The sequence below is a fragment of the Rattus norvegicus genome, chromosome 8 (genome assembly GCF_036323735.1).
Source record: "Rattus norvegicus strain BN/NHsdMcwi chromosome 8, GRCr8, whole genome shotgun sequence".
Classification (NCBI taxonomy): Eukaryota; Metazoa; Chordata; class Mammalia; order Rodentia; family Muridae; genus Rattus; species Rattus norvegicus.
Window position 1 is genome coordinate 40,564,779 of NC_086026.1, and position 72,089 is coordinate 40,636,867.

A 72,089-nucleotide genomic window follows, 5' to 3' on the forward strand; every position below is an offset into this window, starting at 1 on the left:
AAGTAGTAATTCACCTGGAAGGCAAGAGTTGCATATTATATCCTACGGTTAGAATGCGTCCTGAAAATCCATGGGTTGGAAAGTGCATTCCCCAGTTTGTGTAGTCAAGGCATTCAGAGATACGATCTCTAGAAAGCAATCAGAGTGAGATATAACCAGAAGTGTTTACTTACAATAATACAATCAGAGATTAAGAGGAGAAAGACATGCCTGCCCTCTTTTACTATGTGGAGCCTTCTGCCACGTCATCATATAGGAAGAAGATCCACAACAAATGCAACATTTCAAACAGAAAAACAAAAAATAACAACATGTATTTTCTTTATTAGCTTGCATATCTTCAGTACATTGATAGGGTAACAAAAATGGAGCAAGATACTAGTAAATTTTGTTGTAGCCATTTACTATATCTCAGCCCACAACTCTGGGGGACTAGGCAGCTTTTTGGATCTCTCTATACTGAATATGATTATTGGTCATAGAATGAACACCTATAGCCAAAAATAGAGGTTGATAATTCTACATTATAGAGATCATCTTCTTCACCTATTCCTTCTACTAGAATCATTTCATTGGCAGTTAAGTTACATGATGATGTCCATGGACTTCCTCTATAAGTCCATAACTAAAGCTGTCTTTCGTCAAAGCGATATAATTAGGAAGTAGAGAGTTTGTCAGACAACTTAGGTCGTGAAAGTAGAGTGCTCACAAATGGAAAGTTTCCCTAGAATGGAGGAGACCTCAGAGAATTCTCTAGAAATCTCAGAGCCTTACAAGAACAGAGAATAAAGATGGTTGCCTCTGTACTAGGTGATCATTTAGCTTTAATAACAGGTATTCTAACAGCCTCTTAGGAGATCAGACTCTGAATCTGCCAGCTCCTAATTTTGAATTGTCATAATGAACTTCTCTATTTCTATGCTATTCTATTATTGCTGGCTTAGTCAACTTACTGCAACATGAAAACACCTGAAGGTAGGCAAATAATAAAGAGAAAAGATTAATTCAGCTCATATTTCTGGAAGTTCATGAGTACGATGCTGGCATCTGCTTGACTTCTGGTGTATCATAACATGAGAGGTGTCTATTTCTGCTTTTCTGCCATGTTTAGAAAGAACATAGAAAATCAATAAAGTCTTTAAAATAGTTAAGTGAGTATGAGATGGGTAGAAAGGAATGAAAGCACATGCTGAATTTGGGATCAGATGATCCTGGATTAGAATATCAATGTAGCAATGTATTTCTATGGGAATAATATTTATTAACTTTTATATCCTCATCAGTAGGATGAGAGATAATTCTCCACATGGCATAAAGTTTCATGAACAGAAGAATCTTAAATACGTATGCAGGGATGCGCTAGATAATATTCTTTGTCTTTCTCCCCCTTCCAGGTCTATTTTACAAATGAGGAGACTGCCATAATGTTTTCAATGTCTAATAAGTCAAGGTCTATGTCATATGATATTCAGTCACTATGCCACACTGATGATTCAAAACCGAGACTCTGAAAAGCCTGCATGGGCATCACTGAGCCACATAGCGTAATCGTCTTATTTTACCAATCGTCAATTTGAATGATCTTTGGGTGAATATCTGGAATAACTCTTTCTAGAGTAGGAACAGACATTTGTCATTGTCAGAGTTGGACTGAAGAGTTGGCACATGTTCCTGGCATGTAGTAAGATGCAGCCAGGGACTATAGGGTTCTACTGAACTTTGATTTTTTTTCTTTTTTTCAGAGCTGGGGACCAAACCCAGGGCCTTGCGCTTGCTAGGCAAGCGCTCTACCATGAACTTTGTAAAATGACATTAGATAGCCCCACAATAAAGAACTCTCTCATCCAATCAATTGATAGTGAGTATGCCCAGAGTAGTCAATGAAGAAGACAGAATGGACAATCTGGAAAGGCCTCCTTCAAGCAGACAGACACAGACAGCGTCTTGGTCAACACTGACGGTGCAGTTACAAGAAGTTTTAAAATTCTTATCGACTCCCTCTCTGGAATTTACTCCATATCCTAAGGGTTTATGGCTAAATTTATACTTTATAGGGTATCCCAGTATTGATTCACACATTTTCACAAAACAATTTTGTGTATGTTCATTAAGCTCTGGGTAAATTTAAAGATAATCCGGTGAAATGAATGACTCGTGTAATTCAGGATTTTGATTCCTAGACAAGATGGACCATGTAATCAGGATTGTCAGGTGTGCCTGCCTGAGCCCAGCATTCTCACATTTGGCTTTCTATCTGCTACCAACAATTTACCTGAGCTGTAAATTAAAGAGGAGATAACATTACAGAGTCTGTTTTAGAGGTAAGTAGTTTCAAATGTATCTTTCTGTCTCTGCGCTCTATCTTCCAGCACCGAAGTCAACTTCAATTACGGCTAGCATTACACCTATATGAAACACCGGTGGTGTGCACAGTCACAAAAGAGAGTCCACTTGTACCTGAGTCAGTTCTCTTCTTCAGTCTATGCGCTCACTGTTGTAATTACCATCATATTACACAGAAGCCATGCCTAAGATTACTTCCGTATGTTATGACCTGCAGTGTTTTTACTGCAAGTATGAAGTTTTATGCATTTATAGAAAAATAATGCTTCAATTACAGAATACCAAATCCTTTGATAGTTCCTTACATTTCACAGCATGTTAAGGATCAAATTAGTATATCTTGAACTTTAGAAGGTTAGTGTGAGAATGTCTGATTCTTTTGAAATTGCAGTTTGAATTGATGATTTCAGTTTTCCTTAAAAAATTTTAAGTGGTTTTTGGCTTGAGGTTTGGACAGAATTTTCAACAATTTCTGAGGTGGTATTAAATGTACTTTTATCATTTTATGTTACATGTTTATGTGAAGCAGCATCCTCAGCATTGACATCCTGAAATCAAAATGTTGATCAGCCCCAAAGCATAAAGGAGATACTCTATGGCCTTCAGTGTCATATATTTAGCTAAGATTTAACTCTTTATGTAAAACAACAGATTAAATTTATGTAAATTTGCCTTGACCTTCATTCAGTAAATGGTAAAATTATATGTGCACCAAAGAACTGCTTTATTATTTATTGTCACTGCATCTTGGATTTGCATATCTATTTCTACAGCTACATACCCAATGCCACCTGAAAGGTGTTCAGGCCAAAGCAGAGTCGCAGTAGGAAAAGCTTATGAAGTCATGTGCTATCTCTGTCTAGATCAGTGGTTCTCAACCTTTCTAATGCTGCACCCCTTTAATACAGTTCCTCATGTTGCAGTGACCTCCAATCATAAAATTATTTTTGCTGCTCCTTCATAACTGTAATTTTGATACTGTTGTGAATCCAAATGTAATTATGTTTGGAAACATAGTTTGGCCAAAGGGGCCACAAACCACAGTTTAGGAGCTAGTAGTCTACATAGATGGTCCTAGGAAAAACAGACATGTAAAGTTGTCCTTCAAAGACTTGTTCTGGATACACCTTGGCCCATTAACCCATTTTGACTAGTAACTTTGGACTTTCTGAAATGTATCAGTAAATGTAACTCATGATTGCCAAGACTTTAGCACTTCAACATGTTTCATCTTGTTGTAGGAATGAATTCCACAAATTCACTTCCTACTGTGCATTACATTTCATCTGTATTACTGAATTGCCTCTTCATCGCTTTCAAGGGGTCCCTACTTCCCTTGTTCTTCTACAGTGAAAAGCCCTGCCAACAATTTCAATATACCTATTTCTGTGCCCTTCATGCATAACAAGTTCCTTCTCTTTGTCAATCTTTCCAACTCCTTGATCACTGAAGTGGTCCTTCTCTGATTGTGCTCTGTTCTGTTGCAGAAAATGTCTAAAGACCCAGAGGAAATGTAGGCTCCTCAGTCAGCGAGCATCCCGAATATCACTGCCTCTATTCAATCAAATCCACCCCTCTCCGGGATGTTTCCTCTAATATCTAATGCAGGGAAGCTGGAGTCAGAAGCCCTTGGAAGAATTACATATATTGTTATGTCTAGTTCTATAATTATTATAGAAAAGGAGTTATAAAGATTGCTGATAAGCAGGCACTTTGCTACTAGATTTATATACTTGATAGTAATTTAATAGACAAAACTAAGAAAACAGTCACTATTAAATCAATTTGATGGATAAAGAAAAGGAAATTCATAAATATGATCCAACTATCTCATGGATAAAGAACTAGTTAGGATTGGCTTAAAGCTTAAAGTACCCTTTATTGGCTCACAATAGGCACTGGGGCAAAGCAAGAGAGTAAATACATTTATATGTCTGTCCTGGTTTAACCAACACTGAGTGTGGTTGGAGGGAATTGAGTTTCATTTGCAGAATCGGAAGACAGGATTTACTTCATAGTACCACCTCCCCTGAACATTTTTTAAAAGTCAGAGCAGATTATTATCTATCTGAGGACAGCATACAACTATGCTGTGAAGCTTTCTTTGATGATGGAGTAAAATGATAATAGAAGAGAAGCCAACAGGGGAAATGATTTGCTTCTTGGGAAGATGAGAATTTAGGGAGGCAGTGGTGAGTTCACAATGTTTAGCAATCATTGTTGTCCTCATTAAAATCCTATCTACTTAAGACCTGGGTGACTGCTGCAACAGTTTCAGTCTACAGTCTCTGATGACTTGTACGTTAGTCATTTTCTTATCTCTGTAACATAAATAAATAAATAAATAAATAAATAAATAAATAAATAAATAAATAAATAAATGTAAGACAAAAACAGCAACGAGGAAAAACCTGTTCAAAGCAAATCAAAGGAGGGAGAATCTATTTGCTCTCTGTTTAAGAGAATGTAAAACCACTATGACAGAGAAGGCATGAATGGGGCCAGCTCATCTGCCACAGCAGTAGCCTGAAGTGGCTTGTTCATATCACTGCATAGCAAGAAGCAGAGAGAATGGTGCTTGAGCTTTTTGCAATGCTACTCTTACTGGGTTCCATATGAGCCCAACCCATGGGGCAGTGTTACCCAAATTAGGGGCATGTCTTCCTCCTCAGCTCTCTTTCTCTGAAGCTTTCACAGACATACCCAAAGATATACCTCACTGATGTCCTACCAGGAACACCCAGCCTACAGCCCTCTGGCTGCATGTGGGCCAAGGATAGCCATAAGGGGGAATCCAAAACAAAATTGCAAATTTGATGAAACCATTATGAGAACTTCTGCAGTTGATCTCTATGTGTGACTTGGTTGTACAATTTTTGAAGAAAAGCCCTGTAGACAATATTTGTAGATAATGATATCCCTTCACAGTGTCAAAAGGTGGCCCAAACATTGTAAGGATTTCTCCAGCCAACAGACTTGACAGTCACAATTACTGACAGCAAACACTTTCATTACCCACTGGCCATTTAATCCTCTCAATTTGAGAAATGTGTATTCGGTATACATGTATCCAAATACCACACATATACAATTATTATTCGTCAGTCAACAATAAAATAAAATTTAAAACCAGAAAGTTCTCTTCTAATGTATTTGATAGGGAACTGCCAGGGTCCACTCCTTTAGTCCACCCTGAATACTCGTGATCAGGAGGAGAGATGAGCACTGGGACCTGTCCTGAGGGAGGAGGGGAGTACCGGAGTCCCTACCCATGAACCCCTGGACTCAGCAGCTCCTGGTCCTGGGGAGTCCCATAGTGTTTGCAGGCTCAGGTAGTTGGACATCTGAGGGCAGAGCTTAGGAGGACAAAACGGCCATGGAGTCTAGAGCTTATGGTCAACTTTTCCTCCAGTCAACATGTGGTCAAGCAAGGGGCAATTCCTGTGTGGCCAGGACCAATCCCAGCCACACAACTTCAGGAGAATGTCTCCCAGCAGCTGGCCACCAGCTCCTTCCTGCTTTTCTTGCTGATGAACATCATCTCTGTGGTCTTGCTGCTACTGCCACTACGGGACAAATTTGGCCTCCTGTTGCCTCAAATCCTTCATGTGTTGTTGGGACAGAGGCTGGTAGCAACTTGCTTAAGTCTTAGCCTCCTCCCCATGGTGTTTCTGCAGTACTGAGAGCTCAGCTGAACCCACCCAACACACCTTCTCCTTCACAGGCAAGGACCTAAGGCAGCTAATGTAATGCTTGCACCTTGCTCCTCCTCTCTCCTTTCTGACCACCCAGCAGTGATCATCCTTCCCACATTGAACACCCAGGGACTTATACTCATTTTCCATGCTGAATAAAATAAATTTTAAAATATTCTTTTAGATGTTTAGAAAAGATCACAGACTATTAGCAGTTTCACATATTCAAAATACCTTTTTGTTCTGTTTAAGTCTTCTTTTGAATATTTTCTCATTTTCAGCTCTATTGTAGAATGCTTTCACATTTAGAAATATCTTTGTTTTTAGAATCTGGAAAGCCTAGAGTTGTTCATAGAAGACTGAGAGTAGAGTTTGTGATGTAAAAAGTGACCCTAAACTCACAGAAGTGATTGTTAGAACAATAATTACTTACTGTAGCTGTTATTGTTGTGTGAATGTTGAAGAAAGGCAAAGATTTTAAGCATCTTATTTTGTTCTCCAGCAATTCTATTCATTTGAAAGCTCACCTTTAATTAGTTGGCATTAACTTCTTTATCATTTGTATTCATTGCTCTCAGGCTTACTGGCTGAAATAGCAGAAAACAAACATACCAGGAAGACTCCGTGACATGTCTTCAAGTGTTAGAAGATACATTACTGATAGAGGAGTTCCTGTTTATGCTACATTCTAGTCATTAATACTGTACAATTAACACCTCAGGGATGAATATGTAATGGTATTCTTTGTCTTTTGGGAAAATATCCTATTGATTTTTAAATTTTTCCATGTTGAGTGTTGACATAATCAGGCCAGCAGAGTAGAAGATTCTGGGTATAGGTAGAAAACACCTTCTGGGGATAAAGGGAAAATCTGGCATGTTCTTCCCTGGTTGACCAGCCTGAATCCTGTGCACAATATTACAACTGGACTGGTGTCGCGCGCCCAATGTCCCGCCAGCAAGAACGACGCGCGGCAACAGGATTCTTCTGCGAGCAAGCCTTTACTGTGTTACAGCTCTTCTTAGTGTTACAGCTCTCTTAGTGTTACAGCTCTCTTGAACAGGGACCCCGAGCAGCAAAATCGCTCGGCTTATATAGACAACAGTATGCTAATTATCTCTCAGGGATTGGTGGGGCTTGGATCACCCCACTACTTGTCCTCCAGGGATTGGCAGAGAATGAATCACCTCATTAGCATATTAACGGTCAACTAACACCTGGTGCATAAACCGCACATGTGCAGTACCGCTGTTCACCACTAGAGGGAGCCCTAGCAAGGGGACAAGCCTGCACATGCGCAGTAAGTCGTTTATATCCAGACAAGGCTGGATGTCGGCGCCATCTTTGTTTCGCCGCGCCGCTCTCTACAGACTGGGCTTGGCAGACAGCCATATTGAGTGACCGATCCTAGCAGGAAGGAGACCAGATAGGTACGTGCCAAGTGGCAGTGTGCCAAGTGGAGAGGTTGTGAAAGGCAAGGGTAAGAGTTCTCCACCCTCACTGTCACCACAGATCTGGAGTTCTAGTGTCTGATAACTTTTGCAGACAGAAATTTGGCAGAGTTTGGGTTGATAATGAAAATGAAAATTAAGTAAGGATATTGGGTTAGTGGGATTAGTTAAGCAGACCCAAGCTGTTTATGTGCCATTTATTTCTTTAAGACTCACGGCACCATGATGATTCACATTCCGTGAAGAAGAAAATGGAACACGGAGTTTAGGACTCACCCTGGTTGTGTCCCTTGAATCTCTTAATCTTAACATCTGTACCATGTTGATTTCGCTACTTTCTGGAATTCCGATCATGTCTATGACTGTGATAAGGATGAAGTACTAGGGCAGCTGGGCATATTTAAAGGAAGGAAATTGAAGGAGAAATTAACTCTAAACAAGCGAGCAAACAAAGAAGTAATAGTGGTCATATCCTGGCAAATGCTTATTATAATCCCCACATATAGGGAGGTGGAGGCAGGAGGATCACCAAAAGTTCTAAGTCAAACCAGTCTGAATAGTGAGTTCCAGACCAACCAGGGATACACAGCAAGATCTTGACTCAGAAAATATAAATAAGTAAATAAATAAATAAATAAATAATAAGCAAGCAAGCTTAGGCAAAGATGAGACGAGGCCTGGCTGTATCTGCATCTGAGATCTACAGACTACAATACCAAAACTTTCAGTTTTGTTAACCATAGAGAAACCTGAAGCAGAGACCTAGAAGCCAGGCAAGGGTAGCAATCCCAACAGGTACAACACGCCACTGATTCAAGGTTGCCATATCATGGGCCTATTATTTGTTCCTCTGTTCAGATAATAATTGAGAAAACCAAGCAGCATTAGCCTGAGCCAAAGCACACCAGCAAGGGGAGCTCCAGGAGCTTTGCACAGCAAACAGAAGGGAATAGAGGTGTCCACCGGCTTCCACTGGAATAGAGACATCCAGGGACAGAGCATCATGATCCACTGCCCTCTTATTTTCTTCTAAAAATAACAGAGCAGAGTTTGTACTCTGATGTTTCTCTCTGTGCCACTGTTATTCTCTGGGGCATCCAGTTTGGCAGTTTTATCTGGGCATTTTTCACTTTCTTCCACAAATTTCATTTTAAGCTCTTTGGTCGGGTCAGCAACTCTCCTCCCACATTCCGTATGATATGAACAGCGTCTCCTGCCAGAAACTTTTTGTTCTGGAGAGCCGTGGTCCAGGAAAACAAATCCTGCGCTGACACCATCTCTACCGCCAGCTGTTGCGCATCCGTATCTTATTTTCCCTGCCAAACTTAGCGTCTCCGATTGGAAAGCAGCTGAAAAGCAACACTTTGTATTCCTGCTGTTTTACCTGCTGATGCCTACACCTTCACATCATTAAAGAGGGATATAATCAGGTTTGCCCTTTTTATATCACTTCATCTCATGATAACTATCAAAAAAAGTCTATGTCTGTAAGTTTGGTGCATTTGGAATGTGTCCCGTTTGACAGCATGTGAGGCTTGTCTTGTGATACTCACTTCCAGTCATCTTTCCTGGAAGGAAAATAAAGTGGCTATCTTAAGTATTTTCTCCCTTTTGAGAAATTAAAGAATATCACCTTTGCTATTTCTGTGGGTTCATTCAACTGTCCTGGTCCAGGACGTTCTTCTTCCACATAGTGAATTGTTGTCTTTGGAACATTATCATGCCTACTATTAAAACCAAGACAAGGAATTGGATAGAGTGTTTGACTAATATATACATAAGGTTCTGAGTTCCTTGCCCTGCCAGGAACAAAATGAAAGAGAATGTGATATGAGATGATAAGGTACTTCTGGCTGCAGTTTGAGGTGGCCCGCATATGGAATTTGGTTGGTGTTGTGGTTTAAATGTAATGTGTCCGCCATAGGCTCCCATGTTTGAGCACTTAGTCCCCAACCAGTACTACTGTTTCAGAGTTTGTGGAACAGGAGGCACAGGTAGCAGATAATGGTAGTCTCTGTAGATGATAACTTGGCTTTACTTCCTATTATGTTCTTTGGTTCCTGGTTGGCCCCTGTGTGAGCACCAACATCTATAAACTTCTATCTCAGATTTAGAATGTTCTTGCTGTCCTGCTTCCCAAACATACTGAACCAAACTTGCAAGCCAAACAAGCCCCATTTCACTTATGTCAATTCTGTTGGGGGCTTTGTCATGGCAATGAGAAAAATGCTAAACAGGTGTACCAAGAGGATAGACCTTAGTATAAGTTCATGATACTGTAAAAGAGAAACAACTTACAAATAATGTATAACATACAATTTTATAGGAGGGGAGAGGAGAGAGGAAGAGAAAGAGAAAAAGAGAGATAAGGGGAGAGGGAGAGAGAGAATGGAAGAGAGAGAGAGAGAGAGAGAGAGAGAGAGAGAGAGAGTAAGTGAGTTAGGACACTCAAGAAACAGCAAAACTATTTAGCCTAATTATAAAACTTTTTGTTAAGTACTGGTCCAGTGAAGTTACTTTAATATATGTCCATACATATACCTCTTGATTTGACAAATAGCTGTAGAATGAGTGTTTCATCAATGGCTCTAGTCAAACAAACACTTTGAAAATACTGTATGACACTGAAGAAAAGAGGGGTTTATTCTTGGAGAAAGTCTCTGGTCTGTTCTCCACAGATTTTTGTGGACGCAGCAACTGAGGAAGCATCCAGGCACTAGGTGTTTTTTCCCCCAGAAATGAGACACCTTGTATATGTGAATGGACGCCGTCTACTACTTCAGTGTTTCTCTCAAATATTGCATCTGATGAGGAACATCTAGCCACTTACTGGTGTGTTTTATCCCCAAGAGATGATTCCAAGTGCTGGCTTCTCTTTCTGGTTTATTAGTCCATAGCACATCTGAGCTGAACAAATGGACCCAAAGCTTCCAGGGCTTAGCAGGATTTACAAGCAATTACTGGAGTTCTAAAGGCAGTCCATGCTATTACTGAGCCTCTTTGTACAGAATGTGAAGTCGTTGTAGGCCCTCCTGGAGGGCCTTTGCTCTAGCTTCAAGGTTGTGGGAAGAGTGACACAAACAACAATCATTCACATGCTCACCCTCTCGCCTCGGAGTTCTTTCTCCCTCTCATGTGCAATCTGAAAATTGGACATTTATTGTGGAAAATTTGTGACACTTCAACTTTTACCAGGAGGTCCTTGAGAATGAAAGCGCTTGGGAGTCCGTTATGTTCCTGCAACACCAATGTGTGTTTTGTTTTGCTTTTATGGGTTTCCTTGTTTCCAGGTAAGACGCATGCCTCTTTGCCAAGGAGGCAGCAAAAGATGTTTCCAAGATCAAGTCTCATAGCTACTTCAATTTAAGTTCTTTCTCCTGTTCCCAGTTATCTGAGTAGAAGCTTGGGGTAAGCAAGTGGGGTGCTTATTCTCAAACTGTGCATCTGTAAGGTGACTTATCCTGAAATTTGTGAACATGAGAGGAAAAGATGTGCATAAAACATGCAGCACACTAAAACACATTTTTTTTCAAATTTACCTACATAAAATTTGCCTGGCAAATTGGACAGCTAGGTACATTTCAATCTAAAGAGCTGCCAGCTTTCAAAAAAACCAGAAACTTACCTATGAGAACATTGCAAAAGAGATTAGGAACTAGAAAGTCAGAAGAAAGAACTGGGTGTGCCATCACCCTCATCTGTAAAGTTATTCCTGTGTGTGTGTGTGTGTGTGTGTGTGTGTGTGTGTGTGTGTGTGTGTGTGTGTGTACATAAGTGGAGCACATAGCAGTTAGATGGTTCCTCTGTTGATTTCCATCATATTGCTTTTGGACATGATCTTTCATGGAATCTGGAGCTCAGGAAATGGCTAAACTGGCTGGCCCGTGAACCCTTGACTACCCCTGTCTCTGCCTCTCACATCTTGGGTTACATGTACACCCAACTTTACCTGACTTTCAGTGTAGATGCTGGGCCTCCAAACTCAGGTCTTTTTTTTTTTTTTTTTTTTTTAGTTTTTTTTTTTTTTTGTTGTTTTTATTAACTTGAGAACTTGAGTATTTCTTATATACATTTCGAGTGTTATTCCCTTTCCTGGTTTCCGGGCAAACATCCCCCTCCCCCCTCCCCTTCTTTATGGGTGTTCCCCTCCCAACCCTCCCCCCATTGCCGCCCTCCACCCAACAGTCTAGTTCACTGGGGGTTCAGTCTTAGCAGGACCCAGGGCTTCCCCTTCCACTGGTGCTCTTACTAGGATATTCATTGCTACCTATGAGGTCAGAGTCCAGGGTCAGTCCATGTATAGTCTTTGGGTAGTGGCTTAGTCCCTGGAAGCTCTGGTTGCTTGGCATTGTTGTACATATGGGGTCTCGAGCCCCTTCAAGCTCTTCCAGTTCTTTCTCTGATTCCTTCAACGGGGGTCCTATTCTCAGTTCAGTGGTTTGCTGCTGGCATTCGCCTCTGTATTTGATGTATTCTGGCTGTGTCTCTCAGGAGCAATCTACATCCGGCTCCTGTCAGTCTGCACTTCTTTGCTTCATCCATCTTGTCTAATTGGGTGGCTGTATATGTATGGGCCACATGTGGGGCAGGCTCTGAATGGGAGTTCCTTCAGTCTCTGTTTTAATCTTTGCCTCTCCCTTCCCTGCCAAGGGTATTCTTTTTCCTCATTTAAAGAAGGAGTGAAGCATTCACATTTTGATCATCCGTCTTGAGTTTCGTTTGTTCTAGGGATCTAGGGTAATTCAAGCATTTGGGCTAATAGCCACTTATCAATGAGTGCATACCATGTATGTCTTTCTGTGATTGGGTTAGCTCACTCAGGATGATATTTTCCGGTTCCAACCATTTGCCTATGAATTTCATAAACTCGTTGTTTTTGATAGCTGAGTAATATTCCATTGTGTACATGTACCACATTTTCTGTATCCATTCCTCTGTTGAAGGGCATCTGGGTTCTTTCCAGTTTCTGGCTATTATAAATAAGGCTGCGATGAACATAGTGGAGCACGTGTCTCTTTTATATGTTGAGGTATTTTTGGGTATATGCCCAAGAGAGGTATAGCTGGATCCTCAGGCAGTTCAATGTCCAATTTTCTGAGGAACCTCCAGACTGATTTCCAGAATGGTTTTACCAGTCTGCAATTCCACCAACAATGGAGGAGTGTTCCTCTTTCTCCACATCCTCGCCAGCATCTGCTGTCACCTGAGTTTTTGATCTTAGCCATTCTCACTGGTGTGAGGTGAAATCTCAGGGTTGTTTTGATTTGCATTTCCCTTATGACTAAAGATGTTGAACATTTCATTAGGTGTTTCTCAGCCATTCGGCATTCCTCAGCTGTGAATTCTTTGTTTAGCTCTGAAGCCCATTTTTTAATAGGGTTATTTGTTTCCCTGCGGTCTACCTTCTTGAGTTCTTTGTATATTTTGGATATAAGACCTCTATCTGTTGTAGGATTGGTAAAGATCTTTTCCCAATCTGTTGGTTGCCGTTTTGTCCTAACCACAGTGCCCTTTGCCTTACAGAAGCTTTGCAGTTTTATGAGATCCCATTTGTTGATTCTTGATCTTAGAGCGTAAGCCATTGGTGGTTTGTTCAGGAAATTTTTTCCAGTGCCCATGTGTTCCAGATGCTTCCCTAGTTTTTCTTCTATTAGTTTGAGTGTGTCTGGTTTGATGTGGAGGTCCTTGATCCACTTGGACTTAAGCTTTGTACAGGGTGATAAGCATGGATCAATCTGCATTCTTCTACATGTTGACCTCCAGTTGAACCAGCACCATTTGCTGAAAATGCTATCTTTTTTCCATTGGATGGTTTTGGCTCCTTTGTCAAAAATCAAGTGACCATAGGTGTGTGGGTTCATTTCTGGGTCTTCAATTCTATTCCATTGGTCTATCTGTCTGTCTCTGTACCAATACTATGCAGTTTTTATCACTATTGCTCTGTAATACTGCTTGAGTTCAGGGATAGTGATTCCCCCTGAAGTCCTTTTATTGTTGAGGATAGCTTTAGCTATCCTGGGTTTTTTGTTATTCCAGATGTATTTGCAAATTGTTCTGTCTAACTCTTTGAAGAATTGGATTGGTATTTTGATGGGGATTGCATTGAATCTGTAGATCTCTTTTGGTAAAATGGCCATTTTTACTATATTAATCCTGCCAATCCATGAGCATGGGAGATCTTTCCATCTTCTGAGGTCTTCTTCAATTTCTTTCTTCAGAGTCTTGAAGTTCTTATTGTACAGATCTTTTACTGGCTTTGTTAAAGTCACACCGAGGTACTTTATATTATTTGGGTCTATTATGAAGGGTGTCGTTTCCCTAATTTCTTTCTCGGCTTGTTTTTCTTTTGTATAGAGGAAGGCAACTGATTTATTTGAGTTAATTTTATACCCAGCCACTTTGCTGAAGTTGTTTATCAGCTTTAGTAGTTCTCTGGTGGAACTTTTGGGATCACTTAAATATACTATCATATCATCTGCAAATAGTGATATTTTGACCTCTTCTTTTCCGATCTGTATCCCCTTGATCTCCTTTTGTTGTCTGATTGCTCTGGCTAGAACTTCAAGAACTATATTGAATAAGTAGGGAGAGAGTGGGCAGCCTTGTCTAGTCCCTGATTTTAGTGGGATTGCTTCAAGTTTCTCTCCATTTAGTTTAATGTTAGCAACTGGTTTGCTGTATATGGCTTTTACTATGTTTCGGTATGGGCCTTGAATTCCTATTCTTTCCAGGACTTTTATCATGAAGGGGTGTTGAATTTTGTCAAATGCTTTCTCAGCATCTAATGAAATGATCATGTGGTTTTGTTCTTTCAGTTTATTTATATAATGGATCACATTGATGGTTTTCCGTATATTAAACCATCCCTGCATGCCTGGGATGAAGCCTACTTGATCATGGTGGATGATTGTTTTGATGTGCTCTTGGATTCGGTTTGCCAGAATTTTATTGAGTATTTTTGCATCAATATTCCTAAGGGAAATTGGTCTGACGTTCTCTTTCTTTGTTGGGTCTTTGTGTGGTTTAGGTATAAGAGTAATTGTGGCTTCGTAGAAGGTATTCGGTAGTGATCCATCTGTATCAATTTTGTGGAATAGTTTGGATAATATTGGTATGAGGTCTTCTATGAAGGTTTGATAGAATTCTGCACTAAACCCGTCTGGACCTGGGCTCTCTTTGGTTGGGAGACCTTTAATGACTGCTTCTATTTCCTTAGGAGTTATGGGGTTGTTTAACTGGTTTATCTGTTCCTGATTTAACTTCGGTACCTGGTATCTGTCTAGGAAATTGTCCATTTCCTGAAGATTTTCAAGTTTTGTTGAATATAGGTTTTTATAGTAAGATCTCATGATTTTTTGAATTTCCTCTGAATCTGTTGTTATGTCTCCCTTTTCATTTCTGATTTTGTTAATTTGGACGCACTCTCTGTGTCCTCTCATTAGTCTGGCTAAGGGTTTATCTATCTTGTTGATTTTCTCAAAGAACCAACTTTTGGTTCTGTTGATTCTTTCTATGGTCCTTTTTGTTTCTACTTGGTTGATTTCAGCTCTGAGTTTGATTATTTCCTGCCTTCTACTCCTCCTGGGTGTATTTGCTTCTTTTTGTTCTAGAGCTTTTAGGTGTGCTGTCAAGCTGCTGACATAAGCTCTTTCCTGTTTCTTTCTGAAGGCACTCAGCGCTATGAGTTTTCCTCTTAGCACAGCTTTCATTGTGTCCCATAAGTTTGGGTATGTTGTACCTTCATTTTCATTAAATTCTAAAAAGTTTTTAATTTCTTTCTTTATTTCTTCCTTGACCAGGTTATCATTGAGTACAGCATTGTTCAATTTCCACGTGTATGTGGGCATTCTTCCCTTATTGTTATTGAAGACCAGTTTTAGGCCGTGGTGGTCCGATAGCACTCATGGGATTATTTCTATCTTTCTGTACCTATTGAGGCCCGTTTTTTGACCAATTATATGGTCAATTTTGGAGAAAGTACCATGAGGAGCTGAGAAGAAGGTATATCCTTTTGCTTTAGGATAGAATGTTCTATAAATATCTGTTAAATCCATTTGGCTCATGACTTCTCTTAGTCTGTCTACATCTCTGTTTAATTTCTGTTTCCATGATCTATCCATTGATGAGAGTGGGTGTTGAAATCTCCCACTATTATTGTGTGAGGTACAATGTGTGTTTTGAGCTTTAGTAAGGTTTCTTTTATGTATGTAGGTGCCCTTGTATTTGGGTCATAGATATTTAGGATTGAGAGTTCATCTTGGTGGATTTTTCCTTTGATGAATATGAAGTGTCCTTCCTTATCTTTTTTGATGACTTTTAGTTGAAAATTGATTTTATTTGATATTAGAATGGCTACTCCAGCTTGCTTCTTCTGACCATTTGCTTGGAAAGTTGTTTTCCAGCCTTTCACTCTGAGGTAGTGTCTGTCTTTGTCTCTGAGGTGTGTTTCCTGTAGGCAGCAGAATGCAGGGTCCTCGTTGCGTATCCAGTTTGTTAATCTATTTCTTTTTATTGGGGAGTTGAGGCCATTGATGTTGAGAGATATTAAGGAATAGTGATTATTGCTTCCCGTTATATTCATATTTGGATGTGAGGTTATGTTTGTGTGCTTTCATTCTCTTTGTTTTGTTGCCAAGACGATTAGTTTCTTGCTTCTTCTAGGGTATAGCTTGCCTCCTTATGTTGGGCTTTACCATTTATTATCCTTTGTAGTGCTGGATTTGTAGAAAGATATTGTGTAAATTTGGTTTTGTCATGGAATATCTTGGTTTCTCCATCTATGTTAATTGAGAGTTTTGCAGGATACTGTAACCTGGGCTGGCATTTGTGTTCTCTAGGGTCTGTATGACATCAGTCCAGGATCTTCTGGCCTTCATAGTTTCTGGCGAGAAGTCTGGTGTGATTCTGATAGGTCTGCCTTTATATGTTACTTGACCTTTTTCCCTTACTGCTTTTAATATACTTTCTTTATTTTGTGCATTTGGTGTTTTGACAATTATGTGACGGGAGGTGTTTCTTTTCTGGTCCAATCTATTTGGAGTTCTGTAGGCTTCTTGTATGACTATGGGTATCTCTTTTTTTAGGTTAGGGAAGTTTTCTTCTATGATTTTGTTGAAGATATTTACTGGTCCTTTGAGCTGGGAGTCTTCACTCTCTTCTATACCTATTATCCTTAGGTTTGATCTTCTCATTGAGTCCTGGATTTCCTGTATGTTTTGGACCAGTAGCTTTTTCTGCTTTACATTATCTTTGACAGTTGAGTCAATGATTTCTATGGAATCTTCTGCTCCTGAGATTCTCTCTTCCATCTCTTGTATTCTGTTGGTGAAGCTTGTATCTACAGCTCCTTGTCTCTTCTTTTGGTTTTCTATATCCAGGGTTGTTTCCATGTGTTCTTTCTTGATTGCTTCTATTTCCATTTTTAATTCCTTCAACTGTTTGATTGTGTTTTCCTGGAATTCTTTCAGGGATTTTTGTGTCTCCTCTCTATGGGCTTCTACTTGTTTATTTATGTTTTCCTGGAATTCTTTCAGGGATTTTTGCGATTCCTTTCTGTAGGCTTCTACTTGTTTATTAATGTTTTCCTGTGTTTCTCTAAGGGAGTTCTTCACGTCTTTCTTGAAGTCCTCCCTTATCATGATCAAATATGATTTTGAAACTAGATATTGCTTTTCTGGTGTGTTTGGATATTCCATGTTTGTTTTGGTGGGAGAATTGGCCTCCGATGATGCCATGTAGTCTTGGTTTCTGTTGCTTGGGTTCCTGCGCTTGCCTCTCGCCATCAGATTATCTCTAGTGTTACTTTGTTCTGCTATTTCTGACAGTTCCTAGACTGTCCTATAAGCCTGTGTGTCAGGAGTGCTGTAGACCTGTTTTCCTCTCTTTCAGTCAGTTATGGGGACAGAGTATTCTGCTTTCGGGCGTGTAGTTTTTCCTCTCTACAGGTCTTCAGCTGTTCCTGTGGGCCTGTGTCTTGAGTTCACCAGGCAGGTCACTTGCAGGAGAAAAGTTGGTCTTACCTGTGGTCCTGAGGCTCAAGTTCACTCGCAGGGTGCTGCCCTCGGGCTCTCTGTGGCGGCAGCAACCAGGAAGATCTGCACCGCCCCTTCTGGGAGCTTCAGTGTACCAGGGTTCCAGATGGCCTTTGGTGTTTTCCTCTGGCGTCCGAGATGTATGTGCAGAGAGCAGTCTCTTCTGGTTTCCCAGGCTTGTCTGCCTCTCTGAAGGTTTAGCTCTCCCTCCCACGGGATTTGGGTGCAGAGAACTGTTTATCCGGTCTGTTTCCTTCAGGTTCCAGCGGTGTCTCAGGCAGGGGTCCTGCCGCTCCTGGGCCCTCCCCCACGGGAGCCCAGAGGCCTTATACAGTTTCCTCTTGGGCCAGGGATGTGGGCAGGGGTGGGCAGTGTTGGTGGTCTCTTCCGCTCTGCAGCCTCAGGAGTGCCCACCTGACCAGGCGGTGAGGTCTCTCTTCCTCTCACGGGGTCTGGGAGCAGAGAGCTGCTGCAGGCCGGGATCCGTCCTAGTCTTTCCCAAACTCAGGTCTTAAGGTTACAGAGAAAGCCCTGAATCATCTCTGCAGCCTCCAAGTCATTCCATCTAAGAAATGACCGTGGAAAGTAAATGACAAGAGGGGACACTAGTGGGAGAATATTTTGACCATAAAGAGGACATGCCAGGGGGAAGAAAGAGGGCTCACTTGAAACAGGCATGCAGAATAAATGTCTGATGGTTTTCAACCAGTATCATCCACATTTCCTTCATCTTTATGGTTTTTACAAACACTGTTTTAATTTATCCTAATAGTTAAACATGTAGATGAATTTTCCACCACTCACCTGCCACTGGACATTTAATTTGTTTCTACAGTTTGTCATAACAACTCTCTAGTTAGTATGTCTACTTAAAAGTTTCTGTATGACTGTCTGATAACTTTCTTAGGATAAATGTCTACAAGTAGAATTAATATTTCAAAAATGATTTTTACAGGTGTAAGAAAGGGGCTTAGTAGCTAAGCTTGCATATTGCTCTTTCAGAGGAACAAATTGAGTTACTAGCACCCACATCAGATGACTTACCACTGTCTGCAATTCCATTTCCAAAGATCAAATGGTCTCTGCCTGGCCTCGGGGGCCCTTCACACTTGTCCACAAGTGATTTTAAGATTCTCCTTCGACATTGAGGATATGAAACAAAACCGGGGCCTGCTTACATCCTTTACAACAATGACTATGTTTGTTAGTCCCACAACCTCCACCCTGAAAAAGAACACCAGTAAAAAAAATTAAAATGTTATTTGAATCATCAGATATCAGTTAAGTCATAATTCTTTATTTGACTCAATAACATTTTTTCTTATGTTTACTAGCTGTCAGCAATTTATCTTCTATGTATATTGGCTCGTGCCCTTCACCCAAATATTTCAAAACAAGATTTTAGTTTGTTTCTTTAACACCTTTCAAGAATTTTTAATGTATTAGCAAAAATGTTGGCAAGTGGAGAAATGAGGATAGGCCTATGACACCAGGCTTTCTCCAATTCCCAACTCTAGACAATGGAAATATCACAAGAAAGAGATATGTGGATAAAAGACATCAAGTAATGTATGTGTGTGGCAGATAGTTTGCTTGGACCACTTTCCAAGAGAGGATATCCTAAGAATTAAAATATTTTAGAGATGTTTAGAATCATTCTGTAGGGCATCTAAACTGCTTGATGAAGAAATCAAGTCTGTAGTGACAGGTCAGAAAATATTAAAGCTTTCCCTCTGTGCTAAGTCAACTCTTTAAACCCTGGTTGCATATTTAAATTAAAATTACCAAAGCATAGGTCCTCCTCTGGGACAAATAACTCAAAACCTCTAAAGAGAGACATGGCTTGGAAAAATCCAAGATTAAGAACAAATCCTTTGAAAGATGGAGTGCTTGGAATAAAATGTAAGTAATGGCAAACAGAGAAGCAGAAGGGGAGGGTGGTAAGGAGGGATAAAAGGAAAAGGGGGAACGGAAGTGGAAGAGCTGGAACAAACAGAACCAAAGGTGACAGACTTAAAGAAAGAAAATGCGGACCATGATCGCATTTGGCATTTGTTTTAGGAAATGTATTCATTATCTTCCTACTGCTGTGATAAAAACACCATGACAAGGGTAAGTGAAAGATAAAGATGCTTACTTATGCTTATAGTGCTAGAAGGGTGAGGGTCCCTCATGGTAGGGAGTCCTGGCAGCAAGCAATGGGCATGACAGGAGAAGCAGCTGAGAACAATTCACATCTTTAGCACCAAGAAGAAAGGAGGGAGAGAGAGAGAGAGAGAGAGAGAGAGAGAGAGAGAGAGAGAGAGAGAAAAGAAAGAGGAGGAAGAGGAGGAGGAATGAGGAAGAGGGAGGGGGAGTGAGTGAGTGAGGGGGAGGGGAGGGGAGAAGAGAAGAGAAGACAGGAAGGGAGAGAGAGAAATGGAGAGAGAGACAGAGAGACAAAGACAGAGAGAGAGAGAGAGAGAGAGAGAGAGAGAGAGAGAGAGGTCTGAAAATTCTCAAAATCTGCCTCCAGTGACTACTGCCTCCAACTAGGCTATACCTTCTAAGGTTACCCAGGCAGCACCATAGAGTGGAGACTGAGACTTCAAATGCCAGAGACATTTGGGGATGTCTCATTCAAACTACCACAGAAAGTAATAGCAAGGACTAATCTAGGGAATGAGCTACATGGACTTTTGGAGCAAGGAGGCAGTCTGAATAGACAGCAAGGGACTCATGCAAAGATTTCTAGACAACAACAAGAACAAAAATATAAAATAAGGAAAAGGGCAAAAGTGAGGGTGAGATACAACGTGGATACCTAATACACAGGAGATACTTACTAGCCATTGGTCCAATGAATAAATAAAGAAATGGATGGTGATGTGTGTCACCCAGGCTCTTCTTTCAATGAGTAGAAGGAGAAACAGGACCATGTGCAAGAACACAATGCTCAGTGGACCCAAGTCTATTACATTTCATGAAGGCTGTGTGACAGAGTATTGGTATAATGGAATAGAGATGATAATGCCTTATCATGATAGTAACTATACAACACTATGAGCTAATGTTTATAATTGTTACAGAAACAGGAAAGACATTGCTGAATGTATAAATCATTCCCAAAATGTGGGAGTGATGTAGACTATGGATGATATGTTTGTGTGAAGTTACTGGAAAGGTGACAGGAAAAAATGAAACAGAGGAAATTTTCATAGTAAAAATGAAGTCAGGAGATGGCAAGAGTAGATGGAAGTCGATGAAGAGGTAAATAGCAGACATCAGAAAACAGGAAAGCCTACTCAGCCTCAGATATGGAAGAGAAGTGGGTGGAAGTTAAAGGGACAAGGCAGCATCAATCACAGAGAAGAGACTTGAGAGATGGAACGACTAAGGCTAAACTACAGTGAGAAGTTGAGCTATCATCTGGAAATGCCAGCTGGAGATGCCATTTCATTTTATTGTTTTATTTTTCTTTTCATTCATAAATCACATCCTGACCACTTTCCCCTACCCCTTCTCCACCTTCTTCCAGATCCACTTTACCTCTGCTTCCCTTCAGAAAAGAACAGGCCTCCTAGAGATATCAGTAAAACACAGCACAATAAGATACAATAGGGCTAGGCACAGACCCAGTTATGAAGGCTGGATGAGGAGGTAGAGCAAACGGGTCCCAAGGGCAGGGGACAGAGTCATAGACACTCTGTTTTTAATTCCCCTTATTCAGAGTTGCACGTGGACTAAAGTGAGTAATCGTGGGGTCCGCATGGGACTTTGAGAGGTCCTTCGCCTATTTGTTATGGTTGTGTAGTTTGGTGTACTTGTGAGAGATACCATTTTAAAGAGTAATGGAGACACATAAAGCCTTGAAACATCATTCTCTACTGGTGATAGTGAATATTAAATTAAGGCTATAATAGAAACTTAAGAACACACAGGCAACAAGCTTTAAAATACAATCAGCATTTAATACCCTGAGTTGTAAGTGAGAATAAAATGAACATAAAATGTTCCTGGGGAGTTTGCTCTGGTTACCTGTTGCTATCTAGCACGTTGCCCCCCAATTTAGCTTCTCAAAACACCATTACTTCATGATATAACTTCACCAGATCTCCTAATTCAGTCTCCCACAGTCTACCATCAAGGGGAGGGTTGGTTTGCAGTCATTTCCAGATTTGGACAGAGAACACTCTGATTATAAACCTGTTTGTTATTTTGTTTTTTTTTTGGCAAAACATTTTTTCATAGATGTTATACAGACCCTCTGGTCTTTGCTGGACCCTGCTTTGTTAGTTATCATGGAGTCTCTCTAGCAGCATGACAACCAGTGTCATCAATATGCATAAGCCAACAATACATGGTGAAACAAGTCATAGCCTTTAGTCATCCAACAACTGATTACAACAAGTTTCCTTAATTCCCTTGGCTACAATGAGTCTCTGTGGCAAAAGATCAGATGATGACAATACCAGGAGGCAGAACTCACAGAGGACTCTCTGTGACTGCCTATTAGGTTGGCATTATAGAAGATATTTATTAATGAGTATTCTAAGCAGTACCTAAGTTTATTCCTTTAAAAGCCTTTTCTAATCCTGGTTTTCAAACAACATTCTGCCTAGAATCTTTTTTAGTAATTAACTCTCTGGAGGCTAAATTAAAAGCATTTATCTTGGGAAGTAGATTCATATAGGAATAGATACGAGGAAGGAAAAATAAACATGAGAAGGGGAGAAAGGAGAAAGCACGGGAACCATGGACAAGATTAACTTGTGGTGGAGAGCTGGGCCGAGTGAGGATGAGAGTAGAAGACCAGTGCTGATGGCTCCTTAAAGATGAAGTGAGTATCCAGGAACTGGGTTTGTGCAAGTTCTTGGGTATCATTTTGGTAAGCAGGGAGGATGCTACAGTGTGGAATGTGAGATAGCAAATACAATAGGCTTGTCTTAAGCGATGTGCCACAAACCTCCTGTATCAGTGATGGCAATGGTGACCATGATGGCACTTCCCAATTGTTACTAGATTGTTCCACAACTATCTAAAAATATAATGTGAACATCAACATTCCCCTGGCATTAGGGCAGTATTTCATTTTGAAATATTGAAGTTGGGAGCTTAAAATTATCGTATACAGAACCACAAGCTAAACAATGGTTTAGCACAAAAGCAATCAGATTTCTTCTGAAACAAATGTGTGGTTTGAGTTGCTCACTGAATCATCTACAGGTGCTGGGATTCAGTAGGATCAGTCCTATCAGTAAGGAAGCAAGTAAGAAAACTCAAAAGTAAGACTATAAGTTTTAAGAGAGGATGGTGAGATGTCAATGAATTTGGAAAAAACTGAGAGGAAAAACTTGGGTGGTCTAAAATATAGTTTAAGCAAAAGGAAGAAAGAAAGAAAATAGTGAAATGAAAGCAAATAATAATGTCTTACTTTTATCATGTGGTTCTAGTTAACCCATTTTATAAGTGTAGACAGGCTGATGATAGATATGTAAGTTCTCACAGAAAAAGGAAAACTGATATGAGCTGTGATAAAGAAGAAGTGAGCCTAGAGTATGACGAGATTTGAGGATACTTGGTGAAGATTTTGATGTTGATCATTTATTGTATGATAAGGTTCTCAAGAGAACTTTCTGTTGGACAGTGATATTCATCTGTAAGAATAGAAAGAAAAAATAATACCTTAATGTCTGATCCCTACGACCTAAATGGAAGAATGGTCCTTTAATTTGTTGTCCAGACACAGGCATTTTAAGAGTGAAGGCAAGCATCGTTAATAACCTGCTGAAGCAGCAGACGTAGACAAAGGTTCTTCCTAACAAATTGAAATTTATGCTCAGCTACTAATGGAAAATAAATAAGTAAATGAACAAATGCATATACAGTCAACTATAAAAAGTAAATGGACAAATATATATGCAATTATAAGTTTATGAGTCCTTTAAGAGGAATGAAATTTATTTGAATGGGATGACCAGGAAAGGACTCAACATTGTGACATTAAGCTAACATCTAAAGGATCTAGAGGAGAAATCTTGTAAAAAGAGGCAGCCAGGATTCACAGTCACCCGTATACTGTCGTACAATATGCCAGGCCAGGAATAGAACTTTAATAGAAAGTGAGATTGCACAGCAATTACTTCTAGGTGCAACAGGAGGCCATTAGCTCTATTGCAATAGCTTATGAGAGAATCCAACATATGTTAAACAGGGGAAGTTACATGGCTGCTATGTTCAAAATATTTCAGTGATGATTGAAAAAGATGAACCAGGAGTGTGTGTAATCTGGAACTGAAATGATCAGACCTGATAATAGATAAAAGTAGAGGCTCAAGACTAAAGAAACCAAAAAATGGCTCCCAACATTCTAATATGAACCACATGGTGGGTAGTGGGAAGATATCTAAAAAAAAATGTTTCCTACAGGAAGACATCCAAGCAGAAAAAATAAGACAACAGCTTTCAATTTTAAGATAACATACATCAATGTAAAACCAGAAACTAAAATGTCCTCTATACACTAGAACTGTTTGGTTTAAAATAACAAGTGACTCAGGATGGCTCAGAAAGCTGTTGGGAACTCAGAGACAGAGACCTGGTGATCTGTAAGGCAGGACTCCCAAATGAATGGCTTGGGCCAACTTCTAGAACAAGTGATACAAAACTAATTTTTATATATTTATATACATCTACGTATTTATTTTAAAGTAAAAATTTTAACAGATACATGTAACAAAACCTATAAATGTTCTTAGAGTTGTTCTGTAGTTTTTTTTTTCTTTAAAGGAGGTTCAGTGACCAGCCCAACTAGGAAACCAAGTTAAGGGGAAGCTCCAAGCCTTGACACTTACTGATGCTATGGTGTGCTTACAGACAGGAGCCTAGCATGGACTGAAGCTGGGGACCCCTATGGCTGAATTAGGCAAAGGCTGGAAGAAGCTGAGGAAGGGGACAACCCCATTGGAAGAGCAGCAGTCTCAACTAACCCAGAACCCTGAGATCTCTTAGATACAGAGGCACCAACCAGACAGCATATACTAGCTGAGGTCCCCAACACATATACAGAATACTGCATGGACTGGCCTCAGTGAGAGAAAAAGATACACCTATCCCTGGAGAGACTTAAGGCTCCAAGTAGTGGAAAGGCCTGGTGGGGCGAGATGGGGTGGGTTAGGGGGATGGAGACATCCTCTTGGAAACAGGGGGAGTGGGAGGGTGGGCCAAGAGGGGGCTAATGACTGAACTATAAAAAAGATGATAATAATAATAATAATAAGTCAGACTCACAAATTTTAAAAAAGAAAAGAATGTTTTTTCTTACATATATATTATCCTGATTACTACAGTTTCCCCTCCATCTACTCTCTCCAGTTCTCACCTATTTCCCCTCCCATCTGGATCCATTCCATTCCCTTTCTGTCTCTCATTAGAAAACAAACAAACAATGACTTCATGAAATTCTTAGGCAAATGGATGGGATTAGAAAATATCATCCTGAGTGAGGTAACCCAGTCACAAAGGAACAACATGGCATACACTCACAGATAAGTGGATATTAGCCCAAAAGCACAGAATATCCAAGATACAATTCACAGACCATGAAGCTGAAGAATAAGGAAGAACAAAGCATGAATGCTTCAGACCTTCTTAGAAGTAAGAACAAAATACTCACAGGAGGAAATATGGAGACAAATGTGGGGCAGAGACTGAAGGAAAGGCCATCCAGAGACTGTCCCACCTGGGGATATACAGACATCAAACCCAGACACTATTGCAGATACCGAAAGTGCTTACTGACAGGAGCTTGATATAGCTGTCTTCTGAGAGACTTTGCCAGAGTCTGACAAATACAGAGGCGGATGCTTGCAGCCAACCATTGGACTGAGCATGGGGTTCCCAGTACAGGAGTTAAAAAAAGGACTGAAGGAGCTGAAGGGGTTTGCAATCCATAGGAAGAACAAAAATACCAACCAACCAGAACCCCCAGAGTTCCCAGGGACTAAACCACCAACCAAAGAGTACACATGGAAGGACCCATGGCTCAATCTGCATATGTAGCAGAGGATGACCTTGTGGGACAACAATGGGAGGAGAGGCCCTTGGTCCTGCAAATGCTCAATGCCCCAGTGTAGGGAAATGCCAGGGCAGGGAGGTAGGAGTGGGTGGGGGAGTGGAGGAGCACCCTCACAAAAGCAGGGGAAGGGAGGATGGGATGAGAGGAGGATGGGTTTCCAGAGGGGAAACCAGGAAAGGGGAAAATATTTGAAATGTAAATAAATAAAATAAAATGTCCAGCAAAAAAAGTTAGATGACTTTGGGGGATATTTAAAACCCAGTTATTAAAATGTCTATTTTGACATTGAAAAAAAAAGAAAACAGGCTTCTAGGAGATAATAATACAATATAAGAAGATAAAACAAAAACTATCACATCATAACAAAACAGACAAAACAGAAGGAAAAGAGCCAAAGAGGCATAAGAATCAAAAACCCATGTGTTTGCATACTCAGGAAATCTATAAAAACACTAACCCGGAAACCATAACTTATATAGTGTGGAGCAACTGAAGACTCATACTGGCCTTATGCATAGTGTTTCACATCCTATAAATTCCTATAAGCTGTGATCACATTGCTTTAGAGAGCCTTGTTCTCTTGGTGTCCTCCAGCCCCTCTAACTTTTACGTTCTTTCTGCTTCCTCTTCCTCAGTGTTCCCTGAACCATGAGAGGAAAGGTTTGTTAGAGAAACCCAATTTAGGGCTAAGTATTACAAGGTCTCTCCTTTATCTTCTATCAGGTTCAGTATTCATCTGTCAGGTTCAGTGTATCTGGTTTTATATTGAGGTCTTTGAATCATTTGGAGGTGAGTTTTGTGCAGGGTGATAAGTATGAATCTATTGGGTTTCCTCTACACACAGCACTATTTGTATTTTCTTCCAATGTGTGTGTCTGACTTCTTTACACACACACACACACACACACACACACACACACACACAATCTAGTGTCCATAGGTCCATAGGTATGAGGATGTATGTCTGTGCCTTAATTTCAATTCCATTGATCAACATGTATATTTTAATGCTAATAACATACTGACTGTGTGTGTATGTGCATGTGCATGCGTGTATGGGTGCATGCATGCATGTGTGTGTGTGTTTGTGTGTGTGTGTGTGAGTGTGTGTGTTTTCTATAGGTCTGCACTCCAATGACACTATCATCCAGACAAATAGCCAGCCTACAGAATGGAAAAATAATTTTACCAACTGTATAGCCAATAGAGGGTCTAATATCCAAATTATATAAAGAACTAAAAAAAAAACTACATATCAAGAAAACAAACAACCTAATTTTAAAAAAATAGAGTACACAGCAGATCTAAACAGATAATTTCAAAGGAGGAACTTGAATTGGAAATAGTGATAAATCAAGAAAACAGATAACCCAATCTTAAAAAAAAATACAGATCTAAACAGATCATTCTCAAAAAAGGAACTTAAAATTGGAAATACTGATAACCTTGCCTGTTGTTTTATTATTCAGAACTGCTTTAGGTCTCCTAGATTTTTGTGTTTCCACATTAAGCTGAAAAATGTCCTTTCAAGATCTGTGAAAAATTATGTTGGAATTTTAATGGGGATTGCATTGAATCTGTAGATTGCTGTTGGTAGGGTGGCCAATTTTACTATATAATTTCCAAGAATTCATGAGTATGGGAGGGCTTCCCATCTTCTGATATATCTTTTAATTTCTTGCTTCAATGACTTAAAGTTTTTATTATATAAGTTTTAAACTTATTTAACCATAGTTTCCCCAATATATTGTATGTTATTTGAGGCTATTGTAAAAGGTGTACCCCAATTTCTTTCTCGGCCTGTCACCCGTATGTAGGAAGGCTATTGACTTTTTGTGTTGATTTTGTATCCAGCAATTTTTGCCGAAAGTGCTTATCAGCTGTAGGATTTCTCCCAGTGGGATTTTTAGGGTCACTTTTGTATACTCTCATATCATTTTCAAATAAAGATAGCCTGACTTTGTTCCTAATTGTATCTCCTTAATTTCCTTTAGTAGTCTTATTGCTGTAGCTAAGACTCAAGTACTCTATGATATAGGTATAGAGGAGGTATGGAGGTATATGCTTTGTCTTCTTCCTGACTTACTCACTACGCTAGGCTTGTTGTATACTGCAGGTTTTTATGTTAAGCAATGTCCTTTGTGTCCCCAATCTCTCCAGGAATTTTATCATGAAGAGACATTAGATTTCTTTAGAGGCCTCTCCTATATCTCATGAGATGATCATTTGATTTTTTTCTTTCAATTTATATACATGGTGGATTACATTTGCAGATTTTTGTACATTGAACTATGCTTACATCCTTAGAATAAAACCTACTACATCATGCTTGATGATCTTTTATTGATGTTCTTATATTCAGTTTGCAAGTATTTTATCAAAAAATATTTCATCTATGTTCAAAAGAGGAATTAGTCTACAGTTCTCTTTCTTTGTTGGCTCTTTATGTGGTAAAGGTGGCCTCATAAAATATTTGGGCAAAGTTACTTTTTTTTCTGTTCTATAAAATGATTTTTAGAGTTTGGGTATAATTCTTCTTTGAGAGGCTGGTAGAATTCTATGATAAAGCCATTTAGCTCTGAGCTTCTTTTGGTTGGGAGACTTTTAATGGACAGTTCCATTTCATTAGGGGTTAAAGGTCTGTATAAATTGCTTATGTGCTCTTGATGTGACCATGGTAATTGGTATGCATTGAAAAAATATTCATTTCTTTAGATTTTTCACCTTAGTAGAGTATAGGTTTAGTATGGTCTTCTGCTTCTTGAGATTTTCTTGGTGCCAGATTTTATGCCCCTCTCTTCATTTTTGATTTTGTTGATTTGGATATTCTTCTCTGCCATTTAGCCAATTTGGATAAGTGTTTGGAAACCTTATTCTCTCAGAGAACCAAACCTTCATTTCACTGATTCTTTGAACTATTTTCTTCTTGTCGTCATTTATATTTTATTGATTTAGGCCCGATTTTTATTATTTCTTATGATCTACTCATTGTGTTCCCTCCTTTTTGTTCTGGAGATTTCAGGTAAATTTATTAATATGAGATCACTTCATTTCTATTACACAGACTTTTAGTACTGTGAACTGCTTTCATTGTGTCTCAAACATTTATGTATGTAGTTTATTCTTTTTCATTCATTTCTAGAAATCTTTAATTTTCTTCTTGATTTCTGTTTGGGCCCATTTTTCATCCAGAAGTGATTTGTGCAGTTTCCATGAATTTCTAATCCTTCTGTTGTCTCAGTTGTTATGATAACAGATGGAGATTTAATCGCTAATGGTCAGATAGGATGCAGGGTGTTATTTCACGTATGTTGTACTTATTGAGATGTGTTTTATGGCTAAGTATGTGGTTGATTTTGAAAAATGTTCAATGAGGTGCTGAGAAGAAGGTATATTCCTTGTTGTTCTGGTGAAATGTCCTATAAGTACCTCTTAGGTCCATTTGGTTCAGAACACCCGTCAGCTCCAGCATTTCTGTTTAGTTTTTGTCTGAATGGCCTGTCTATTGATGATAAGGGGGTACTGAAGTCACACACTATCACCGTGTGAGGGTCAATATGTGATTTAAGCTCTAGTAGTGTTAATTAAAAACTCGCCTGCCCTTGTGTTTGGTGCAAAAATGTTAATAGAAATGTCCTCTTGGATCTTCCTTTAATGAGTATGCAGTCACCTTCCTGATTCCCTAACCTGATTAGTTTTGAAGTCAATTTTGTTAAAACAGTTACACCAGCTTGCTTCTTAGTCACAGTGACTTAGAATATCTTTTTCCATCTCACACTGAGGTGATATCTCTCCTCGCTGTTAAAGTATGTTCCTTATACACCAGAAGGGTAGATCCTGGAAGGATTCATATCCATTCTGTTTGTCTGTGTCTTTTAATAGGGAATTAAGATCATTGATGTCAAGAAAGTTCAAGGATCATTGTTTGATTCCTGCTGTTATTGTGCTGCTGGTGGGGTGGGGCGTGTGTGTGTGTGTGTGTGTGTGAGTGTGTGTGTGTGAGTGTGTGTGTGTGTGTGTGTGTGTGTGTGTGTGTGTGTGTGTGTGTGATGCACCTGTTTCATGTGTTTCTGCTTTTTTGATTTGCTGGTTCAAGAGTATTTGTTCTATGGGTTTGTGGTGGGGGCGTGTAATTAACCTATTTAAATTGAAGTTCTTCAGTAGGGCTGTATTTGAAGATAGATATTGCTTAAATTTGATTTTATCATGGGATATCTTACCTTCTCCATCTATTGAAATTGAATGATATGCTGGGCATATTAGTCTGGGCTGACATCCATGCTCTCTTAGAGTCTGTAAAATATCTGCCTGGATCCTTTTGGCTTTTTGATTCTCCCCTGAGATATAATTCTAACAGGTCTGTCTTTATATGTTACTTGACCTCTTTTTCTTTTTCCAGCTTTTAATATTGATTCTTTGTTCGGTATGGTTACTGTTTTAATTATTATATGGTGAGGGGACTTATTTACTAATAAAAAAATTGGTATTCTATATGTATATTGAACCTTTATAGACATCTGCTTCTTTAGGTTAGGAAATTTTTCTTCTATTATTTTGTTGAAAATATTGTCTTTGCCTTTGACCTGAGTTTCTTTTTGGCCCTCTATTCCTATTATTTTCTTTGACCAAGCTTTCTAATACTTCTGTGGTGTCTTTAATGCATGAGATTCTCTCTTCCACTCTTATATCCTGTTGGTAAGGCTTCTTCAGAAGTTCCTGTCTGAGACAATTTTTTCATTTCCATATTTTCCTTAGTGTATGTTTTCTTTATTGATTCTATTTATACTTTTAGTCTTTTATTTTTTTAAAATATTCTTTCCATTGTTTGTTTCTGTTTTTATACATTTCTTTAATTTATTTATTCATTTCCTCTTTAAGAACCTCTACCATATCCACAAAGGTTATTTTGAATTGGGGCGCAGTACATGTGTTTAATCCTGTAACTTAGGGATGGAATTAGGCTGACACATAAGTTTGAGGCCAACCTAATTTATTCAGTGAGTTCCAGGACAGCCAGGATATGCAAAGAAACCCTGTTTCAATAAAACAAAAACAAATAATCCAAAGGCTTTTAAAATCTTTTTGGCTTGTATCTCAGCAGTGCTGCAATACTCAGGACTTGCTGGGTTAGCATTGTTGGCTCTCGACATATTGTCCTGATGGTTTTGATCTTTTTATGCAGGCATCTAGGCCTCTGGGCTTGGAAAGATTGTTCTTCTAGGTGCAGATATCTGGTCTTGTTGTTGTTGGGTGAGTGTACCATTATTTCTGTTGCACCTTAGTTTCTGTTGTCCTCTTTGGTTTATAGAAGAGTCTAGAGGCTATGTATAGCCTGTAAGGAAATTCTTCTGAGATCCTGATAGCTATGGCCTTTACAGATTCCAGGCAAAATGTGTTTCTAGATATTGGGACCGGACATTTAGGAATGGGGGACAGGATACGAAGGGGCAACTAAAGGTATGCAAGAGACAAGAAAATGGGGAGTACCACCAGGATCTGCTTCATGCCCTGGGAATGGAGACACGGCATGTGGAGAGGCCATACCAGAAAGTCTGCTATACAACTGGAGACAAGAATGGTGGGTTGAACTTGAAAGAATCAAAGAAGGTGTGAAGATCTGTAGTCAGCTCACCTGCTTTCTGTCTAAAGTAGCCTGTGGGCTTCCAGAGAATGCCTATTTGATTTGAGTACTTGAGTAAAGCAAGGAGTGGGGAGAATGAAGTATGAAGTTAATATCTATGTGGTCCACTGAAGAAGGGGTCAGAGAGGAAGGGAAGGCTGCAGCAGGGTGGTCACTGCAAAGCTAAGAATGATTGGATTTGGAGGAGAAACAGAATGAGTGAAGACCTGAAGTTACCCTACCTGTTCGCTTGGTCAGAGTTCCGCATGGCCATAAGGCTTGAAATGTCTAAATCAGGTTAAACATACCTATCTCTTAAGTTTCATTTCTTTATGATGAAAGTGACCAACACCCTTTCTTAAGGTTTTCTATAGATCGTGTCACTATCTATGGTCTCTCTTTAGTAACAGCTCACTAGGCCTCTTCGTTTGTTCCTCAGTACCTGAAAAAGTTCAGCCCTAAACACCCAAACATCTGCTCAATACACTGTGTTCAAGCATGGAGTATCTGCCTTGGTTTGAACTCTCTGTCAATCCGTTCCCAGAAGACAGGTAAGAAGAAAATGTGAAGTACAGGGAAAATTTGCCAGTGAGTCAAAACCTCCGCTGAGGCTCACTGGGAGCAGACAAGGAAAACTGCAAACTCCCAAGGAACAGCAGCTGGGGATCCTCAGCCACCTGCGCACCTGGGCAAGTCAGTGACAGAGAGGTGGGGGTGGGGATGAGGCATCCCAAGCAGTCTTCCAGAGTGGCAAGACCAGCTCCCACTTCCCCGAAATGTGAGGGGAAGGAAGAGCCATCTCCCACAAATCACTTCACTCCATCTGGTTATAAAAATAGCACAACCACTAGCATTTTTATCAGACAAAGTTAATTTCCTCTTCAGTCTGCATTTGGTGATAATTTGGGGGAATTATTGAACCTGGGTCCTCTCCACTGCACTGGGCTGATTTAGCTAATGATCTGTTAATGAGTTGTTAATCACTTATTCAAATTGGGAGGGCTGGGTGACTGAGCAGGTGCTGAAGCTGAAAAAGAAATCTGCCTGAATAAAACCTTCCAGTTCCCACTTCCTGGGAGCGGCCCTCCCTTGCTCTTGCTCCTCATTTCCACTATGGTACCAGAATCTTGAGCACATTAGGATCCCAGTGTCTCCTAAAATACTGGCAGCCTAGATCTACCGGTCTCCAGCGAATATCTAGTTTGCTGAGGCGGAAGGGATTTCTGTACAGCAGCGTTTGGCTATCTCAACTGGAAAGATCATTGAACTTCAGAGATACAGCATAAACCAGGGAGAGCAAACTGTAAAATTCTATACCACTATGTACAAGCGTGTGTCAATATGGAGATATTTCCACTGGAGTCTCTCGCCTGATCGGATACAGCAACCAAATGATTCTGTGGTGACAGGTTGAAGGTTTAAAGGTTAAGATCCTTCCCCAAAGCCAGTTAATTGGAAAGTAACTGGAACAGATTTCAATCTAGATGTGACCAACCTCAAATCCTACACAACTTCCCACAATATGACCTATTCTAAAATCTAAAGTAAATAGAAAGAGAATTAAATTTCATTTGTCCCCAAATCAATATTTGTTATGCTATGAAAGGAGAAAAATGGCATTTAGGCAAACAGGGATGTTGTCTTAAATAAATATGCCAGAGTCTATCCCTGTGAACTGGTGTTGAATACACTCCCCCAGTGCTGTTCACAGACACCAACGTTGGGGATTCGTTCTCTGTTTGCTGTACTGTGAACCATTGTCAACTGGCTTAATACGATTAATAATTCAGTCTTTCTGCCTAGTGACCATTTGACACATAACATAAGGAACTGAACTGGGAAAGAAAGGACAGAACTCTGAAGCAACAATGTACATTGAGAGAGATAAAAACTCTCAACCCACTAGGAAAAGATTAAAAGTAACAGCCAACAGCAGCTCCTGACCTGTATGGACTGTAACAAACTACAGCGATGAATATGGATGTGCCTTTCCTGACTCCTCGTCTTTACTAATGTATGTAAGGAAAAGGATAAATACATAAGAAGTGTTTGTAAAAAAAATGAACTAAAACATATTTAGGCACTTGTTTTTCTTTGATACTTTCTTCAAGCTTCCTTTCAACACTGGGCCATAAGTAGTCGAAATACACTGAGATTTGAATCCTATCTGATGACAAACGATTCTGTTAACATTGGCAAGTGTTTCAACATCTATCATCTCCTGGGACCCCAGTCGTCATTGATGAAATGAGACATGAGACACGGTGTAGATGTATGAGCATCAGGTACTGGGGCCATTGGAAAGATTCAGGAATGACAGTTTATTTCCAATGGTAGTAGATTAAGAAGTCATTCTTCCATGCTCTTCACTAGCTAGCATCATGGTATGGGAGGTGCATACTAAATAAACAAAAAAAATAGTTTGGATATTCAGGTTGTCTAAGCTGAAAAGAAAAAATTGTTTCAAAATTCTTTCCCTAGTTTCCAATGGTTCTTCTCTTCAGTATAGGACTGTAAGTTTCTACCAGGGATGTAAAAATTCTATAGCATTTCATAGGAATAGTAGAGAGTGCATTGGAAAAGCCTGAGTTACTTATTAATTCTAGACATAAAACACTGGTATAGGGCACAGAACATTGTTATCATGTAAGTGACTGATTATCTGAACAGGTTTTCCCTCTGTGACTTCCGTGGAGGACACTGAGAGGTGGCGAGCCATGGACCTAGAAGATGACAAACCATTGTCTTGTTTAGTACTTCTTCTTGTTTTATGATGTATTGTTTCCAGATTCAATTATTTGTCAAATGATTTGCCCGAAAAGAGTCAAAGGGATGAGAGCTTTGAGAAAAGAGTAAAAGAAAAAAGAAGCCATGTATGTAAGACTAGTTTTCTTCAGACACAAAAATCCTGTCATTTATGTAGAAGAGAAAGATGAGAGGCATACTCACCCTCAAGTTTTGTTCAATAAGACAAATATAGCAAATTTTAAAATCAAGGAGAAAATGGGTAAATTGCAATTACAGTGACTTGCATTACTTTATTCTTTTCCTTAACTCCTTCTTGACATAGAGAATTCAAAGAACGGGAGGTACACATCTAAAAAAAGAACTGAACTGGTTTGCAGGCACTTTTCTGACATACATCTGCTTGCTTCATTCACATGGCATGAAGACATCGACTGTTTGCATTGTATCTTTTTTTTCTCCGCAACCAAAGGAAGAAAAAATTGTTTCACTCTCTAATCACATCTTCTGGTATTAACCACATAAAGACAGCTTGATAGAAACTTGAATTTTAACGAGTGCAAACATTTTTATCCGGTAAAGGAATTAAAATTGGCTTTGAAAGTTCTCTGTATTGCTGATTCCTGTTAGATGTAGAAGAGGCAGGATTCTAAGCACATGAGAAAATAAACATCTCAACAATGATACGTTCAAGTGTAGAGGAGGATTTGTTTGTGGGGATTGTATTCACCTGTATCAGAAAATTCTATTCACTCCATCCCTCAAAGGTGTATGCATTTATTACATTTATCAGAGAAAAGGTTTTGAAATGGAAGCAAGTTCTTAAATAAATAAGGATGATGACCTTGGAGGTACCTGTTTGTTTTATCAGTCCTAAATGCATTTTCAGAGGAAAGCCCTTATCAGCTTTCAGGGAATGGCTTGTCCTGTCATGGGGATGCAGGGTTAGTGTGCCTTACCTCTCTCTCTGAGCTGATGCAATGACACCAGACTAAATAAGGGAGGTAGGAAAGTCTTTGTCACACCTGTCACTGACCGGTTATTAACACTTTCCACCAAGGGCATTAGGAGCCAAATTCTGAGTTGTCAATTTGTATTTGGAGTGTGAAAACAAAAGAGAGAAAATGTGCTTGAAAGCAACGCACTTGTGGCGAGAGCCGATGTGTTAAGTGCGCTTCAGTTCAGCAAGGCTCTATTAAGCACCATCCACGAGACATCGTTCTAGGTCCTTGATTGTTCAAGGAGTTCATTGTCTGGTAGAGAAAGTGGTCAGGCAAAATAAAAATAAATGTATTCAATAAACATTTGTCAAAGCAATTGGAACACACACAAGATACAAAAGAGAGATTGATTAATTTTTCTTGGGAGGGGAAAATGGAAAGGTTTGTATTAGATACTTGACGGTGAGAGATAAATGCTTGGCAGAAGATGTGGATGGGAGCTCCAGGCAAGGAAGGTGCCTGGGCAAAGGCTGGGAAGTGTAAAATATCAAAGAAGATTCTGAAATGTCTGTACCTACCCTGATGAAGCATAACAATGCTGAGAAGGACAAAAAAGATTTGAGGGGAAGTGGTGCATTACTAAGAGGACCCCTGTGTTGGGAAAATAGTCACAGGCATAGTCAAGATGTTTATTTGAATCAAATCCAAACCATAAGGAATTGGCCTGTGAACCTTACAGCAAATCCCCTAAAAGAGACCAGAAGTAGAAACAAAAACAGGGGAGATGTGAAGACAATTGGGATGAGACACTCTGGACTAAGACAGAGGCAAACTATAGATAAAATGATACTAGAGCTAGAGACTTCCTTCTATAATTTCTAGGTTGTGCTCTCATTTTCTGAATAAGGCAAGTTGACTATAGGGTACATGCTAATGTCTGTGTATATGTGGGGAGATTGGGGTGCGTGTGTCTGTGGGTGTGTGCATGCTTGCATGTCTGTCTGTCTGTCTGTGTCCAAATCTGATATACACACAAACCCCTCTTTTTTGGTTAGCACATTCTCTCTCTAAAGGACATGTTCAGTAAGAAGCCAAGTCCTGTGCTTTCACTGCCAATGGTTCCTTATTGATTATCTTATTAGAATCCAACTGTTTTCTTTGATGTTCTGCTCTTGAACTAGATCATTCTGTAAATAATATTACCTATTGACACCCATTTACTCTTTATCAGTTATCGAATAGTCTGGTCCACGAAGTTGAAATCATTGAATATTCCATTCCATGTTTTGATCGATGCAAGCTCTGTCAGGATTCCAGGATCAAGGCTGACTGCCTCACATTCCCTAAGGCTGATTGATTGAACACTTTGCTTCAATTTCTTGACCTCTTCATCTCTAATCCACACAGGTTTAATTTTTAAGCCTGGCTACGTAGTACAGGCTTCCACATCCCCAAATCCCTATCTCAAGCATTCACTTCTCTAAGCAAAATGTTTTTATTTCCACCTTCCTTACCAAGTGACTTCTTCAGCCTTACACTCAGCTTTCTCCATTTTTTTCCCTTTGTATTTCAAGAGTGTCTCTGTATAACCTAAGCTTACACTTGCTCCTGATGAACATTGTCTTCTTCCTTTCAAACCTGAACGCCAAGACTCTCAGGCTATTTGGTAGCACTAGTCAGGGTGTGAACCAAGTTGTGCTCATAATAATATAGACTGAATATTTTCAGATTTGTGGGCCATGTGTTTTTTGCCACAACTAAACATCTCAGCTGTTGTAGGATAGAAGCTGCCTGAGGCTAGGTATAAATAATAGGTGTGACTGTGTTCTAGGAAAAGTACATTTAAAACACCTGCAGCAAGGGCTGCAGAGATCACTCAGTGGGTAAGAGTTCTTACTGTGTAAGTATAAGGTTCTAAGTTTGGATTCCTAACACATGGGTAAACAACTGTGTGGCTGGTGGATAGCGATAGAGAAGGACACTGGATGTCTTCCTCTGACCTCTGTGCCTTATCTGTAGACATACATATACATGCATCAAACATATATTCACACACACACATACACACACACACACACACACACACACACACACAAACTAAATAAACCAGATAGCAGGCTGAATGTGTCTCTGGGGACTTGCCAAAACTTTTTCTATATTTTCAGTTGTAAACTGTGACTATGAGGTCTATTAGGGGAGTGAATAAAGGACAGACTTGTGTCTCTGACTTTTCCCCTATATTCCAAACTGACTCTAAAAATTACATTGTATGTTACTTCTAAATTTTTACCCAATGACTTTTGATGGTATTCTCTCTCTTTCCCTAAGTCTTCCTATATCCTCCACATTTTCTACCCAAATAAGTTCTTGTTTTTTCTCTCTCTCAAAAGAAAGTTTAACATTAAATAAATAAATAAGTAAACAAATAAATAAATAAAACAAAATCCATACAGCATAATAACAACAAAAGCACACAAAAATATATTGAGTCTGTTTTGTCATGGTCAACTAGTCTTACTCATAGGGTCTGATTTAGAGTGTGGTAGATATGCCCAGTTCACTCAGACAAAATTAATTTTCATTCTGGAGGCAGGTATTATTTGCATATAGTTTCTTGGTTATCGGTGGGACTGTGTTCACTTACCCTTCTCAGTGTTAGAATTTTATTGGGGCCTGAACCTCTGAAGGTCTTGTGGAAACTTTCCTAATCTCCATGAGTTCATACATATATAAGTAAGGTTATGTCTGGAAGACATATTTTCTCTGGAGTCATCCACTATGGGGTTCTTACAGTCTTTCTTCTTCTCTTTCCTACAGATCCATGGGCCTAGAAAATAGTGGTTTTAAAAAAGGCTTTTCCTTTAGGGGTGGGCTGAGTTCTTCAAGGTCCCCAGTCTGCACGTTGTCTGGTTGAGGGTTCCTATGCTAGTTACCATCTAATGCAAGAGGAAGCTTCTTCAATGAGAGTTGAGAAATGTACGTATCAATGGGCATATCAATATGTCACTAGGAGTAATTTTATTGCTATGTTAATTTGGCAGAATAATAGCAGTAAGTTTTCCCCCAGTGACCATGATAAGTCTAGACTCAAATTGTTGGACTCGTTAACATGTCAGATATGAGTTCCATCTCTTAGGGTACATCTTTAAAACTATTTTAAAGTATGGTTGACTTATTAAAAAATGGGATACAGAGCTAAACAAAGAATTCACAGCTGAGGATTATCGAATGGCCAAAAAGCACCTAAAGAAATTTTCAACATCCTTAGTCATGTGGGAAATGCAAATCAAAACAACCCTGAGATTCCACCTCAGACCAGTCAGAATGGCTAAGATCAAAAACTCCAGCAACAGCAGATGCTGGTGAGGATGTGGAGAAAGAGGAACACTCCTTCATTGTTGGTGGGATTGCAAACTGGTACAACCTCTCTGGAAATCAGTCTGGAGGTTCCTCAGAAAATTGGACATTGCACTACCTGAGGACCCAGCTATACCACTCCTGGGCATATACCCAAAATATACTCCAACATACAACAAAGACACACGCTCCACTATGTTCATAGCAGCCTTATTTATAACAGCCAGAAGCTGCAAAGAACCCAGATGCCTTTCAACAGAGGAATGGATTCAAAATATGTGGTACATCTACACAATGGAGTACTACTCAGCTATCAAAAACAATGACCTCATGAAATTCATAAACACATGGATGGAACCAGAAAATATCATCCTGAGTGAGGTAACCCAATCACAGAAAAACACACATGGTATGCACTCATTGATAAGTGGATATTAGCTCAAATGCTTGAATTACCCAAGATGCACAGACCATATGAAACTCAAGAAGGACAACCAAATTGCGGATGCTTCTCTCCTTCTTTAAAAGGGGAACAAAGATATCCATAAGAGGAGATAGGGAGACAAAGTTTAGAGCAGAGACTGAAGGAATGGCCATTTAAAGCCTGCCCCACATGTGGCCCATATATATACAGCCACCAGAACTAGATAAGATGGATGAAGCTAAGAAGTGCATGCTGACAGGAACCGGATATAGATGTCTCCTGAGAGGCACAGCCAGAACATGTCAAATACAGAGGTGAATGCCAGCAGCAAACCACTGAACTGAGAATGGGACCCCCATTGGAGGAATTAGAGAAAGGACTAAAAGAGCTGAAAGGGCTTGTGACCCCCGTATGAACAACAATGTCAACAAACCAGAACTCCCAGGGACTAAAACACTACCCAAAGATTATAGATGGACTGACCCTGGGCTCCAACTGCATAGGGAGCAGTGAATACCCTTATTGGGGCACCAGTGGAAGGGGAAGCCCTTGGTCCTGCCAAAGCTGGACCTCCATTGTAGGGCATTGTTGGGGAGGTGCAGTAATCGGGGGTGAATGGGGAGGGGAACACAATATCGAAGGGGAGGGGGAATGGTTAGTGGGCTGATGGACAGGAAACCAGGAAAGGGAATAACAATTGAAATGCAAATAAGAAATACCCAATTTAATAAAAATGGAGGGAAGAATATGGCTGATTACTCCTCTAACAGTTTTGCCACTAATACTTCAACATATCTTATAAACATGTCACCATTTTACGTCATGGAGTTTATAGTTGGATGCAATTGAGGATTACTTTTCTCCTTCTCTTATACCTATAAGTATACCTATACCTATACCATAATGCCTTCCAGCCCTATGAATTCTAGTCAGAGGGGTGAAGCTTTTAGTCCAACACCAGTTAGTTTCTCCATGTTCAAAGATACAAGTTAAGTATAAGTAAGTAGTATCATTAGTAAAAAGTGCTATTAGTAATAGTACTAGCATTAACGACATGTTTTCTTTTATATGAGGATGTCCTATTTTAAAGCTTTCCTTTATAGGTGTTTCATTAGATTTTTCCACAAAAGTGGCATAGTTAACATAGGACTAAAGGGAAAAATGGAAACCTTTGGGCAAGGACAAATAGAATAAAGAGATAAAGTAGGTACCAGGATAGGAGGATTAAATGGGGAGAGGAAAGTAAGGGCATAGGAAATGAGAAACAACTAAAACTAAAGACCTTCTAAAAGATCATATGAAAACCTACTAATGTAGGAGCTTCCTTAAAAGGTATAAAGGAGTCACCATATTCTGGAGAAGATAATGCACCTATTAGATATCATACCATAGACTGGGAAAGATTAAATCCCTATTAGACATCATGTGCTATCAATACCAATAATAGGTTACATCTTGTTGAGTCATTGGCCAAGAAAGTCTCCTGGGCACTGCCCCCTAAATGTTACAGACCACTGCTGAAATGACTTTTTCTATTCCTACTGGAATAGGTAAAGAAAACTACAAACTCAATAAGTTTCTGTCATGACTGCTAAAGTTCTTATGATGTCACACACGTTAGAATGGCATGTTGCTCTGTGTACTTGGTATACTCAATCATTAAAGCCAGATGAAAGCCCTGCTATTCTTTTCTGACTATCTGATATCTTTACCTTAAACTCCTTTCTGTTTACTGTACGTTCCTTGCCTGTTCCAAGAAAGCTTTCTTGTGTGTGTGAGGTCCTGTACACTGACTAGGGAACACATCCTCTTAAAAGCTTGGCATTGATGTTGCTTTTTGTACTGGAAACTGGTGCAACTACTTCTGTTAAGAGTGTATTCTCCACTTCTTGGAAGCCTCAACTACTCTATCCTGTGTTCCTATTTATGTGGCTTTCACTTTCCAAGTTACTATACACCTATTTACATTAAAATGAAGGTTTCTAGTCCCATTTACATCCAAGGAAAAATAATATGCATCAATTTGCATTAGTCAAGTTAGAGGGGCTCTTTATTAGATTTTTATTTGGCTATTCAAGAGGAGTACTTGGGAGATGTCAAGACCATGAAAGAAGATTTTAGTGTCATCACTGGATTCAATAAAATTCCTTAATAACAGGAATGAATAGTGACAATGTTTTCTAATAAATCTTCTTATTTAAGATAGGCAGAAATGACACATCATCCCAAAGGACTTGAAATAAGTGATTAGAGGAAGAAAAGAAATGGTAAAGAAAGTTAATAAAGGGACCAAGAAAGGAAAACATGTTAAATTTTAGCATATTCTCATTATAGTCTAATGCTACAAGTAATTACTAATAAAGGTTAAAGAGTACTAAAGGCACTTCAGTAAAGTGTTAGTGTACAAACCAGATTCATGCACACCAAAACGTAAGTGCTAGTTGGCAGGAAAGGCAGGGTGTTGAATACATAAGCATTCTAAGGAGGGTAACAAGGAAAGAAAAACAGGAGAGCTAAGGTACAGCACAGTTACAGAAAGATACATTGTGGACACAGAGCTCTGGTTGAGAATAATTCCTAGCATTGGTAAGCATGTGCACACACAACCTCACCTCAACCCCCCACACAAATGCTGGAGAATGGTATAGCAAAACAAGTATATGTATAAGGGTGGGTGACTTTAATTCATTGTATTAACTTTCTTGAGAGTATTTACATTTAGATAAACTACTAAAAGGTGTTTTTTGTTGAAATGTTACCATCTACCATGACCAAGGGAGCCTTATAAGGGCAAACATGTAATTGGGGCTGGCTTACAGGTTCAAAGGTTCATTCCATTATCATCATGGCAATTGGTGCTGCAGGAGCTGAGAGTTCTACACCTTGATCCAAAGGCAGCCAGAAGGAGGCTCTATTCTTCATTGGGAGACCTCAAAATCTTCTGCCAATAAGGCCACACCTCCTAACAGTGCCTCTTTCCATGTTCCAAGTATATTCAAACAACCACACCTTGCTAAGCATGCTGTCTTAACCTTCATGAGACAGGTGTTAGTATCCCAGTTTTTAAGAGGTCAATAGAGGACTGAACGTTTAGGTGTCTTAGCATTACTATGATAAAGTACTTTGAAAAAAGCAACTTAAGGAAGGAAGGGTGCATCTTGGTTCACAGTTTCAAGACTTAGTTCATTATCATGGGGAAGTCAGGATGGCAATATTTAAGGCAGCTAGTCACATCTCATCCCTGCTCAGAAAGCCAAGAAAGATGTCTGCTGCTATTCAGCTGCCTATCTTCTTTTTACTCAGTCTTGGACCTGAGTCCAAGGAATGGTGCTGCCCACTTTCATAGTGGGATTTCCTACTTCAATCAGAATAACAGAGACTGTCCCTCCTCAGATTAGGCTAGAGACTAACCTAATCTAAATACTTCCTTACAGACATGCTCTAGGTTTGTCTCCTAGGTGACTGCAAATCCTGTCAATCTGATAATCAAAATCTATCATCATATTAGTTATCATCACACAGTTAGTGCTAGGCCAAACATTCTAGCTTAGACTGTCCCAAACCTAAATCTGTGCTTTCAACACTAGAAGAAAAAGAAGAATTAGAAGAAGGAGGAGGAGGAGCAGAGCAGGAGGAGGGAGGAGGAAGAAGAAGGGAGGAGGAAGAGAAAAGAGGAGGAAGAGGAGGAGGAAGAGGAGGAAGGAGGAGGAGAAAAGAGAAGGAAGAAAAGAAGAAGAGGAAGAAGGAGGAAGAAGGAAGAAGAGGAAGGAGGAAGAAGAGAAAGAAGGGGGAGGAGGAAGAAGAAAGAGAAGGAGGAAAAAGGAGGAGAAAGGATATGAGGATATTTTATATGTTTATATGTGGAATTGTGTGAGTTGACCTTTTTTTCCTATCTCCCCTTACATCACACCTGGAGCTGATGGGTTGCTCTTGTCAACACTAAGGGCAGGTCATTGCTTAGTAATTCTTTCTGGAAACACCCTCACAGATTCACTCAAACTCAGTCACTCAGAATTATGCTTTACTGATCTCTTAAGTAAGTCTCACTCCAATCAAATTGATAAGGAAGTTTACCCAAAAAGTACTCTCTGCTATTTATGTTCTTTATCATTTATTTAATATTTTGCTTGAAATGAATTTTATTTTTCCCACTGTTGATTAAATTCAAAGAGTTTATTATTAAAAAAACACATAAAATAATACCTTATTAAATGTTGATAGTAAAATGCATACATGTGTTTTATAGATCTCTGAATTTTAAACACACATAGACATGCTATTAAAATTTTATTTAAATAATTTATGTCTACAAATTTTTAAATTATTACTGATTTATGTACATAAATATCTATGAAATATATACAAATACAATTATTAATTGAATTAAGTGTCCATTTTAAAATATGTTTTAAATTATAGATTACTATATCATTATATGTGTTTCTTTTTGGACCTAAATAGATTATGATTTCATTCATTGTGGAATCTTCTAACATTCTTCTTAAATTTAGTTAGATGACTCCTTAATGTTATTGTAATTTTACCAGAAAAATAAATAAATAAATGATACCCTTTCGGAACAGCCACAGTCATAGGACTTGGGTTATTATTGGTCAGGCTCTAACAGCTGGTTGATTCTTTTCACATATGACATACCCTTGAACCTCAGAACATCAAACCAATCTTGCTTTCATGATTTAACTTCATTGCTTACATCAACAGACTTTCTGGACTCCATGATGTTCATTCATCTGTAAGTAGTTTGCCATCTGGGATTTGTCCTGAAATATTCTCCTGGTATTTTACTTACCTGAGATTTTCTAGCCTTTGCTTCTATGTTCTATTTGTCTGTCATTATATTTCAATTATTATATATTTACTCATTATAGCATCATTAAAAACAAATGCTGCCTTACAAGCGTCTTATTCTAATTAAGTGTGCCAATTAAAGATTGTAGGTCACAGAGGATATGGGACCCATTACACTGCTTTCAAGGGCATAGGGTATCTGACAGAGTTGTTATCTAAAACGAATTCAAATGTGATGGAAAGTGATAATTTGTGCTTATTAACCAAAAGACCCTTTACTAACTGGCAATCTACTAACAGACATATGATCAATTTTACATTTGAGTTCTTCAATTCTTTGGTATAGTTCCCTATTTGTCTAGGACTATCTGAATTACTGTGAATTTTTCTTAACACAGAGAAATGCAAGAATGTAAATATATTCCACAACCATCTACTTTAATAAATACAATATTCACATATAACTTTTGCAACTAATTAATTCAATAAAGTTAAATTTTCATATGGAACTATCCTAGCTTTACAAAATGTTTTATATGGAACTATCTTAGCTTTTAAAGATTTTTATAATCCAACCCTATTATCTTCTTTAATATGAAAAACGACCATGTTTCATAGTAGGGCTCTTTAGCCCAGTATCTATCATTGTCCTTCAGAGTCTCCAAAATGCCCCTGCTTAATGTCAAGAGTAGACCTTTTCAGATTACTATAGTTTGGATATTTAATGTCATCTGAGGGCATGTGTATTAACATGTATTCCATGTGTGAGAATATTGGAACATGGTTGAAATCTTGGGAAGTGGAGACTGAAGATATGATTCAGTGAGTAAGAACATTTGCTGTACAAGTATGAGACCTGGAATATGAATTCCCTGTACTCACATAAAAAACCATATGTGGCTCTGTGCCTGTAACCCAATCATTGTAGGGAAACAGATCACAGAACATCATTTTGGTTTGCTGGGTGCCACTTTATATCTGAATTCGGTAAAAAAGCACTGTCTCAAAAGAATAAAGTGAAGAATGACCTAGCAGGATACCGAAACTTATCCTCTGGTCATCTTACACTTTCACATAGTCATGCATACATACAGGCCAGCATGTATACATGCATGTATTCTACATGCATACACAGGATATGCATACATATACTACACTCACATACTGCACACACTCCCAAAGAAAGGAAGTAGAAGATTATTTCTCTCTAAACAATTGCCTATTAGAGTTGTTATGACAAAACAGTAACATGAATGAATGGTGCTAACAAAACTAAACATTGCTCATAGGAATCAGAGCTCAGAGAGGCGTGCCTTCAGAGGGAATTGTGGGATTCCTTTCTCAGTCTCTGTCTGCGATAGTTCAACATGTGATTTTAGAAAAAGCTCTCCCTGCACCTGTCTTTAGGATGATGGAGTCCAAAATCCTAAGTAAAAGAATGTTTTCTTTTCATAAGATGTTTTGCCTGTGGTATTCTATTATAGTAATATGAAACTGACTAACACACAGATTATATTGATATTTTTCTTGCCTCAGACTATGTTTCTATAAAACTTAGTTGTTATGTTGAAAACACTAGGGAACACAATCTGGGTGCTGGAAGCAGGGTTGAATGTTAGCAATGGTAAAAAGGTGCTGTCAGTTCGTGTTTAGAATCAAATCTACTAACATATTTCCTTTTAGGGGTATGCATTGCCTTGGTCTTTTTTTATCTCCTATGTAACATCTTAGGTTCATGGCATCCCCTTTCTGCATGCTATGTTTATGACTATACTAAGTCAATTGCATATGTGTTTATATATTCTAAGTTAATTTATTTTAACAGGAAATTTTACTTACTACTATGAATTACTAGTGTTATTCTTTATCACTTTAAAGTAATATCTAAAAATAGATTGTATCCTGCAAAGCACACATACACACACATGCATGCACACAAGCACAAACACATAGATTCATACATACTCAATAAAAACTACAATATGCAGAATAATAATGTAATGGATCCATTTCAGATCCATTGTCCAGTGAAATTACATAAGTGCTAAAAACTATGTTAAAAGAGCTCTTTGAATTGTATAAGAATTGTCATAAAGTTGTGACATTTGCCAATTAATCCTGCTCAAGTTGACCCAGCAGTGACAGCACAAGTTCCTCGCTGCCCACTCCAATATTCTGGGTTCCTGAATGAAGGACACAGAGGCAGCCTAATATCTTAATATGTCTTAAATAGTTCAATGGGTGGTCCAGTCCCAAACCTACACATGTCTAACACCTCTCCTCTGATATTCATGAGTTATTATTAAATAAAATCTATTTAGTCATTTTTGCCCTAGACACAGTTGGGAGACCCACTAGGGCAGTTCTTTCCTGACTCTGACATGTTTACTATGCTCTTTCTTCTGTAGCTCTCTGGCCTGGCAACTACTCCTCTCCTGGCATGGTGACTCTGTCGTCTCCTCCATCTCTCGGTCCCCTAGACCAGGAATCCTAAAGTCCCACCTGTCTCCCTTCCCAACCATTAACTTCCAGCAACTTTATTTACCAGACAAAACCAACTGGGAACAGGGACACTCGGCATCTTACATGCAGATTCTTGTGCAATTTGGGGGCCCAATTAACATAATATACATGTTAGATCAAACCCACAACATACAATCATGCAGAAAATATAATGACATTTAACCAAGATAATCTACTAAATCATGGCAAAACAGTAGGTTCATTATGTCAGAGACATGCACAATCTTGTCCCCTGATCTAGGTCAGTGTGCCAGTTGTTCTGTTCTGTTAATGTGGCCAAGAAGAGTGAGAGATTGCCCTCAATACTTTGGTTAAGTGATATAGCACTTTTCAGGGAATGATGGAATATAGGCATTTCTGACCAACCACAATGTCCTGTACCACAGGCTAAATTCCAAATATGTGTGATTAAGAAAGCAACCAACTCCCTTTCCTCTACAAAGCCCCAAATACAGAGTTGGTTTTCTGTCCTCTAGCTCACATTTAGTTTATGTTCTTAGCATCCTGACTACACAGTATTGTGTCCAAATTCCAAACAAGAGAGTATTGCTTTATGCTCATCTCTATTTTGTCCAACAGGACATGTAAGATCTGGGAAAATCAGTCTGAAACTCTTTTTAGGGGAACAAGCTCTTTTGAAATAGAGTAATGGAAGTAGAAACCTTGACTGTAATGGAGATTATGTTGGTCCAAAAATAAGATGGACCTGTCACCAGAGCATAAGATAAACTATAGTTCAACTATTTAATCAGAAAAAAAATCATGCAAAAAAAAAAAAAAACAACTGAGAGATTTTGTTAGATCAGAACTAACCTTGAAATTTTGTTTCATAAACCATTCTTAAGCTAGGTCTCAGTAGTAATGAATAAGTTTTTGAAACAAATTTTTCTGTTCTGTGTTGTCAGCAAACATACAACAGTCAGCCAGCCACTGAAGGAGTAATACTGGGTGCAGTAACAATAAAGGTGGATGGTTTCATTTAGAAAGGAAAGAGAGCTGAGAAGAGCCAAGCAAACAGGCCTGTCACTGTAGGTTCTGTATGAGAGAGATCAAGTCTGCGAGTTCTGAAGCAGGGAACACAGAGGTTTCACATCTGGGAAAGAGTTCACAATGGATTTCACCCAAACTGCTAGGAAAATTGAGAAACAAATGAAAGCAGAGAGATTTTTGGAAGGACCCAAGCTGACGGATTGCCCACAACATCCTGTTTAACAAGATAACTAGAGATGATACAGAGAGAGCAGCCATGAGCTTGGATGGCTAAAGAGTTGAGACATATAAACAAACATGAAAGTGTAATTGAAGATTAAATTTTTAAAATAGCAAGCAACAGAAACTAACTTTGATGACTCTGAATGGACTCAGGTATTGAAGTTTACAAAGACTCAAAAGCTGTGTGTCTGTGTGTGTGTGTGTGTGTGTGTGTGTGTGTGTGTGTGTGTGTGTACGAGCGTATGATCAAAGTGCAGAAGGATATGATGCTTTAAGAAGAAAAATCAGACATAGTGACATGTGCAATCAAATACACAGTATAACTATAAAATAATAGGAATCATTTGAACAAAGCCAGATGGATTCTGAAAGAACCAACAGGCAGCTGAAAGAGTCAGATGCAATATTTACACCCAACCAGTAGACAGAAGCTGGTTACCCCTGTGGTTGAACTAGGGAAAAGCTGAAAGAAGCTGAGAAGGAGGGTGATCCTATAGAAAGACCAGAAGTCTGAACTAACCTGGACCCCCGAGATCTCTCAGACACTAAGCCACCAACTGGCAGCATATGCCAGCTGAGATGAGGCTCCCAACACATATACAGCAGAGAACTGCTGGGTCTGGACTCGGTCAGAGAACATGAACCTAATCCTCAAGAGACTTGAGGCCCCAGGGAGTGGGAACTTCTGGTGTGCTGTGGGAAGTGGGTGGGGACATCCTCTTAGAAATGGGGTGGGAATGATGTGGGGAGAAGGTATGGGATGTGGAACATTCAGAGGGTGGACCTGGAGGGGGATAAAGTCTGTACTGTAAAAAAAAATATTAAAGAAAAAGTAAATAAATAACTGAAATGAAAAATTCACTAGAGAGATTAAACTTAATATTTGAGCTGCCAAAAATAAGCAAACTTGAATAATATGTGATATATTATATATGTAGATAGATAGATATAGATATAGATCACAACCAGTACTAGAGAAAATAAAAAATACTGAAGAAAAATTAACAGAGATTTAGATAAATATACAATGCCACCAAAATGTGCTAAGATCCCACAATGAGCTGAACAAAAGATAGTGGGAAAGGTGAAGAAAATATATTGTAAATATTTTCAAAAATCATGGCTAAAATCATTGTACATGACAAACAACAAGAAATGTTCATACCTAAGATGTATAAAAAACAATTTACAGGTAGATTAGCTATAACAAAATCAATATTCAAATGCATAATAGTGAAAATACTCTAAACAGAAGCATGGAGTTCAGAAGGCAGTTAATGAAGTATCTGAAATAAAGAAAAAGAAAGAGAGGAAGGGAGTAAGAGGGGAAGAAAGGAGAAGAATAAACTGTCAATCAGCAGCCCCATATTCACAAAAATAATCTTCAAAAAACAAAAGCAAAATGAGGACATTGCCCAGATAAACAAAATTTGAAAGAATGCATTACTGTTAACAAATTCACTTCTAGTAACCACTGAAGAAGGTTGTTTAGGTTAAAAGTTTAATTCTTCCATTAAGGATCAACTCCATAAAGTAGTTTGAACCTACAATGAAACAAACAAACACCAGAGTTTTAGAAAAGTTAATTATGTAATTATAAAAGACAATAAAGACAGAGTTTACTTCTGTATTTATTCTCAACTTATGGCTCTAAATATCTCTATTAAATAGGAATGAAAATCTCAAAGAAATTCCAATTCTCCATATTAATACTTTGATACAAATAAACAAAACTTAACATGTTGAATAAATTCATTAGTAAGTTTCATTATAATAGAAAAGTCAACAAAATTGACAAAATTTAAACAGACTCATGAAGAAAAACACAAAGATTCCAATTAATAAAATATTTTCAAAGAAATTATGAAATTATTGTCAATAACTTACATAGCCAATATGTGCGTGTATCCAGTATTAAATAATCAAGATTCAGTAGGCAAATTCTTAATCACAAACTACAACAGCTAATTCTAAATGGTCCTACAACAAGATCCTTTCCCAAAGTCAGGCTTAATGAACTATTTCTTAATGTACTGGTTAGAGATTACTCTTTTGGGGGTTGAGAGGTCCCAATGGACATCTCTCTCCTTATTTCCTTTTTTCCCTATTAATTTTTTAAAATTACCTTTAATCATTTTCTACATTCCAGTCATTATCCCCCTCCTAGTCTGCCCTCCGTGAGTTGATACAATAAGCAAAATCAAATAATGCACATACCATATCAAAAAGAAAATAGGGGATGACAATATGTCTTAACTTCTTTACCTGATGATGTAATAAATGACCCTGATGAAGAAACTTATGGAAGAAAGAATCTATTCTGTGTCACAGTTCAAATTTATAGTTCGTGTCACTGTGAAATCAAGGCAACAAAACCTTGTAGCATCTAGTCATATCCACACTCAAGAGCACAGAGAGGAGTGAAGAGCGAATGCTTGAGTGCAGTTCAGTTTCTCTACTTTTGTTTTTCAGTTTCTAATTTCACATACATGTGTAAGTACAGGCACATGAGTGTAGGTGGTTATAGCCACCATAAGGCTAGATTTCAGAAAGCTGGAATAATAGTTGCTAGTTAGTTTCCTGATGTGGATGCTGGAACCAAATTGAGGACCTCTTCAAGAGCACTAGGCACTCTTACTCTCTAATCCACCTATTAACCTTGAACTTTCTCCTCTATTAAACATCTCAGAATCTCCTTCCTAGGGAAAGGAACCACCCACAGTAGGCATGTCTATCTCCCTAACTCAATTAATGTGGACAAGATTAGCCCCTAAAGACAGACCCACAGGATGACAAGCTAACTTAATCTTGACAATGTCTCCTTGAAAATTCCTTTCATGTAACTCTGTATCAGGACAAGTTGACAAGTGAATCTAACCATCCCACCCCCTAAAGAGATTCTTAAACTGCAATGGACAAAATATGAGCCTCATTCATAATAAAAATTAAAACTATGATTAGAAGAAAACTGTCTCATAAGAATATGAGCTAAAAAAACAAACACAAAAACAAAACCAAAACACCCAACTATAGTTAATATGTATAATGGTGAAGAGACATAATGTTATAACTATACATTGAAATATAAGATGAGTTGTCTGTCTGATGACTCATACAATTATATTGGATATTCTAAGCAGGACAACGTAGCAAGAAAAGAAAGAAGGGGCATCCAATTTTATAGAAAGAAATAAAACTATTCGCATTTATAAATGATATTATCTTCATATTAGAAATCCCATAAACTCCTAAAAAGGAACTAACAAGCAAACATAGCAAGGTTGCAGGATTTAAAATCAAAATATATAAAAATCAGCTGAATGCTCATAGTCTTACAATGAAGAATTGAAGAATTCAAAAGAAAAAACTAGAAAATAATTAAGTTGAAAACCCCATAAAGAATAAAACACTAAAATTAAATTAACACAATAAGTGAGGAATATCTGAAAACTAAAATAATTGAGAGAAATCAAACCTAGATAAACAGAAAAAGATCCCTTTTCATAGATAAAAAACAGTTGTAAAAATCGTACAATTCCAAAATTGATCTTTAAATTCATTACACTCTTTCCTAACAACTCCATCTAAAAACTTTAAAATTTGTATAGAAATGCAAAATTTCCAGAACAGCCAAACTAATTAAAATTAAAAAAAACCCCAAAACAGAAAAACACTGAAGGGTTTATAATTACCTGTCTCAAAATGTACTTCAAAGCTACAGGTATCATACATCAAAATAAGGACAAGAGATGATGAGAAGTATGTTCTTGTGTCAGTCAGATAAAATGTAGCCAAAAGGAGAAAGTTTTGGTATAGGCTTCGATTTTTTAAAACCTACTTTTAATAAGAGCTTTAAATGATTCAACCCCCCAACCCCTTACCAGCCCACTGTCTAAAGGTAGGTGTGAAATGACGGTAAATAGGACAGGGGTATGTAAACTTGTTTAGAATTAGTTCTTTGAGGCAATTCTAACCCTCTTTTATCAAGATACCTGCAGTCCAGTTCAATAGTATCAGGATAACAGTTATGAATCAGCAGCAGTGGCATGATCCAGCTGAAACAGCCAGGCCTCCTACTAATTGGCATAAATCAGCAAGAGCTACTGGGAGACCAGCCAGGACATGAAGAGAAGTTCTCTGCTGTGCCTCCCTCTTAAAGAAGGAATGATCAGAGAAGAAGAGAGACCAAGGAAGAACTAGCTATGTAAGTGTGGTGTCACTGTCTGTTGAGTCCTATTTATACTCTCTCCAAACATCCTGTGTCCTTCCATGGGTCTTGCCTCAGCAAAACACCATGTGAGTCTTCATCAGTAAAACACCACATGAGTCTACATCATTTGACATATCCAGAAACTTCCATTTCTTTTTGTTTTTTGCCTGCTGTCTTCATGTCTTGTTGGTTAGTTCATCTGCTTTGTTGCTCTGTTCTCTCACAGATATCACAAAGCAGCTTGTCTGGCTTCTAGCATGGGCTGAAGACCAATGGCTCTTTAAAATTTTTTCAAGTCTTCCATGCCAAGTTGAGAGTGCTGTAAATCCAACCTCATGGACTGAGGAGACACAAGATTCTCAGCCCCTTTAATGTGAAGTGAGTCATTGTTGGACTACCAAGAATACATTATGTAAGCTCTTCTAACAAATTACCTTTTAATGAATATTTATTCTAGTAGTCCTGTTCCTCTAGATAACGCTGACTAATACTGACACCATCACAATTAAAAAGAACTCCAAAGCAACATTTAGGAAGTAGAAAAGGCCACCACATAATGAGAGAACATACCTGCCAATCATCTCCAATACAATTCTACTAACAAGAATTAAGAAGCCACTATGACACTTCAGTAACATCAATGTACTCATAACAAAAAATAAGCAAAGTCTCTGAGGAGGTAAGTTTACAAAGAGTATCCAAAATAAATAATCAGTGCATGGAAAGATGAAGTAAGGAGATGAAATACAAAGCCAAAGATTACTGCTTCACCACTTCCAAAAGGCAGAGCATAGAAAGCTATTTCAGGTGTGGAATGACTAGAGTTCCCATACTGTTGTAAAAATATAGAAAATAAAAGGCTGTCTTTATACCCCACTAGGTCCAGCACCGCAGTGCCCCAAGATATCTGTTGGATATCTTAATTCTCAGTCAGCAAAGCCTCTCACCTGCTCTGCTCCATCCCACATCACACTGCTGAAGGCCTCTCTCTGAGCTGTCAGCACTCTCTCTGCCTATCTAGTTCCCAAGGCAGGTTTCCATGCCAGAAAACCACATCCCAACTCTGTGGTGTCCCAGACCAGCCGCCCCACACTCCATTACACTTAAATCTACACATGAAAGAACACAAGACACAATAACCTTTGGCCCAATTGATAAGATATAATTGCCCACCTAAACATGCAATCCAATACACATCCATCCCTTAAAAACATTCATAACAACCTGTAAAGGTACAGTGTGGAATCTTAACGTCACCTGCCATCTACCTCCAGCTTCCATATATGCATATGCATATATATGTGTGTGTGTGTGTGTGTATGTGTGCATATATATATACATATATATATATACTTGTACTCATAACTCACATACATGTACATGCCTCTATGAAGTATGTACTGAGTAAATACTAAGTACTATATGTACTTTCTGTACTAAATCAGTTCTGTATGTATTAAGTAATATATAACAAACACACACACACACACAAACTAATAACACAACACGCACATGCATACACAGCAAAAAATAATGTAAATAATATGCTTTCTATGATTATGTGGTTTTATTGTGTAAGGTTTGATTTTTTGCCTTTGTCTCTGTGAGAATATACACACGTGTCTATATGTGCCCATGGAAGTCAGAGGAAGGCATCAGGTCCCTCAGAGCTGTAGTTACAGTGTAGGTGGATGTACCATGCCTGGCTTTCTGCTGTAAGCGCTGGGATCCTGACATTAGTCCTCATGATTCTGTAGCAAGTACCCTTACCTAAGCCATCTCTCTAGCTCCAAGAAAGTGGTTTTAAGATGTCTCAACTGAACCTAAAAAACTGGAGGCTCAGCAAAATTTGTCAGGCAACAACTCTTGAATTTTGCAAGTTTGGAAGGGAGAAGAGAAATTGAAAATAAGATGGTGAGACTGTGTTGTGGAGAACATCCCACAATAAAGCTACATCTAATCCCAGGGCAGTGTGAAATCAAATAAAATATGGAACAATCCAAAGTCATAATACAAAGTGCTTATTGTTTGAGAGTTTCATACAGTCTTAGAACATGGTGAATCAAATCCACTCTCCTTTTCCCACTCAGCCACTCATCTCTTCCCCTAATCTCTCATCATTTTCCCTTCTCAAATTCATGTGCTCCTGTTAAAAACTCACGGAATGCACCTAGTGCTACCATGAAGTGCATGCATGTGGAGCCATGAACTGGAACAGAGTCCATCAAGAGCTACATCCCTTAAGCAAACTGATGCCCGATCTCCTGGTAACCATCAGTTGCCAATAGCTCACCTAGGAATGGGACTTCGAGAACCATCTCCTCATCCATAGGTATTTTGGCTGCCCTGGTCCCATGCCTATCATATACATGCCTTCATAGCCAACACGGATCTAGACGTACTCCTGTTAGTGTAATTTGGGTAGACATGATAGAGTAAAACTGTCTCCTCTACACTGCAATGGATGGATTCTTTGGGAAAAAGTAGGGAAAATAGAAAATAGTAATAAAGACTCTGCAACCAGTCACAGTATCATGACATTAACACAGTTAAGATGAGGTGCCAGACGGAATCAGACTCAGGATCATGTAGGTGAACAATGGCGAAAGAGGCAGAGTCAAGAAATGCTATGTGGCTTGCTAACGGTAAGTGTTGGGGGTATATATGGTGTATCTGTGATATTGTGTGCAGTGTGAGAACAGGGGGATAAAAGGTCAAGCAGAGCATTGCATCAGAATGAATGAATAGTATCTGAAGCAACACAAGAGAGGAAGAGAGCAGACTATAGAAAAACATGGGAAAGATTTGCTCCTGAAAATAAACCTGGGTTTTTCCATCTAGTAGTTCTAAAAGGTGGGATTCTGGAAATCAAACAACAGAATGGACAAATCCCAAAGTACTAGATTCTCTTTCTCTTTTTTATTGGATAGTTTATGTATTTACATTTTGAATGTTATCCTCTTTCCCCCTCTCTCATGCCCCCTCCCTTACTTCTATGAAGATGATCACCCTCCCACCCACTCCCATATCAACACCCTGGCATTACCCTACACTGGGGAAATGGGGCTTCATAGGACCAAAGGTCTCTCTTCCCATTGTTGCCAGACAATGTCATTCTCTGCTACATGTGCTGCCGGAGCCCTGGATCCCCTCAAGTATACTCTTTAGTTGGTGGTTTCGTCCCCGGGAGTGCACCCAGAGAGTTCAACTTTCTGCTGAACTATTCTACACAACCCTCATCCCCCTACCGCAGAAAGAGAGAGAGAGAGAGAGAGAGAGAGAGAGAGAGAGAGAGAGAGAGAGAGCAGCTAATGATTGGAGAAAATTCAGAAGTAGGAGCCATTCTACTGGTTTTAAAACCTGCTGGCTGTTTTACATATCAACATAGTTATAAAAGTTCATGGTGGCAGAATTGTGGAGAAGGATGCTACCAGAGTGGAAAAACAGGAATGCCTTGCAGAATTTTGATTTAGAGCCCCCGTTGTAAATGCCAGTTGTTCCACTGGCTTCATTTTGCTAATGCAAGAACATCTTCTGCAGTAATAACATATTTCAGTGGAATGTCTTTTTAATAATCCTTAATTTGAGTTTTAATTCCCTTGATAGCCACTTTAAAGAGACAACTACATTCCTAAAGTAACAGTTCAGAAGCATATCTGAGTACAGACCAATAGCATTCAGGTACACACGTACACACCAGCAGAAGAAAGAGCGTCCCTAGATTATAACACAGATCCATATTTCTTAAAATCAATGTCATCAAAATAATGCCCTAAAAACCTTTTAATAAGCAGTCACCTCAAATTCCATAGACATCAGCAATTAGTGGTGTGCTCTTTAGTGGGATCTGGGTAGAAGGTGGAGGTAGAAAATGAAGACATAATGACAGAAACAAAAGAGATGACTAGAGACAAAGAACAACTTGAAGCACTGCTGCAGAAGCCTGGGCAAGCTCCTGCTTAAACCTGGATTCAAGGTAACTTAGCATCTTATTCTGCAGATCTAACCAATAAGTTATGTTGAGATCAGTGAGTTGGTATGGATGGATCCAAGTAACAGAGCTGCCACAAGAAACATAAAACATCAACAAAAATTGTGTGTGTGTGTGTGTGTGTGTGTGTGTGTGTGTGTGTATGCGCGCGCGCGTGCGCGAGCACGCGTTGGATCCAACGCATGCAGTTGGATCCATTTGTGTGTTTCTCCTTTCCTTTGCTCACCTGAGTGATGGGTGGAAAATTGCTCACACCTGCTACCCACACACTCCTTATCCATCTTCAAATGACTTCTCACCAGAAGTCGTTCTTTTTTTTTTTATTCATTTATTATATATAAGTACACTGTAGCTGTCTTCAGATACACCAGAAGAGGGCATCGGATCTCTTTACAGATGGTTGTGAGCCACCATGTGGTTGCTGGGAATTGAACTCAGGACCTCTGGAAGAGCAGTCAGTGCTCTTGACCGCTGAGCCATCTCTCCAGCCCCAGAAGTCGTTCTTAACTGTTTCATGAATCTAGACCTGAAATTTGAGTCAGAAGAATCAGAGGAACTTAGACACCATGAAAGAAACATCAGCAATCTTACATATTTAAAGAACAGACTTCACCTGGCTACTTCGGAGGGAGGAAGGGTGGCCCATGGATTAACAAAAGGTAAAGAGCAGATGCCCATGTGTATATGTGGGAGTTACTCTCCCACCTTTTCCCCTTGGATCAAGTCTCTTGGTTGCTAAGGCGTTTTGTTTGTATTTATTTACAGCCATGCAGGTCTTCTTCATTAAAGTCACTAGGACAGTTACTAACAGGGACTTTACAAATCAATTAAGGAGAGTCTGGTCTGTGTCTGTCTTATTCACTAAGCTGTTTCCACAATCTCGTAGTCACTCGAAAGATACATACTTAGTTGCTAAGCTATTAAATTGAGAAGAGAAAGAACAAGGCATCTGGATGTGGGGAACTGGGAATAGACGTCAGAAGACTTAAGGGGACCTGTTGGGATGAATGCAATCATAATACATTGTATGAAATTCTCAAAGAATTAGTAAGACATTTATTCGTACAAAAATAGATGTATCTATGGGGACTGGACAAGTTACCTAAGAGTTATGCGTCCTTGCTCCTCCTGCAAATAACCTGAGTTCCTTCCCACCACTCACGTCAGGCAGCTCACAGCCTCTTGTGTGTCCAACTCTAGGGATTTTGACATCCTATTCTGGCCTCCATCAGCAAATACGATCAAGTACAGACACACACACACACACACTTTAAAATAAGTGTTTAAAATGAATATGGGCTTGAGGCAGAGGAAAGGAATTTGAGATAAAAGAAATGCAGAAAGAATGAGAAAAAGAGAGACCAGGAAGAAAGGAGGAGTGGAAGGAGGGAGAAAGGGAGGGAGGGAAGAAGGGAGGGAGGGAAGAAGAGAGGGAGAGGAAAGAGGGGAGGAATTGAGGAGCACGTATTATCATTGTGACTAAGACATCTTAGTTCTATACATTGTACAAGCATTTAATCCTGACTCACCACAGGAGATTTTGCTTGTGTATAAAATACACTTCTGTTTTTTCTCTAGACCTCACTTGTTCCACAATCTCTGTCTATCCAGTCCTACAGTTTATGCATTTATTACAGTGGATAACAAAATAGGAAATCTATTCTAAGTTCTATGGGAACTCAGGAACAAGGACCAACAATGCCAACCTTTTAAGGAAAAGAGAAGCTGGCAAAAATGGTTTTAAAAACTAATAACATAGAGAAAACATGTTTATGCAATCATTTCTCTATACCAGATAGATCTAGGATTGATTACAAAAAAACAAAAAGAGTTCCATTTACAAGATGATCTCTCCAAGATCATGAAAATACTTACTTCTATGACAAATAGTAAAATGTATTCATTACTTGTGATGTCACAAGGGTCAAAACTGTGCCTGTCTAACGGAACTTCTCTTTCAGACTGTCCCAAATATGTAGGTCCTTCAGTCCTGGTGGCAGAAACTAACCCTGTGAAACTTGGGAGGATTTGATGCCACTGAATATATTTTTCATTTTGCTTACGTTTATTTTCATTTCTACTTACATCGGCACATTTGGTTAATGGTTACTATGTTGGGTGGCTCAAGATATCTCCCAAAACAAAAAATGGCTAATGAGAAAGGCTGACCTTTGAGTAATATTCTTTGACTTTCTAAATTAAGAAATGGTGAGTTTCCTTCTATCTGACTGCAATTTCATTTATAAGCCAGTAGCTGCAGATCTTTTAAAAATGTAAACAAATTTTTATAGCCTTTTTTCTAGAAGATGCATTAAAAATAACATCTCAATAGTCAGATCTCTGGTTTTACAAAATAAAGAATGAAGGTGTTTCCTCTAATATCTCAGAATTCACCAGTCTTCTATGGAAAGATGTGTAACCTGGTCAAACTGGTGTCCAATACAAAGTCATTGTGGACAAGCAGATTAGTGAGGATTCAGCAGGTTCAATTCATAGATATCTGGTGGCTCATTACATAAAACTCAGGAGAGGATACCATTTACATAGAATGCTCTAGACTAGATACCAGTAGAGCTTTCTTTGAATGCTACCACCAACACTGAATGCTGTCAGGTCCTGCCTTGGTCTTTCCGAATGTAGAAGTAAATGTATGGCATATGTCTACTTCCAAATTTGGGGAGAAAGATACTCCAGTGGCAAAACACTTGGTTGGCATATACAATTCTCAGGGCTTAAATTCTCCTACTGCCAAAAACCAGAATGAAAATGGACTATAGAATTTATCAGAAAGTTTTAGCTATGAAGATGTCCTCTTGCCCACCATACTTTACTTATTAACTGTTAGCTGTTGATAATATTACAGACTGTACCAAACCTTGCCCCTACAAAATTCCCAAATCTTACCACTAACAAAGACACATTATAAAAACAAAACAAAACAAAAAATGAAAAGAAATGATATTAAGCCATCTTAGAAGAATCATTCCAAGACTTAAAAAATATCATGAGCTTCTGCTACATGAAAATGAAATAGACAATTAATATGGGTACATAGTTGCAGAGTCAGTGTCCACTCTTACAAAGCCCATTCCTCATTTAAAACACACACACACACACACACACACACACACACACACACACCACAGCACCACCACCACCACCATCATTTATGATTAACAGCTTTATCCTCCAACAGTGACATAAACATGAAAAAAAAAAACATGGCAGCCTTGCTATTATTTTTGCTATATTTTTATAAAAAAATCATACTTAAGATAACTTCTCATACTGTCTTAACATAGTATACTACTGTGACCTTTACTAAGACATTCTTAATAGTTCATTACACTTTTACATTGCCGAAGATTCTAAGTCCTAGTCAATACAAGCGATGAGAGCCAGGCAAAGACATTAACTAAGGTGTCCAGGCTCTGAAGCCACTCACACTTGACAAAGGCACAAGCTTGGCCATTGCTATCGGGCTGGTGACAATAATTTGGAACGGAAGCTGTGGCTCTGACTCCCCTCTGTTCCACAGAGGCCTGTTGATTTTATAATTGAGTTCAGTTTAAATGTGAACCAGATTGGCTGAACTGGCAAATTCAGAGCACAGGTGTGTTTACTTCTTCATCAAACAATAGTCCTCCCATTCAAAGCCCCAGAGCTCCAGATGGATCCCCTATGTCTCTCCACATGACCTCCTCACCTGAATCACAGATGGAAACCACTTAACTCATCCTTCATTCCTGCTATTCCACTCCTAAGCCCATCCAATGGTGCTTAATAGAGCTGAATTATTTCTCAAGGACATAGGCTGATTCTCAAATGATCTTCGAAAGGGCACATAAGTTTTTGGTAGTCTGAGATGGGATGTGGATGAATAGTTCCCTCAATCATGAAGTACCACTTGTTTCTGAGAAACTTTTTCACTTCATTAGAAGTATAGTGTATAGTTTGGCTGGCCTTGATCTTGACCACATTCTCCTGGTATGCTGTGATATTAATTACCTTTTCTTTAGCTCTGACTAAATATCTGGCAAACATAGGGGGACAAAAAAATTCATTGGCAGAGGATTCATTCCCTAGCTACCCGTCTCCCAAGCCCTGGGGCAGAACATGTTGGTAGCAGCAAGTGGAAGCAGAATCAAGCTACAAAGTTTCTCTTTACCTCTCAGTGGATAGTGAAAAAAAACAGGGATCAAGCACCAGGTATAATCTTCTAAATCCTTTTTTCATTTTCAGCTAAAACTTGCAAGTTTGTATTCATTCTCATTCAGTAGTCATTCAACACTACGAATGTAATTTACTGAATATCTGAATGCCACCCATAAGGGATTTGTTTGTTTGTTTGTTTGTTTGAGACAGTTTCTCTATGTAGCCCTGCCTGACCTGTATCTACCTCTATAGACTACACTGGCCTCAGCCTCAGAAATCAGCCTGCTTCTGCCTCTGGAGTGCAATGATTAAAAGCGTGTGCCACCACCACCTGGCTCATAAGGTTCTTTAATATTGATCTGCTTATATATTTGCAAATGCATTTGTTTCTCTTTGCAGGGCATATATTAGCTTTTGATAAGAGTTTCAGGAATCACTAGCAGACTATACTGTGGCATTGCTTCTTTTCTCAGAGAATTTCTCTTGACTTTTATTTTTCTGTTGCCACTTGAAATATATTTTTAAATACTAAATAACACACAAGCATGAAAATCAGAATGATAGAAATATAAAACTTTAATTGCCCTTTTCCATTTTTCCCTTCATGTCTCTCCCCAGAAATAACCTGGCTTAACAATAATTCTTAAAAATCATAACCCAATGACCTACTTCCTCCAGTAGGTCCCATGTTACTAAGATACTAGAACTCCACAAATAACAAGTGGGAATGCAGAGATGGCTCTGTAGGTATGAACTCTTGCTGCTGTTGTCGAGGTCTGAGAGGCCAGGACAAACATTGGGTGCTCACAATCATCTTTAACTCCAGTTCTATGAGGGACTTGATTCCACCATCTGATATTTGTGCACATACAATGCACATCAATACACTCCAATATACTCAGGCATAAAAATTATATAACATTATACATATATGATTATTATATATAATTATCATATTGTATATTTATGTATAATATAGTGTTAAAATTGTGTGTGTGTGTGTGTGTGTGTGTGTGTGTGTGTGTGTGTGTATACTAGTGCCTATTTGAGGACTAGGCATGAGCCTGAAAGGAACATATAAGATTAAAATCAGAACACATCATCCTAGTCCCTAGTCCTCACTAAATCAATCTACCTTGTCAATTGTTCCATGTTGAATTAAATGACCAAAGCATATTGTCTCCCACTTAAAACTCAGCATTTGTAACTCTAACCTCATGACTAAGGATGTTGAACATTTCTTTAGGTGCTTCTCAGCCATTGAATATTCTTTAGTTGAGAACTCTTTGTTTAATTCTGCACCCATTTTTAATAGGGTTATTTGATTCTCTGGAGTCTAACTTCTTGAGCGCTTTGTATATATTGGATATTGGCCCTCTATCAGATGGAGGGTTGGTAAAGATTTTTTCCAGTCTGTTGGCTGCTGTTTTGTCCTAACAACAGTGTCCTTTGCCTTACAGAAGCTTTGTGATTTTATGAGGTCCCAATTTGTCGATTCTTGATCTTACAGCATACGCCATTGGTGTTCTGTTCAGGAAAATTTCCCCAGTGCCCATGTGTTCGAGGCTCTTCTCCACCTCTTCTTCTTTTAGTTTGAATGTATCTGGTTTTATGTGGAGATTCTTGATCTTGAGCTCTGTACAGAGTGATAAGAATGGATTGATTTGCATTCTTCTCATTCTTCTACATGCTGACCTCCAGTTTAACCAGCACCATTTGTTGAAAATGCTATCTCTTTTTCCACTGTATGGTTTTAGCTCCTTTGTCAAAGATCAAGTGACAATAGATCTATCTGCCTGTCTCTGTACCAATTCCATACAGTTTTTTTTATCACTATTGCTCTGTAATACAGCTTGAGATCAGGGATGGTGATTCCCTCAAATGTTCTTTTATTATTGAGGGATAGTTGCTCATTTGTCCAGTGTGGAGGAATGTCAGGGCAGGGAGGTGGGAAGGGGTGGGTAGGTGGGTGGGGCAATACTCTCATAGAAGCAGGGGGAGAGAGGATAAGGTAGAGGGTTGATGGATGGTAAACCAGGAAAGGGGATAACATTTGAAATGTAAATAAAAAGTAGCCAATAAAAAGATTAAGTAAAATAACTCTATCCTCTTTTTTTATTTTAGGTGTCAGAAAAAATATGACAAGAGGCTAGTGTTTCCAAGAACATGGATAATGAAAGCAGACACATGTATAACTAATAATGCATTGGGTTGTGGGTTATAAAAACCGAAGGAGGTCCAGTTATTCAACTTGGAGACTCAAGAAATGTCACAGACAAGGGTCTGCCACTATGGGGCTTAGCAGATAGATGAAAAAGCTCCAATTAGGTACAAATTTTATATAGACTGTTCAAGATAGAAGGCTGTAGGACATTCTCAAACATTGATAGGTACAGAAAATGTTACTATTGGTTAGGATTCTTACTATGACTTCCCTTCTATTGCTTTATTTATTCCTTTAACAACGGAATGCAGAAGGTAAGGATTTATATTTTTACTGTGTCTTAAACTGTCATAAGAAGTAAGGTGAAAACTTTAAAGGATGTCTGAAATAAATCTAATATTCCCACCATCCACCCTCGCTGTACAATTGTGGGCTTCTCTAGTTGGTCCAGATAGTGGGAAGCTAAATTTATGCATATTCTCTCCAGTCTTGGCTACACAACACACATCTTTCAAGTCATGAGGCACCAGGAGCAACTTTTACGAAGGAACTATGCACTTCCTTCTGATGTCGTACCATCTCCTCAGCAAGTGTTCGTCCTTGACATCTATTCTACTTTTCAAAGATTTTTCTTTTCTTTTTATTTTACATCTACAGGTGTTTTACCTGTATGTACATCTATGTGCTACTATGCATCTGACTCATGCTCACAGAAGCCAGAAGAGGACATAAGATACACCATAACCAGAATCCTAGATGGCTGTAAGTCACGATCTGGGACTCAAAGCCAGATCTTCTGTAAAGTTAGCCAGAGCTCTGAAGTACCATCTCTCCAACGTCTGTCCACTGGTCTTAACATTTAGGAAAGTACAACCGGAGTCATTTTGAGGATAAGGCTGCACTTTGCTAGGCTTTCTTCAGGCTCCAGGTTCTAGAAGTCAATCCCAAATCAACACAGCCAGAGATGTCTTTCCTGGCCATTAGGTTTATCAACTTTCTGTGTATAGCACACACTGCATTAAAGGAGCTGCATGATAGCTACATGGAAAACAAAACCCCACTCAGGATGACAGTAGTGGTAGGTCCGAAAATTATGGAGCTATTTTCTTAGGGGAGAATAATATGAAAGTCTTACAAGTTAAGCCACTTTCCCATTAATTCCTTTACTCATTATACACACGAGTACACTTAGCGAAGGAAACACAGAAGGACCCTTTTTGGTGCAAATGTATACTATTTTGATATATGATGTCAATTATCTGACTTCTGTGAAGTTGTTTTTGAAACTTTTATGGGGAACTGAGAGAGGGGGATAAGGCTAATGTATCCTTGACATAAACGTCAGTAGCTCTATCATTAATATGCTCTGAGGGTGCGGTTGGGCTGGTAGGTTTGATGCTGGTGGTGTGTAGTCAATCACGTGAGGTGCCTTTCCATTCTGTGATGGAGATAAGAGGCCTGTAACTGAGAAGCATTTCTGGCTTAATAATGGAAAGACAACAGAGAAATAAAGTAACAAACCTGGAGTATCAGCAGTGAGCCATGGAGAAAAATATTCTGTGGGTAATTCAAGGGCGATCAAGAGGCTGATGGAAAGCAGCCACAACCCTGAGAACCAGCAAACCGCACAGTGAAGAAACCGGATGCAGTACCAGACTTCTGCATGCTCTGAGTATACACAGCCATGCAGAGATGCACGTCACTTAAAATGATGTTCTTCCATGAGACAGAAACAGCAAAAGAACATGTATTAGAGCTATGACTCTCTTAAAGCCCCATGGAGTTAGAGCCAAGAACTCCAAGTGGAACTAGTCCCAGATCCCGGCACGTGAGCCATGGCATCCTGAACGAAAAGACCCAAGACTGTGATAGGAAAATGACTTAGCAATTAAGAGCACTTGCTACTCTTCTGGGGGATCTGAATTCCTTTCCCAGAGCACAGTTTGGGCAGCTCATAATTGCCTATTGCTCCAGTGTAAGGGCATCTGAAACATTCTTCTGGCCTGGGGAGGGTGGGGATGGCTGAATACAACTTGTATATATCCATACAAATGCATACTTATATACATAAATAGAAATAAAATGAAGGGAAGAGAGAAAGAAACCTCCCAAGGTAAACTATGACCTGTGCCAGCAGTTCCTTTGTCAAAGTGCTGCTAAGGTTAGCGCAGACCAGTGTTCGTCCCAGCCAGGTTAGCGGAACCATAGATGTGGAGAGCTGTATCAGCCATGGCTGTGAGTAATACATGTAAATGTCTGTGTGGCGATGTCTGAGAGATAGATGGTGTGAGTATATCAGTTCATTAAACACTCCTGGAAAAAACAAACAAACAAAACAGAACACTCACACCTACTCATACTGTGTATCATATTAGCATTAGACATACAGTGCTATAGAAAACATAGCGTTAATCTTACTGTACAGCTCTGGCAAAATTAGCCTGCAAATTCATATTTGGAATGAAGGCATTCTTCACACTTAATAAGACAGGACACTAAGTCATTCAGTGTAGGAATAACTCCTTTGGTTCTGCCTAATTCAGGAGTAAGGACACAAATGCTGCTGAGTGGGTAATCCATGGAATAGGGATAAGGATCTATTCTTTAGCACCAGGATACGCAGGTAGAAGAACCCAGAATGCATACCCCATCCTGCCTCTGCTATTCAATATCGTTGTGACCCTGTGCAAGCTCACACTGGTTGTTCCCCTGCCTCTGCTCTTTACAGAGACTGAAGCAGTAGACACAGAGCCTGCATTGGTCTACACCAGTTTCTCTGCATATATGTTATGATTGTTTGCTTGGTGTTTTTGTGGGACTCTTAACAGTGTGCACAGGTATACCTCTCACTCTTTTGCCTGCTCTTGGGACTTTTTCTGCTATCGGGTTGCCTTGTTCAGCCTCAATATGAGGGCTTTTGATTGTCTTATTGTATCTCATTTTGTTCTGTTTGGCTGCCCTCTCTTGGAAGTCTGCTCATTTCTGAAGAGGAAACAGAAGGTAAATGGATCTGAAATGGAGAAGTATCAGGAAGTTGGGAGGAATGGAGGAAAGTGGAACTGTGGTTGAATGTAATGTATGGGAGAAGAACCCAATTTTAATTAAAAAAGAAAATTAAAAAAATGCTTTTCTATGAAAAAGGGAAAGAAGTAATAACTCTCTAACCAGGATGGTTATGAGGGTTTAAAAGGATATAAAGCACCCCAAAACACATAAAAATAAAAACTTGCCAGGGACCATCTGATCTCTTGAGGACGCCTCTCAACATGTGATACCAGATGACAGTAAGGATGTTGCTACTCTGCTCCCTACAAACCTCAAAAACACAGGCCGTTAGAACACAGTGTATGAGCTACACAGCCAGGGAGTCCACAGCCTCACTCCAAATGAAACGCAAGCCACCAGGAGCTGGAGCGTTTTAAGCCCCACATGTTTAACTTTGCCATTTAGCAAACCTGGGTACTGTAATTATTACCTGAAGCAAATAACATAGTTAGCATTTTATAAGAAATGCAAACTCCTCATCTTTTCTTTATTCTCAGAGCAATACCATTAGTTATGATAAATTCTTCTGGTATTTGTGGGACTGTGGTAGGTAATGTTTTAGGTATTCTTCTGCAATTTGACATCAATCATTGTCTACTTAGCATAAATTAAGGCTGAGTTTTCATAGCTGAATCTTACCACTTGCTATGCTTCATTCTGTGACCAAATTTCTTCCTAAAGTATTATTAGGTTGGCTTTGGCTGAATGTTTTAGAGTCATGGGCATGTTCAGAAGTCATGTGTGTTTTCAGACCTTAAATCCATTATTCCCAATACATTGAACTTTTTAAAGGATTGATGTCCACTCTGTCTTTCTGCTTTATGAGAAGGAAAAACTACAAGTGATACCTAGAGCTACCATACAATGGCTCACCTGCATAAGCTACCATTTATCTAATTATGTATGACTTTATTCTTATGCCCAATTCCTATACTGAATAAGTCTGACAAGTTGATTCTCATGCAGGTTTGCCCCTTATTTCATTCTCAAGATTTTCAGTAACCAACAGTGAATTCTGGTCCAAACATTATTAAATGCTACTGTTATTTGTCAACATGACAGGTTCCAAAATAAACTTGGAGACTTGTGATAAAGTCTTCTGGCCATGCCTATGGTAGATTTTCTTGTCTGTGTTAACTAAAAGGGCAATACCTACCAAGCATGGGTGGTGCTATTCCCTTGTTGAGATCACAGACTCTCTAAATGGAGAAAAGGAGCTGAGCAGCAGTACACACCCGTAGTCTGTGCTTTCTGACTGTAGATGTAATATGGTTCACTGCTGCTTTGACTTCCCCGTGATGATGAATTGTACCCTTGAACTGTGAGCTGAAATAAGCCTGCACTCTCTTAAGTTGCTTTTATTAGCATGTTTTGTCATGGCATCAGAAAAAGAAAGAGACACAGTTTATCTATTTTCAGTTGAGCAGCTTTTTAAGCAGTGTGATGAAATCTCACACTGTTCTACCTAGGACACACAGGCTTAGTTCTTGTTCTGGGACATGGCACTGATATTGTACAGGCCACCTGTGAGGTAGACACTTACTGGCCTTCTCAGCTATCAGACTACCTGTTGAGGACATGCAGGACCTGTGTTAAAGTAAGATCACCAGCAGCCTGCTGCTACATCACAGAGCATCCTACTTTTGCTTGCTGTGGCAGTCACGAAAGGTCCCTTCCTTAGCAAAGCAACATAGGGAGAGGTTTATTTGGCTCAAGTCCATCACTGCAGGGAAGCTGAGGCGGCAGAAACTTAAGCAGCTAATGACAGGCAGTAGCAGAGAGCACTGAGTTCACACACACATTGGTTCTCAGTTTGCCTCCTCTTCATTCAAGCCAGGACCCAGCTATGAAGGAGCATCACCCACAATTTGGCTAGATCATCCCACCTTAAGCATTGTAATCAAGAAAATCTCCCATACACCTTCTCAGGGGCTCTTCTCCCAGAATCTTTTAGGATCTGTCAACTTGACAATTGAATTATTCATTCTATGTGGCCTTTCCCTCCCAGGCTTCAGCTCATTGTGCTGGTCTTTAAAAAAAATAAACACCCCAAGAAGAAAGTAAGAAGTATAAAACATTTTGAAACAGGGCATACCCATCCCTCACAGGATTTATTATTAAAATAGTGCAGTGCTATAATCCTCCCATCATATGGTTAGCTGTTATTAACCTTTGTATAGATTAAGTGTTATCATGGGTGTTAATGGACAGGAATAGGAGTAAACACTGTTTAAGCTTTGCCTCTAGAGTTTTAGATATTCACTCTGGATCTTAGAACACAGCCCCTATTGATAAACAAGAATAGCTATGCCGACAGTCTGCTGAGGTGCTTTTTGGTGGAATTACATTCTCAGAGTCCAAGCATTCCAAGAAGGCATGGCACAGTGGCACACCAGGACAGACAAATGTCGCATGAAGCCATGAAGAAGAGCCTCTTGAGGAAGGACAGAGTTAACTGAGTTTTCTCTTAAAGATAAGAAAACATATCTTCAATACTACAAACACATTGCTAAGCATTTACCCTAGCCAATAAAGTTCCAAAAATAGAATACAGCATTGTACAACACCAAGTACATATCAAGTAGCACCCGCTGAGGAGTCAACAGAATTACACTATAAGACCTATGCTCCTAACCGGTTGGTGTTGGTGTACACCTTTAATCTCAGCATTCCAAGGCAGAGGCAGGCAAATTGCTCAGTTCAAGACCAATCTCATTTATAGTGAGTTTAGGACAGTCAAAGCTACACATAGAAATCATGTCTTGACAAAAACTGACGTAAAATATAACAAATGAAGAAATAAATAAGTAATAGCCTGTTTTCCTGAAACAAAACAAAAATGGCCACGCCTACAGCCAGCTGTCTGCAATTTCAGGTAGCTTCTCCGTTTGGTCAGAAGTAGAAAGTATCTGGAGAAGTAAGTGGGGATTTGTAGAGAAGATGAAATCTGGACTGCAGCCCGGAAAATCTTTATTGGGGAAGATGCAGAAGAGAGTGGTACAGGAATTGATTGCTAAGAGATGAGAAGGCTGCCATCCTGGAATATCTGTGTAGGACTTCAGTTCTAGGATGGCTTTGCTGAAACTGGATGTTCAGGCTTTTCAAATTTAAGACCTTAAAACAGCAGGAACACTACGATTTAAAGAAGATTGGATCTCCAATTATTAGGCAAGGCAGCCAGACAAATAGCCACTCCATAGAAAAATATGTCAACTGGGGAAGAAACAAAAGCAAAGAACCCTGACCAGTAAGAGGAGAGGAAATGAGCACTGCAGTGTAAGAGTCTACAAATCCGAGCCTTTCACTAAGTAGGAGAATGAGGCCACTGCCCTACAATAACTCTCATGCTCTTAGCCTGTTACTGGCTGAGAAGACCTGTTTCCTAGTTCTCAGCACAAAGCTCTTTATCCTTTGCTCTCCTTGACAGCTATGTGTCCTGCCTCCAACATGGTTGGATGGTTATAAAGTCCATCTTCAGAATGACCTCCTTTCAAATGCTTCTCTGATTCTGGGAACCAGTCAGTGTCTGCCCACAGAGCCACTGTTTGCCACTCTGCTGGTTTGTTCCCTAGTCAAGTGGAGAACTCTATTACTTTCATGGGTTTCTCTCCACACCTAGATTATAAATCCCTGCAAGGTGATCACCTTGTTCTGTCCATGCCGTGTCATAACACCTTTGCTTTCTGATGAGAAAATTAAGATCAGTCCCTCTGGTGTCTTCAGATAACAGAATCACCAAGCACCTGATGAGTTTGCTGAATGAAGGTACCAAATGGGACAATAGCTACAGAGTTCAGGGTGCCTGGGCTATGAGTGAAATGGAAAGTGGGAAACAGGACTGAGTCGATGCCTCTGAAATGCATTCTAGAGTATTTTCTAGAAGAGGTAGCCCAAAATATAATGACAATCATCATTGCTATCATAGTCACCTACATTGTGTTTCTCACCAGAACACTGCAAATGTAGGCCTTCTTCCTAGAAGGCAGCTACCAGTTGAGACAAGATACCCTCCCACTCTGAACTTCTCTGTGAAATCGTGGCAGGTTTGATAGATTTGCCAAGCTAAACTGACTTTGGTGAGAATGAAACAATTTGTCAAACTTTAAGGGGTTGTGAGCATGAACATGTAGGGGAGAGGAAGTTTAATACTGCCTGGAATGGGAATTCACTACCTTTACCCAAAACCAGACAAACCAGAAAGGAAATATCCCGAGGATGCTGAAGTGGGCAACAGAAATCCCTGTGCTATTGGCTCTGGTTAAAGGTTGACAGCGGGGAAGATTGACATTCTTGATTTATAAGCAGGGAGAGTGCCAGGTTCCCATAGAAATGCGCTCTGGCCTCAAATTAAAACAGTTATTTATAAGGATGAAAGGGGAATTGAGTCCCCAAACTGCCACTGTAGCCCCTGGCCTCTCTCCTGAAGTTTCAAGTTTTAGGGGGAGTTGTTTGCTGAGTCAACATGTACAGTGAGCAAGAGAATTGCACACCTGCTGCTGAACACATGTTTCTGGGGTCACGGTCTTCAAGGAAACTATCGTCTACACCAGGGCTGCGAGCGGAAATGGAAATGGGAGACTACAATCTGAGCCAGAGTGACAGACCATTTGCCGGGGTGGGGAGAGTAAATTAAAATGGGCTTGTGATGATATGGATTGAGAAAGCCTTTCAGATGCAGACAGGCTGAGAAGAGTGGGGAGGACACAGAGACCGCAACTGTCTCAAACCATTCACGATGCCACTGGCAGCACCTAGAATAGTATGTATTCTCCAGCATCATGAGGCTAATTCATCAAAATCTCTGAGGTCCTCCTTGGGTCATTACTGTGGTTAGAAACATCAGCATGGCTTATTAATTAGCATGGTTTAGTTGAACCCCATCAGCGAAAGTGATAACAATGGATAATATTTACCAGTATTTACTCTTTAATGAGCACTGCTCTAAATGTTCTAGACATCAGTTTGCTTAATCCACATAAACACAACAAACCGGCATTTGATCCCATTTCACTAATGAGAAACAGGTTAGTTAACCTAAGTGAGGATGCACAGTTGGAAAGTGTTAAGATGAGATCCTAACACAGGTTGTCTCCGCCAGAGGGATGCTCTTAATCCACATAGCAAGATCTGGGACTAAGGCCAAGGTCAGCTCAAGTCTCCAAGGAAGATATATCCTTGACTGGCTCTTCTTCCAAAGAAACTAGAGGGCTACTCCTTGGAGGTCTAATTCACGGTGATGACTAGTATTTTAATCTTCATGTAAATACCAGATTCTTTTCCCTATCCTCCAGTCCTCCATGGCTGGTAACCATGTGTGAAATCAGGGTAGCTCATGGCTCTTCAGTTTTTCTAGTATTTCCCACTCACTTCTGCAGCTCTGGACTCTGTCAAGGATCAGGGAGGGAACAGAGAAAAAAGAGAATGGTCAGCTTGCAAGAGAAGTTCACAATACACTGAATGGCACATGGTTCCATTGACTAAAAGTCTACGGATATCGTCTTGAACTCTGGGAATCTTTCTTACTAAGATGCTCCATGGAATTTGCAAGGAGTGAGCCACAAAATCCCACATGTGAAACATGTGATTCCAACAATGTGAACTCTGCAATTCTGATGGTGTGAAACATATATTTCCAAAGATATGGACTGTGCATTCCCCATGACATGTACCATGGGCACTTTATATTGTGAGAACTATGCAATTCCTATAATGTGAGCATGCAACACCCATGTCATTGACATCCAATTGCTGTCTTATGAGCTATACATTTATGGTGTTAGCCATGCATTCTATTCTTTTTTTTTATTATTAACTTGAGTATTTCTTATATACATTTCAAGTGTTATTCCCTTTCCCGGTTTCCGGGCAAACATCCCCCTCCCCCCTCCCCTTCCTTATGGGTGTCCCCCTCCCAACCCTCCCCCCATTGCCGCCCTCCCCCCATAGTCTAGTTCACTGGGGGTTCAGTCTTAGCAGGACTCAGGGCTTCCCCTTCCACTGGTGCTCTTACTAGGATATTCATTGCTACCTATGGGGTCAGAGTCCAGAGTCAGTCCATGTATAGTATTTAGGTAGTGGCTTAGTCCCTGGAAGCTCTGGTTGCTTGACATTGTTGTACTTTTGGGGTCTTGAGCCCCTTCAAGCTCTTCCAGTTCTTTCTCTGATTCCTTCAACGGGGGACCTATTCTCAGTTCAGTGGTTTGCTGCTGGCATTCGCTTCTGTATTTGCTGTATTCTGGCTGTGTCTCTCAGGAGCGATCTACATCCAGCTCCTGTCGGTCTGCACTTCTTTGCTTCATCCATCTTGTCCAATTGGGTGGCTGTATATGTATGGGCCACCTGTGGGGCAGGCTCTGAATGGGTGTTCCTTCAGTCTCTGTTTTAATCTTTGCCTCTCCCTTCCCAGCCAAGGGTATTCTTTTTCCTCATTTAAAGAAGGAGTGAAGCATTCACATTTTGATCATCCGTCTTGAGTTTCGTTTGTTCTAGGGATCTAGGGTAATTCAAGCATTTGGGCTAATAGCCACTTATCAATGAGTGCATACCATGTATGTCTTTCTGTGATTGGGTTAGCTCACTCAGGATGATATTTTCCAGTTCCAACCATTTGCCTACGAATTTCATAAACTCGTTGTTTTTGATAGCTGAGTAATATTCCATTGTGTAGATGTACCACATTTTCTGCATCCATTCCTCTGTTGAAGGGCATCTGGGTTCTTTCCATTTTCTGGCTATTATAAATAAGGCTGCGATGAACATAGTGGAGCACGTGTCTCTTTTATATGTTGAGGCATCTTTTGGGTATATGCCCAAGAGAGGTATAGCTGGATCCTCAGGCAGTTCAATGTCCAATTTTCTGAGGAACCTCCAGACTGATTTCCAGAATGGTTTTGCCAGTCTGCAATCCCACCAACAATGGAGGAGTGTTCCTCTTTCTCCACATCCTCGCCAGCATTTGCTGTCACCTGAGTTTTTGATCTTAGCCATTCTCACTGGTGTGAGGTGAAATCTCAGGGTTGTTTTGATTTGCATTTCCCTTATGACTAAAGATGTTGAACATTTCTTTAGGTGTTTCTCAGCCATTTGGCATTCCTCAGCTGTGAATTCTTTGTTTAGCTCTGAACCCCATTTTTAATAGGGTTATTTGTTTCCCTGCGGTCTAACTTCTTGAGTTCTTTGTATATTTTGGATATAAGGCCTCTATCTGTTTAGGATTGGTAAAGATCTTTTCCCAATCTGTTGGTTGCCGTTTTGTCCTAACCACAGTGTCCTTTGCCTTACAGAAGCTTTGCAGTTTTATGAGATCCCATTTGTCGA

General features: G+C 39.4%; 1 long non-coding RNA gene across 1 annotated transcript; it reads left to right on the top strand.

The window, feature by feature from the left end:
- The first annotated feature begins 6,981 nt into the window (after positions 1-6,981).
- On the top strand, positions 6,982-56,781 carry LOC120094106 (uncharacterized). Its single transcript, XR_005488038.2, has 3 exons — positions 6,982-7,468; positions 51,196-51,411; positions 51,644-56,781. It is a non-coding gene; the product is annotated as an uncharacterized LOC120094106 (long non-coding RNA).
- The last annotated feature ends 15,308 nt before the right edge of the window (positions 56,782-72,089 follow it).